Below are 72,089 nucleotides of genomic sequence, written 5' to 3'. Positions count from 1 at the left end.
TCTCTTTCTCTTGCGTTTCCAGCAAACTCCTCTTCGCCATCTGTCTGCACGGAGACGCTGACCTTCTTTGGTTGAATAGTATTCGCCCGCAGAGGGGTCACCACGTCTTCACGTGCATTCTGCCGGCTTCTACCACCGCTCGGTTCGCCTTCGGACTCGGACGAAGGGGTCTTCGTTCCCTCCTGCATCTACGGGCGTCCTCACCGGCTCGGCAGGTTGCCTTACCGGCGAGCGCCTTAGCCAGCTCCTGACGAACGGATTAGGACATTCGTCTTTATCTGCCTCACTCACATCCATCCGTGTTTTATTTTTATTATTTCAATTCATGATTGATCCCACGAGTCGCGAAGTAAGTATACGGTCCACTACGCCAGTGACCTGCTTGGCGCAGCCAGGACTGGAATTCTGTAGGGTGTGTCCTGGTGCCCCACAGGCTACTGTTTAGGACTGGTGTGACTTAATGACCCGCCAGCCTTCCAGGTACATCGGCACGGTTCAGCATTACACCACTGATAAACTGATATAACTCTGCACCACATGTCCATCAACCAAAGGTTCGTGTCTTAACTGCTTAGTAAGTGAATAATACACTGGTTGTGATGGGGCGCTAGCATTCAAAAAGTACTCCACGTGTTCTAATGACACGTTGAAAAATATATAGAAATTTTATTATCTACAAGCATTTTTAGCCTGCTTCAATTTCTCTGCGTGCAAAAGTATAAGTTGCTATGGTTGCTATGGTGGTCAATTTTTGTTATGTTTTCCTCCCAGTGTAAAAAGGTCCCGATGGTTGAAATGTACTAGATTCATTGAGCTTTGAAATTTGAGGAACAAAATTTGAAACGTACCTACATATGAACATCAATTCTTCATATTTAAAAAAAAACTATACCAATTAAAAGGATATCAAAATTTAAAAAATAATTTCATAATATAATTGAATTAAAGTTTAACAGTTTTTAAGAATTAATTTTAGCAAATGAATAAAAGTTACAGATTTAAAGACTTTCAAAGCAAAAATGTTCTTTATCTTATTGAGGAAAAAATCACAGTTCTTTAAAAAAGGGATATTCTGGTTAACGATGTATTCTAGGCATTTTTTTTAGTGAACATACTGTTTAGATCATCTGAAATTTCATCAAATTTCCCCTTTGGATAAAATTTTTAAAAGATCATACACACTTCTTCAATAAGAATGGAATTGATCTGATATAGTGAAACTAAAATTTGAAATAACTGAGTACCATAACTCTTCATAAAAAATATTTTCGAATTGTCAAATGAAAATTGAATGATTTACGAAAAAATCAAAATTTAGCTACTGGTATCATTACATGATCGGGAAACGAAGCTTAGGGAACTATGAGCTAGTTGGCGCCAGAAACTCTGGGCGATGAATATTTTTCTCTTACGCAGGGGAAGTTATATCAGCTTATCAGTGATTACACCTTCACCAAATGGAGTCAGTTTCCAATAGATCTTCCATGTCCTTCTTCCGAATTTGCTTGCAAGGGTCTTCATGAAGGAGGGGGGAGGGGGGGTTAGTTCTCTTGGCCGTTCATCTGCAATAATGCAGACACGATTCCACTCTGCACCACGGGGAGGTAGAACTACACTGAACTCGCACATAACCTCAACCCAAAATTTAGTTCATCATTGTTGCAAATTGGTTACCAATGTAAAATTATGCATCAGTCAACAATTTTCTCAAAGCTTCAAATTTTTTCAATCAAATTCATTATGAATACCTATCAGTCTACAACGGCCGAAACCAAAATTCTTCGAGGCAGATTCACATTTTCTGATCATCTTCGCTTTGCGGGCAGGAAGCAGTGGGAAGCGCGAAAAAATCATTTCTCAATTTCTTTTTATTAGCCAACACGCAACGACGACGATCATCGGGTTCGATTTCGATTCGATCCGGAACATGCTTCGCGCCAAAACACCGTCGGGGGTATATTGAAATGTTGTCGATTTATCTTGTCCGGTGTTTGTGTTCGGGCGCTGAATGTTGTTGTTTTCATATGTTTTTCCCTTGTTCCATCCCATCTGTTTCTCGCCGTTCATAATGGCAATTTTATAATTCTACCATATACATGGTGGAACTTTGCTTCCCCGCAATGTTTGCATTTTATCGAGATTTATCTTAATTTATCCCACTTAAATGTGAGAAAATATCAATAAGCCAAATAAATCAGTGGAATTCCAAACGCCCACGGCAAGTGGTTTCGTATTTCGACTAATTTTTAACGTTTTTCTTTTTTTCATTCGATTGAAGAAATGATGATCGACATTTTCAAATGTTTGAATTGAGGCTAAATATAAAACGTTTTCTCTCCGAGAAATATGTTTAAGTAATTCCTCCAGTCATCGCTCAAAAATAGCTACACAAACTTAGTCACAAAGTACCGGCCCCAAAGTTCCGTGACCGGTATCAATTAACACCCTTCAATTATTGTAAAATGGTACCGGATCGTTCGAATGCTTCTACATTTTCAACGAATTAGACCAAGTGTTAAATAAAAGCACTTCAAATGGGAGGATATGAGGCCCAATCAATCAAGCCGGTCGGTTAATTGAAGTTTAAATGTGATTTCCGTTAGCAATCTCACTTAGAGCGAAATTTTAAAAGGGTTTTTTTTTTCTCGAATATCCATCCATTTACAATAATTGAGTGCATATGGAAGCCAGTGTAGTCGGTCTATTAAACGTAGCAAATGAAATCGACCTAGTTCCGTAGATCATCCCTGAAAGTACTTTCTATTTTAAATCATTCATAACTGTTTTTTTTTCAATTTCTCTAAGTTTTTTAATCTCCTATTTGTGGTTGGTATTGCTCGGAATCCTTGCAACAGAAAAGAACTAATATGTTCAACTAATTTCTTCTTGTTAATTGCAGAAAGTCGCTGCTAAATAACAGATTGATTTAAAATTATAATTTTATTTGTTGTAAACAGTTCAGCCGCGACTTTCTGACACTATTTGTATGCCTTTTTCAATATATTTGAGGTTTTCGATTTTTAAGTCCATTTCGTTCAATTCAGTTCATTTCGTTTCGATCGTTGCGTTCGTTTCGTTCGTTTTGTTCGTTTCGTTCGTTTCGTTCGTTTCGTTCGTTTCGTTCGTTTCGTTCGTTTCGTTCGTTTCGTTCGTTTCGTTCGTTTCGTTCGTTTCGTTCGTTTCGTTCGTTTCGTTCGTTTCGTTCGTTTCGTTCGTTTCGTTCGTTTCGTTCGTTTCGTTCGTTTCGTTCGTTTCGTTCGTTTCGTTCGTTTCGTTCGTTTCGTTCGTTTCGTTCGTTTCGTTCGTTTCGTTCGTTTCGTTCGTTTCGTTCGTTTCGTTCGTTTCGTTCGTTTCGTTCGTTTCGTTCGTTTCGTTCGTTTCGTTCGTTTCGTTCGTTTCGTTCGTTTCGTTCGTTTCGTTCGTTTCGTTCGTTTCGTTCGTTTCGTTCGTTTCGTTCGTTTCGTTCGTTTCGTTCGTTTCGTTCGTTTCGTTCGTTTCGTTCGTTTCGTTCGTTTCGTTCGTTTCGTTCGTTTCGTTCGTTTCGTTCGTTTCGTTCGTTTCGTTCGTTTCGTTCGTTTCGTTCGTTTCGTTCGTTTCGTTCGTTTCGTTCGTTTCGTTCGTTTCGTTCGTTTCGTTCGTTTCGTTCGTTTCGTTCGTTTCGTTCGTTTCGTTCGTTTCGTTCGTTTCGTTCGTTTCGTTCTTCTGATAATAAAAAAAACCAATTGTTTACAAACCATTCGGAATTAAACCCGACAATCTTCTCTTTGTTGCATCGGCAAATTAACGAAATCGATCATCGGTTTCATCCATCGTTTTGTCAGCAAAACTAACCTGCGCTAAGAGGAAGAACAGGGGAGAACAATTCGAAAACCGAAATGAGTACAGATAGAATGATGCTTCGATGTCAGCCTAACAAGTGTCAAAAGCACTGCCCGGACAAGAAATTGATACTTGTTGAAAGGCTGCATAGGGATCAGGAAAAAAAGATGATTGGAGGAATTCAAAATCCCCACCTCATTTTCGTCAGCTTGAAGCAATCGGTCATGTAATGTGGGTTGTTTTATTTTTTTTCTTCTCCCAATTCTTTCAATCAACGAAGAACGACTCGAAACGTTCTGAAAAGTGGACAGATCACAGCGTGTTTGTTGACATGTTATGTCATATTTAAATTGATTTTGATTGTTTCTCCAGCGAGTTCTTCTACGTCGGTGTCCATTCCGAGAGCAGCAGGTAGAATAAATTCGAGTTGATCTGATTATTATGAGAGGACATGGCCTTTCCATAGGTAAAGCAGATGATGATATTTTGGATATCCGATTTCGATCGATCGATCGAACGCGTGTTTGTTTGGAACGACAAACCTATCGGGGGAAACGAAGCTGTCAATTAAAAATGACGGATATCATGATTGAATCACTGAGCCTGGACTCCTCCAGGTGTAATTAACAAAATGATGAAAAAGATAAAGTTTGATACAAATACTCTTGAGCACTGATCTTTTTTTTTAAACAACTTGTTTGAATTTTTAAAATCACAAAGATTTCCAATTAAAGAAAATAGTTCGAATAATGATTTCTGTCTCACAAGATTTCTCTCAATCTTAATGTTTGCATATATCTGCTAGATCACGGCATTATAAAAAAGGTTTATAATAAGACGTTTTTTTTTCATTTGACAGTCCGAAATTTGAAGGTCCTAATAATAATACGCCTACGTTAAGAAGAATCTTTTTAAACTTCCTGATAGGAAATTTGACAGATGAACAATATCACCGTTCACATATTTAGTAGGGTGCCGATTTATAGCGTTTTTGTTTTCATCTGGTGGCCAACCAGTTGAGCACCAAGTCGCAGACACCAGATACCCAGACTGACCACTGAAGGCTGATTTTGGCGCTTGTGCCGCAGCGCTATCTACGGATTATCGTGAAACTAACGGCCACATACACAAAAGGAAAAATCTCGATATATTACACACACATTTGCATTATGCTATTTGTTTTTTTTTACATCTAGCGATGAACACGGTCGTTTTTGATTACCTACTTTTGATAGAAAAAAAATAACACGATATATTTCTAAAACCACTAAAAACCGTTTTTGAATTGAAGCGCATTAACCAAATGTGGTTAGAATTCAACCATAAAGCTTATAAAAAATACATCGACTTCGACAGAAATGAAAATTGAATTAAAACTTGGGGTTTTTATAATCCACTTCCTTACTGCGTTGTGGTTGAAAAATAACCATTTTCTGACATCTTTGGCTTCATTTGTGAAGATCACTTTCGACTTCACGATTTCGTTAACCCCGAAGGGTCAACCGTCAAGGGTAAGTTCAAGTTTCCCGAGTAGAAAAATATTTTGACGACCCAATTATTTGTAAAACGATCTAGGATTTATTGAGAAAAAGACAAATGACATCGTAAAAACATTCCACTGATTGTACATTGCAAAACTACGTATATGAATGAGTGAATCAGTTGAATGGACGAGATTTTTACAAAATTTTGTTGAACACTCTGTTTCAGTTAGAGTTTCTCAAAACCCTTCACCTATTCGAATCTATAGAGGTTTACAAAAACTGAATAAAACAAAAGTAGAGGTGATATTTACAAAATCTGTAAAGCAATTGTTTGTTAACAGAAGAAACTAATGAAAATCGCAACAACGAAATATACCATTAAGTCCCCATCTACAACAAAAAACCGGTGGCAGATTTTTATAAACTTTTCTTTTCAATAAATTCTAAAACTTCCCTTTCTATGAATAATTTAGTCACATTCGAGAAATGTTTTCTTTTCAACATATCTAACTAAACATGGATATCAAACTAGCCCTATTAACGCCCACTGGAAGAGGCAGTTGTGGAAACAATATTTTGGGCTTCGAGATGATGCAATTTCCCGCAAATTTAGTACAATTTCTAACAAAGTGCGTTGGTTGACACAATGATGATTCTTGACAAACAATTTCAATCATCCGAGTCTGTTTAGTAAGAATAGCTCAGCTTTTCCTGTTCTGTTGTTATGTTATTTGTTCATTATTATTTTTTTGGTTAAATTTCGAACCATTTTTTGGATATCGCACGTATAATTGATTTTATCCATGGGTAAAATAAAACAAACGTGAATTCGTCACATCAAAATCAAAACATTAAATTAGTTCACTCACACAGACATAAGATATTTGACATTCCATGCAACGGCAAGAAAATAAAATTGACCTTCGTTCGCATCAAGACAGTACAGTTCTTTTACCATTCAAAATTCTTTTTAGTGGTTTGGAAAAGCATTGAAACCGATGTTTAAGTTCAGTTACAGCGAAATTATTTCTTATTTACTGGGCAGCGGTTAAAGAACATTATAAAATAACCCTTATTCAAAGTTATAGTTTTTTGAAGAATGAATTCATTTTGTAAACTAGTTACTTTCGAAATATGGTTTTAACAAAACTTTGAATCAACGAATTTGGTTGAATGTCAAAGGTGAAAAAATTTCGGAAGCAAAGAAAAATGGTTTTTCAACAATTTTTTTTTTTTGAATAAAAGATTTTTAAGTAAACATTTCTCAAGCGCACTTGCTCTCGTGTACGGATTAAGATGGGGAAAAAAGTCTAAACACATGGTCGCTTTCAAGGTTAATTTTCCAGTCCAGTCCAGAATTATTCCAAAATCTCGCGTGAGCTTTCATTACGTCGTATGAAACAAAATGTAAACAAACAGTTTTATTACGAAAAAAAAAACAAAAACTGACATAAACTAGTCGCAACATCTTTCCATTTAGAATATTTGTAGTATGGACAACATATTCTATATGTGAAATACAAATTTTATAGTTGTTTTGATAACTTTTAAAGCAATTTTTTGTGAATTTTCAAGATGTTTCATACGACGTAATGAAAGCTCACGCGAGATGGTTATTACAGTTTTTGACATTTCTCACGCACATTTGAGCAGGGAAAAATACCCGGTCGACAAACACGGTCGTTTCTGAGGATATTTTTCCAAAATGTATAAGTTTTAGGAAAACTACCAGCATTATATCACGAACACTTCCAGCGGCAAATAAGATTAAAGATCTTATCAATACATTCATCACATTTAAATATCATTCAGTTTTTTTTACCTTGTCTAAACACGTTCCAATCAACCCAACGAGAATGTCAATAACATATTTCACTCCTCAAATCTATCTAGGTACGAGCCAAGAAACAGTTGAGATAAATTAGAATTCAAGTTTTTCAAGGAGTTATAGTTATGTAGTTTGTCTTTTTGGTCGCTGTCAACCTTTCAGATTAAGACGAACAATTCCGAACTCAATGAATTATTTATAACAGACATTATAATTTTCATACTGTTACTCAGCCGGATAAATTAATTTTGAAATCAAAACTGAATCTCAGAATAAATTGGCTCTGAACTAAGGACCGCTATAACGTTGCGTTTGTATTTTTTTATCATCTCAATCGATCAACAGTCATTGTTTGTATAACATTCATCTCTTATTATGATACAGTAAAAGTAATCAATTAACATTGAAGACAAAAACGATAATAAAAAATATTTGAGATTGAATTTCAAATACTAATAGGTGATTCAATGAAGACGGTTTTCATTTGGCTTGTTAATTATCAAGTGTAATTTTTTTTCTTGATGAAGCACAGTAGTTTCACGATGCCCCGTCAGATGGCGTATGATTCTGGGCGACTTGTAGTTGTATGGATTCAAGCGCCACTGATCAGTCTGGGTATCTGGGGTCTGCGACCAAGTGCTGACTTCTTCATATAAAAAAAAAAACACTTTGACAGCACTACCACATCAATGACCCTATTCAGTTTGCTGATTAGTCGTGTTTCATATGCTTGAATATGATATAAGTGGCCTATTAGATCAGCTGATAAGTAGGCTTAGACATTAACATATGTTTCGGTGGCACAAGAAGTTCAACGAATAACTGATCGGAAAAAATCGTTAAATTTAGTAAGCTTTCGTGTGTTGTTAAAGTTTGCAAACTTACAAACTAGGTATTTCCTATGGAATGGTTTATGAACTTACAATCGCTAGAGTAGTATGCGATGTAGCAATGAAGCCTAATTTATCGACTTAAACGAACTTAGGAAAAGTTCATGGCGAGTTCATTCTCAACCTCCGTAAAAATCAGACGTGCTAAGAAAGTGGAAAGTGTTAAGTCCTACAGTAACATCCGTAGTTAACTCCACAAGGGTGGAAATCGTGGAAGAACGAGGAAGTCGTCAAGTCCAAAGGGGAACAGCACGGCAAGCTCACCCGAGCAATTTCCACCTAAGAAGAGGAGGCATGATGGTGATTCCGTTTCAAAAATATCACACAACCAGTTCAACAACCTGTGTGAAGCAGCCGCGATGATGGATCCAGTGTATGCACTGCCTCAACTTTGGCCACGATACCCGTAATTTCTTTAAACAATCAAGATGTAATCCCTGTATTGAACAACGTCTTACCGGGCAGTGTCAAATTGGAACAGAATTAGATCCAAAGTGTACCAATTGTGCTGGCCCGCAAAAGACCACCGAAATTTCCTGCCCAAAGCGCGAGGAGTACCGTCGCATTCGAATGGAAGCAAACAAGAGAAATCAGCCCAAGAAGAAGAAACAAGAAAGTCAATTCATCGACGTGAATGGGTTTCCCGCTCTTCCAATACCCCCATAACGGTCAATCCCTAACTTCCAACCGCTACCGTTGCTTCACCAGCAACGACGTACGAGCTCTGCTGTTTCTCCCTCTGGGTTCAAACCGAAGTAGCCTCCCGCTGACTTTGACCAATGGCCACCACAAGCGAATCCTCAAGATTCGCTATCCCAAACTATCACCCAGCTGATTATCGGACGGTTCTTCAACGAGTTTTAAGAACGACATCCAACGATCTACCCGGCGAAGCAGCAAATTCACCATCTCCGCTGATATTAACGCCCGCCACTCCACGTGGGGGAATGCACGTAACAACACAAACGAAATTGTGCTAGCTGAAGACCTCCAAAGGAGGCACTATGTAGTCCTTCATCCTGAAACTCCCACATTCTTTTCCCTCGCCGGCGTTGGCTCCAAGCTAGACATCACGCTCACCAACATGACTGACAGCTGTTCCCAACTCCATTCAACATGCAACGTGTCCTCAAATCACTTACCAGTGATCTTCGCCCTGACTCAAGCCATCAACCAACGACAACCCCAAACCAAACGTAACTATCATCGAGCAAATTGGCCTAGAATCTAGCGTCAAGTATAGAAACACATCGACGAGGGTGTTCCTCACACACCATCGAAGACGTCGATAAAGTTCTGGCAGAACTTTCCCACATAAGATCAAACAAAACGTTGAAAAACTTGCCCACTTATTCTAGGCCCTTCTGGCGATTTGCAAAGGTCTTAAAATATAAACCATAGCCGATCCCTCCTCTTAGGGCAGATAGTAAAATATGCCTAACATCTTCTGAAAAAGCTGATATCATTGCTAGCCAGTTTAAAATTGCTCATGAGTTGGGTCGAAACATCAGTAGAAATGTATGCTTCCAGCCTCACAGCCTTTCCAACCAATTCCCCTGAAGACGAAAAAATCACCGTAGACGAAACGGTGAAGGAAATCCGTTATATCCGGAACATGAATGCCCCAGGTTTTGATAGTCATTTCACCATGGTGCTTAAAAACCTTGGACCCAAAGCACACTCCTTATTAACTGATGTCTTCAATCGCTGTTTCGAAATGGGCTACTATCCATCTAATTGGAAGGTCTCTAAGGTGGTACCAATTTTGAAACCTGGAAAAGATCCAATTGTGCCGAATAGCTATCGACCAATCATTCTTATCATTCGTCAAGCAAACTGTTTGAGCGAATCATTTACTCCAGACTGCTCAAGCACACTGAAGAAAACAACATCCTCTTAGATGAACAATTTGGCTTCCGATGGGGACACTCTACTATACATCAACTACAGAGGGTCAGCAATGTTGTCAAACGATCGAAAGAGCTATCCAAAACGACAGTCATGGCTCTGATGGATATCGAAAAAGCCTTCGATAAAGTTTGGAGCGATGGTCTAATCTACAAGCTGCACCAATTCGGCTCTTCAGTATACATCGTCAAAATAATCGTACTTAAGTGGCAGAACTTATAGTGTGTGGAGGAACACTACTGGGAATCGTACACTGGTCAGTTTCGCGGTCGTTAAACGAGCGGCTTCAGCGCCACCTCTTTTAGTCGAGGACCACTCGTCGAGTCCAAATTGCCCGGCGAAAACTTTGACCTCAGGGCAGGTCGTTCCTAAAAGGATCCAAGAATGGATACGAAAGATCAGGTTTTATACAATTAGCCTGAGTAGGAACTACTCGTATCGGCTTCCTTTCCCAATTAAGAGGAAGCTTATGGATACAGCGTTCTATCCCCTTAGCAACACTCGCTTGTGCTTCTCATCACTGGCTTAAAAAGACCAAATCACCCTAGCTTAACACGTGATACAAAGCAGAAGCGAGCAGACTGATTTCCAGGACAGTCCTCCCAGAGTAAAAGAAAAGCTAATCGGGGAAGAACACGTGAACCACCTTTTAACCCAAGAGCTCAATGTTCGGGGAAGCACAAAATAACAAACTAGAACATTTTGTTGGAAGAAAACATAATATGAACTTCGTATTTAACGTTCATTAAACATATATTCGGAGAAACTATTATTCTATTTTCTGCATGCTAATTTTGGTTTATTTTTCTTATCCTAGGATTACATGAGTTTGGTTTCTGATTGTTCCTTCCCTAACTTCCCCTATTCGTGTGCGGTTTACATGTTCTGAAGACTTTTCGGCGAGTTTTCAGAAGAGGAACCCTTCAATGGTTGGCGGTTCCGAAATAAACTGTGTGTGTTTTATGTTAGAATTACATAAGGAGTTTGCTGAGTGTAAATCTATTTATATATGCGCATATTTTTATCACTCACTCATGCGGTACCGATTTAGATTCCGGCCGATAAAGTAGGCTTGATTGCAATAGTAAGACGGTGTTACTTTGAGACCGTGGGTCAAAGACGACGAAGTTGATGATGTGGTTCAGGGACAGCAAGTATAAGTCTTGAACGGCCGGAATAATTATTCTGGAGGTTGGGAAAAATCATATTGTGCAATCAGCACTTCATATTCCTGGAAAAAATCCCAAAGGAGTACATACCTTCCCAAGTAACAATTTTAGTTTTATAAGAAATTACAAGGCTACTTCCAAACTGCGCTATAAAACAACGTTTTGTTTTATAACCTCCATTAAAACATCTTTAAAACCCTTACAAGTGTAAAAAGGCCCACCTACAGGAGGTTCTGAAGAACACATTACAAGAACCTTATAAAACCAGGTTGCGTCAGATGGAAGTTGTCAAATTTTAGTTCGAGTGAAATTTTTTTTGAGTGAAAATTAAATTTCTTACAGCGGTTTGGAAATTGCATTGATGAAAAAAAAATGTAATTGAGTCGAAAAGATAATAGGATGGTTCCATTTTGTCAAGGATCAACAATACATAATATTTAACCCTTTCCTTCCCACGAGGTTTTTCACGTTTTAAAAATAGAAATATTTATTTACAACGTAAGTTCTAGAACAAAAGATGCATAATTTAAGCCTACTTTAATGATCCATTTGATAAATTTGGGTTTTGAGATGGAGCATATGTGCTCCATTGGGAAGATAACAACACATAGGGTGCAATGAAAAACAGGAAATAATTGCAAAAAAACATGGAATTTCATCACTTCATTGATCACAAACTAAAACGATCCTATTTGATAAAAAACTTCTTTGGTATACGCATCCCTCGAAAGCCTATTTATTGAAATATTTGAAATTTTCATTTTTGCCTTGAACAATGGCCGCCATGACACTTTGCGCAAGAAAAAAAAACATGCCATTTTTCGAGAAAATCACGAACTTTTACAAGAATTTCGAGACATGTGGCCATTTAAGCAGATGAAATAACTACCCTGAAGCGATTTTTTTTGTTGACGAAATGATTTTCATGTGTATTGATAAGAAGCTTCACAGGAAGAAAAGTACGTTTTGTTCCCAGTGTATCACCAGTGATCCACTTTACTTACTCAAAAATTTACATGTTTTAGTTGAAATCTTAGTAAACCATCAGTTGATTCTGCTTGCACAAGCAACCTTCTGCACGTCAGTATTTTTATTTGAAGGAAATTATAAAAACTTGTAAAGTTATTGAACAATAAATGACAACTTGATTTAATTTAAAAAAAAATCCGACTTTTTTGCAGTTTTTGATCTGTCAAGCGAAACCTAGCGAATCGATTTTCTTCAAATTTCGTGCAATGTTTCTTCACTCATATCTACACATTCGGTGAAAAAATGGTGTTGATCCGAAGCGCCCAGTTCAAATGCGAGCTGTACAAAGTTGTGGATCACCTGTGCTACCATGGGAAGGAAAGGGTTAATTGATCAATTCAATTGTATGATGTTAATCACTTCCTCTTGAACAAATCTGATGCGCTTCAAAATTTATCGATTGATTTATCGAAATACATGTGAAAAAAACGCGCCCCATCTTAGTTTTGTGGAATAAAAGATTTCAATGCATAAATGTATATTTCGAAACATAAAAAATACTTCTGAATTTCTGTCTTTTTTTATCTTTCAGTATTTAATACAATTTTTGTGCGAATAATGTGTTAGCTCTGATATTTTATGCAAAACAATGCTTCGTAATATCATATATATATCAAAACGTAGGAGATTTATTTTCTCAATGTTTTCAATATTTCATCAGAAAATGGCGTTTCGTGATTCCAGGGAATGATTAAGAAAAACACTAGATTGGGATTCACTTTTTATTTAGAATTCAATTTATATTACACTACCTGGTAATCCGGATCCAGCCGTATAATTTGAAAAAATATGGGTCATCATTCCGGTTTTCAATGCCACAGCCATGCAGCAGCTCCGGAACAACGTACCAGATTGTTTTTCGGGTGTTTTTATAGCCACATTCCGCCACAGCTGCGCAGTTATTCCAACGGCCAATACGACGGCACAGTCGGATTTTTCTGGATGTGTTGCTGGAGAGAAAACCCATTCGGTACCGGCAAATCACTCAACATCCGGACTGCATGATAGCCGGGGCAATTGCGCCAAATTGTGGACGACCAGGTCAGGCAGGACATATTTCCGGATGTTACCTATAACAGTTAAAAAACATATTAGCTACAAGTTAAAAACTACGCTGGAAAATTTACCTTCTGATTGCAGAAATCGTACGCAAATAATCGTCTGTTTTGTTTTTCTCCTCTTCTTCTTGTTTGTTTTCAACCATTCCGATCAGCTTTATGTTGACATTGACGTTTTATGACATTTTGACAGGGTTTTATAGCGAGGTTTTGAAATTGCTTTATAGCGGCCTTCAAACCCGCTATATACACGGAGGATAAAGATATTCTTGAAATTGTCTGAGGTTTTCGAAAGAGGTTTTATAACCGTCGGGTAGATATCCTGAAGATAGTTTTATAATGGTCTTTTTGAAATACGCTTCACGAGTATCAAGGCTTTTGCAATATACTTATAAAACTTCCATATTTCCCTATAAAACCATCAGGAGTTAAAAATGTTGCTTGGGCTTCGGTGGAGTGATTACCGAACACGTGGTTACTCGACACCGTATCTGGTCCAACGCTTACTGTGGGCGGCGCTTCAAGAAGAATGGTGGTGGCTTGAAGCAGATAGATTGGGTCATCTAAATGACGGTTGACGACCTCGTCCGACTCTCAGTGGCCGGGGTCCGAATCCTCACCGTGGTGTTGTACCGGAACTGCTGAGCTGTAGCGGTGTTAGCAATCGCTAGATGTGCGACGGTTTTCAGGCTGTATATAATTGCCAGATTACGGCAAACAATTAATAAATCACACACAGAACACACATTTTAGGCAAATGGGTTTTACCTTTTGTTTTTGGTAGCTACGCACACGAATATTATTGGACCGCACACAAATTCTAGCTGGCTAACTGAATGGACTTAATTAATTTCCTGGGAAGGAACATGGAACATTAAAACACTCAAATCAAAAGGCACTTAACGTGTTCTTACGGTACAAAGACGCGGAACAAGAACAATCTCGCTTCTGATTTTTACCACGGTTAAATTCGGAATAACCCAGTGGATTCAAGGGATTCCTCAGATTCGCACAAGGGCCATCAGTGGTTTCAAAGGGGAGTCGAAGATTTCCCGAAGGAAGTCGTTGACCTTTGGACACAATAACCAATGGGCTTCCACCCAATCTCTTTCCCTCCTACTCAGTCTAAGCGTTCCCTCTCATAACGATCTACCCTTGGAATCCCGATTCCTTAAAATAATGGGGTCAACTCGAGAGATGACGCTGAGCGCGCAACTTCTCATTGAGACAATTCCTGTAGAGCGCAAGCTTCCTCCACTTCCTTTTAAACACGTGCATTATCAAATGCATTACATAAATAAAGGCGCTTCTAAGCTGTAAGTTCTAAGTATGAGTCTACATATTGTAGCATGCAATTGACTACAGTAATGAACGAATTTATTGAAGTAACGAAACTTTATATGATAATAATATTTACACAAAACGATAATGTAACCCTGTTACAAATTTCAAAAGTCTGCGTGATGGGCGCGCTCTCAAATTCGTAAATATATTGTCTCTGCCGGAGACCCACAAGGAAGCATCCTTGGACCACTGTTGTACTATCTATACAAATCTGATATATCATCTCTACCCAGAGGAGGACAGTTGGCGTTATTTGCTGATGACTTGGCTATAAGCTACACTGAACGTGTGATTGGACAGCTCGAGCCAAAACTCCAAACCGGACTATTTAGATTCCTACATCGATTATCTCAACACATGGAAAATTAAAGTCAACACAGCGAAAAAAACAAACTATAGTGTATTCGCACCGAAACAGTTACCACCTAAAGCCGACTACGAAGATAGCAGTACTCAACAACGAAATTCAATGGTTCTCAGAAGTTCGATATCTTGGACTGATTCTCGATACGAAACTGTTTTTTTCGTTCTCACACGAGGATCGAGTCAATAAACCAATAGTTCTTCTTGAAAAACTCTACTCAATTATTGCTGGTACCTATAGGATGCCGGATTGAAAGACTTGGTTACAATTGTTACTGATTTATTTGACGCTTAAAGAGGATCTGATCACATCATTAACCGTGGTCTCCTTATTTGTTCTTAAATATCTAAAACGCATGCTTGAATCCTACTCTAGGAAAGCAAAAATTTTCACCCAAAACAAGTTTCTGGTTTACAAACTAATAGTGTCGCCAATGCTGGAATACGGATCATCCATCTGGAGAGGATCTGCCAAAACGCATCTAAAAAAGCTTCAAGTCATCCAAATTCGATTCTTGAAGTTGATCTGAAACACATTGAACTTTTTAATCTCCGCCACGAAATAAAAACCAGAGATTATGAATTGCATTTGCTGAGAGAAAAGTACACATAGTTTGCTAAATCTTCGTAAATAGTAGCTTAGCTTGGGTTAGGTAGTTATTTAATTAATCAAAATTTAAACAGAACAAATAGGTTCAACAAGCGAAAGCAATCGAATGAAAACAAAAATCAAACAATAACTGAACTTTAAAAACTGTAACTGAAGATGAAAAGCCTGTAGCTGAATCTCTTAGATTGTAAACATCAATTGTTGTTGAACAAGGATCATAATTCGGGATCAGGACTTGAACTTATATCAAGATCAGTATTTGTGGTAAGGATTATAGTTCGGCGTCAGGATGTTGGAAACTGAATCGAGCACAAGAATGCTTGATTCAGAGTCGATATAAGAAATCAATAATCAAGAACTCAGAGTGAGCTTTGAGATTCACGTTCAGGATCCCAGAATCCGGGATCAAGATCATTATTTAAGCAGGAAGTCCGGGATCAGTAACAGAATCAACATGATGATTAGGATGAAGACCAGGTTCTTGATCTGGGTTAGGACCAGAGTTAAAATTATGTTTAGGGTAAAAATCGGTTCCGAATTGTGATCGTTCCCGTATTTAAAAACAGTTTTCTAATGTAGAGAAGTGAATTAAAGTGATAAAGTTTAGGTGATAATGTTAAACACGTGAAATGGAATTGAAACTGAAAATTTCCGCATCAGCAAAATTATTTCACTAAAACAAAGTCTTATAAAGCATCTTATAAAAAAAAAAGAAAAAAAGACTAACGTCCTTTTTCGCTCTATTCAAAGAACGAACTTTCGATTAATGTCCAAATCTCAACATTCCCTCCATCTGGGTCGATCGGATTCAATCAACTTTGCATTTTCATTCAAAACACCCTACTCTGGCCGAAGCTGCAACTCCCAATTCCGAACCATGTAGGGAATAGCACGAGTACGAGCCGGTCCAAAAAAGGGCTCTTATTAAGATTGGAACCACCGACAAAAAAAAAACACGCACACGGCTCATCTGTAAATTCCGAAACCCCCCTGTTCCGGAAATGGAAGAACAATCAAATTGTATTCAATTATTTGTCCATTCTCGGCACATTCCTTCCTGAATATGGATAGCAGCCTCGTTGGTTGCTCGATTGAGAAACCGAATCCCGGATTTTTTTTTCAGCGGATGAGCTCCATCCAGGATCCTTGGTCCAAATCACTAGGGAAGGTGGGGCCGAAACGCCGCCGAGGGGATTATTTTTCGAAAGTTCATTTCGCCAAACATTAGTGCGAAAGAACACATGTAAACTCTCGAAAAATGTCCCCCCTTTGATTGGATGCCGACTTTTCGGAAGGACGAAACGATTCGGACCGACTCGTGTGAAGAGGGATCGACTGTGGTGACTTCTCCCGAATCAAGAAGAAAACCAACAAAGACGTATCGGGCCGTTCGGATCTTTAAGGTCTCTTGGAGAGCGGGAGGACAATCGCGAAAATTCATGAGCACCGGGCATGATTTTCTGATTCCGAGCCTTTTTTTGTTTTGTTTCTCTTTTCATCTTCTCAAAGCATCAGAACGAAATTTAATTCACAAAATACGACTCGAGAATTATCACATGTTTTGCAAATAAGCGATTGAGATTTAAGATTTGGACGGGTGACATTGTCGAGATGGATGAAACAGAAACCGGAGAAAAAGAAATCGAGAACGTGTTTTCAATTTGGCTAATCAGGATCGAGAATCATTGCCTTAGACTTCTCAGGGAAGGATATGCCTTTTCGAAAAAAGGGATCCACTCTCATTAAAAAGCCGTGCCGTGTCGAAGGGCCATTTGGCCGAACCGGTGCGAATTTCGGACCCGAATTTGGTGTCAATTCGGGTGAACGAGTATAAGAGTGAGCAAAAAGTGCCAAAACCGATTGTGCCGGGCAGCGGCTGGAGCGCGAAATTCCGCCGCCGACGCGCCTTCCGAGGATGGCATGAAATTGATACATTTTTGGGGCTGTTGCATTTTCGGAATGTGCTTGTCGCGATAATGTGGACTAATTTGGTACTCTTAATTGAGCCCACGAATTGATCGTTATCGACAATCTGATGCTGGGTGTGGATGGGGGACAGTAAAACTTTGCGATTCCGATTGGTTTCCGTTCCATGATTTGATCGAATCATGTTTTCCATTTATCATATAATTTAATTAAAGTTATGTGAGTTTCAATATTTGAGGCATATTTAGAAAATTTTCAAATTTAACTTGACATTTTCGGTTCGCATGGGTTGAGCGTGTTAACGCTTATCCGTCCCTAAAATGTTTACCCGTTACAGTCTCTGGAGTGGTCCCCCTACCAGCTGTGTTGGATCCTACGAATTGAGCGCATACAAAAGCGTTTTCTAAGATTCGCCCTACGACATCTGCCATGGCACCATCCTGAGGATCTTCCCGCTTATCCTAACCGCTGCCAGCTTTTGGGTATTGAAACACTGGAACGCCGTCGAAGGATTCAACAAGCAACATTCGTCGCTAAAGTATTGAACGGTGAGGTCCAGTCACCACACTTGCTGGAAATGATATGCTTTACCCAAGTAACCATAAGCACTAAAACATAGCCCTTAATCAACACTATATTCCCATATATAACTCTGTATTAATGCTTGTTTTGCACTATATGCGTAAATAATGCAGATTTAATGCTAAAAAGGCGAAATAGCGGGCTCATTAAATGCTATCACAACATAGCCTTTAATAAGCATTACAAATGCTGAATTAGTGCACCATCAAAACGTCATTTTTCGCAAGCCGTTTAAAAGCATTAACAATGCATGCTTAGAACACCTTTTGTTTACTTAGTTATTATTTTTTGAATAATTAAAATGAACAAAAATCAAAAGAATAATTAATTATTATCTACAACATCAATCAACATGCTGAATGGAGAATTATGCCTGCTTAATGAATTCTTCTATGAAATAAGAAGTGAATATAATTGACATATGGATTACATTTGATGAGTCTCGAAGCGAGGACCCCGCAGCAGCCTTTATCTTTCCTTGCGCCTTTACCATTTCGACCACTCTTGATGCTGATAAGGTGGATGAAAAAAACCCGTACTTCAAGTACTGTCCGGGTCACACCACTCTTAATGCTTGTTAACTTTGTAGAGTAGCTCTATATGTGCATATAGTGCTATCATTAGTGATAATTTTCTTTATTGCTTCTATGCATTAATAATGCTTTATAAAACTAAAAGCATTATGAATGTCGATATAATGCCAACTTGCATTAGAAATGTTGATTTCATGCTAACTTGCATTAGAAATGTTGATTTAATGCTGATTCAGGGTTTTGGCTTAATGCTTATGGTTACTTGGGTAGTGCGCCATTAAGGACCTTACGATCTCACTCGTTGCTATCAACTCGAGTCCACCGAACATCCTACGGCTATAATGAGCCATTGAGTGCGATGATGCGAGTATTCCAGGACGCTGAACATCTGCACCAGTTCAATGAACCAGCTAGTCGATTTATTCGTCGTGTTCGTCAGTCCAGTCTATTTAATTCTATCTGATCTGTTTTTATATATATATAGATATATATATATATATATATATATATATATATATATATATATATATATATATATATATATATATATATATATATATATATATATATATATATATATATATATATATATATATATATATATATATATATATATATATATATATATATATATATATATATATATATATATATATATATATATATATATATATATATATATATATATATATATATATATATATATATATATATATATATATATATATATATATATATATATATATATATATATATATATATATATATATATATATATATATATATATATATATATATATATATATATATATATATATATATATATATATATATATATATATATATATATATATATATATATATATATATATATATATATATATATATATATATTAGAATTCATTTAAACAAATATGATCGATGAATAAATGAAATAATAATAATAAAACGTACTTTTTTATCAATCAATCGTCAAATTGTTGAAACCACACCAGATAAATTTTGAAAAGAGTATTGGAAAGCTGACGTAATTTTGAACATTTTTTACATTTTTAAATTTTCAAATTACGTAACACAGAATTTTTGACGATTTTTTAAAGGTAGCTGTTTTTCGAGCCTTTTGTAAATTTTCCATTTTTCAGATTTGCTTGCACCTTAATTCAACTTTGCACTGGATTTTGAGTACATAATGGTAATATATTTCGTTAATTAGCACTATTTTTAGCATCTTCTAAACTTTCCTCGTTTATGTTCTAATGATGACAAAGGACTTGTCACTATCGAGTCTGAAACTTTCCCTCAAACAAAATATTCTCTAAAAAAATGCGTTTTTTATAATTTTTTCTTTCATAAAGCCACCTTTATCAAAAATACTGTTGATGAAGCGCAAAAATGAAGTTCAGATGATCGATAGCAAATTTGTTCACCTTTAATCTGCAAAACAGAGATTTCAAATTACAGTTATGCAGTCCGAGATATTTCAATACATGTAGGGGAAAGTCGGGTAAGACGGACACAGCGGGTAAAACGGACACTTTCAATATTTCGAAATTGACAATGTTTGGAACAAATCTAATGATGGGAATTTGTTTTCCTATGTGTATAAACACTTTCGAGATCTTTTGTTGATTTACTGAAAGCAAGGTCTCATAATAGTAAACAAAACAAACAAAAACCTTGAGGATGTATGATTTGATGTAATTTTCTCTACTTAGAAAATTGTCCATAACACACAACATGTTCTAAAATTTCGTCCGTTTTCAACGTTGGAATACTGATTAGGTTTCTCATTGACAACCTGAAGGAGAACCAACGAATTTTGATCGACGAGCTCAATTGACAAACGTATTTGAAAAAAAGTTGCATTGTCGGGTAAGACGGACACTTCAAGGTCGGGTAAAACGGACACATAAGTTTCTCCAGATATTTCAAATTTTTCATCGGTTTGATCCTCTATATACTTTCAGAAGACCTTGGCAAGAACAATTTTCGGTCGAAAAGAATTAAGAATCTCAAATAGGCCATAAAAACTGTTAAAAGTTGATCCCCAGTGAAAAAAGGGCCTATAAAATACGGAATTCCGAAAACCAAACTGATTTGCTTCTCGACTCGGACCAGTTGGATCTATTTTGGTTTAAACACGTTCTTTAATATTTTTTTTACAAAAATATGCACTTTTACAGCTATTTTTCCAGGAAAATGTGTCTTTTCTACGCAGTGTCCGTTTTACCCGACCATTTCTGAAAAGTGTAATTTGCAAGCATGTTTTAGATTGCTATAAAACAGCATTAACGAAGGAACTTTACTAATTCTAATGGGTAATGCGTTAGCAAACAACCTAAACTGCGACGAAAAAAGTAAAATCTTATTATCTATTGCGATTCTACCTTAGGGTGTCCGTCTTACCCTTTTTTTATTTTTCCAAAATTTCATATTTGGAGCGTAACTCAAAAACTGTTCAGATTTTTTTTAATTTAATTTTCGGATTCAGCGCCAGATTTTACATTAAAAATGACCGTCAGTTTACTAAGTTAAAAAAAAATGCTGTAAACAAGTGTAATTATTAGGGTGGAACAAATTTCAAATCCTTCTTTTATCACTGGGAGTTGGAACATCGCGTGATGGGATAATAAGATAATAATGCAAAAAACAAATAAATTAGAATAAATTGCACGAAAGCTTGTATGCAACAAAATTGCATACCTTATCATTGCACAAAACCTATATATCCAGTAATTTTTTATCGATTTTTTTTATAAAAACACGAATACAAAAGGTGAAAAACTCCCATCTTCCAAAGTTGGTTTTTTGGTCTTGTAATCCTTTGACTGTTTCAATTGTTTTTTTCGAAATTTACATAAAATACTTCAATCTTTATTTATTTCCCCCTTCGGGTTTTTCGGAAATTTCAGCTCTCTTGTTAGAGCGTAAATAAATTAGGCTTTTTCAAAGTAATCCCCCAATTCTCGAATTTGGTCAATCTTTGATTCTCCCAAACTTAACTAGGTAGAGAATTCTTTTGGAGCACACAAGTTAAAAAAATAATATACATTTGCATAGCAAGTTTATCACACTGAACAGACCGAAACGTTAGCTTTCACACCGTTTTGCAAACAGGCAAACGGCGTCGCTTGCGAACGTTTTGTCACTCCATTCCACTTATGAAAAAGAGGAAATTATGCAAAACACAGGCTAATTTACGCGGTCCGTCTGAGTTGTTTAATACCTTTCGGAAGTAACATGACACTTTCTTGGGGTGTGTTTTGGCTCTTAGTTCCACTTCACTTTCGTGTCCTCATTGGATTATGGAACATTGAAAGTTTTCGTTTTTTCTCTATAATCGTTTCGAAACGATGTGGAATATGTGTGTGTTAAATATTGAATATTTACACAAACGTTTGAGACGGTAAAGAAGCATCTTATGAAAATTATAATAATAATTTGCCTGAGTGTTGGTGTGGCCCTGTCGTAGCGTGTTAGATTGGCACCACGAAGGTCGGAGTTCGATCCCCATGCTGGAAAAGTGTTTTTTTTTTTCTATAAGTAATTTGATTACCGTAAACCGGGGTAACATTGATCACCGGGGTAACTTTGTTCAACATGAAATTTGTCCACATGATTATCAATAACTAAGTCGTAAGTTAAAATATCTCAAAACTTTTTTCTACGTTTAAAAACCTAAGTGGAGTTTCAAATTGGGCAAAACTTGGTAAGCTTTCCAAAGCCGTTCGCAAAATTTCCGTACAAATCTATTTTTGATAAATTTGACCAGCAGTTTACGTACGTTCTCCTGGCCGCAAATATTGACCGATTTCGATGAATTTTAATTCATTGTATAGATAATTTATTCTAGTTTCTCAATATTGAAAAATAAAGTCGAAATATTTTACGAAATCACCAGTAGCTGATTCCGAATGAAAAAAGTCCCGAAAAAGAGCTCTTTTTAGAATGCCTATAACTTGAGACAGGTTCCAAATATTGCGCTGATTTTATAATATTTGGAATTGTCAAGAATAAATCTATCCATGGATGTATAAATTTTTGGTGGTCCAAAGGAAGTTTTGGCCGCTATCCCGGAACTTCCGGTAGAAAAAATTCTTACTTCAAAAAAGTCACCCAATTTTGGCTTTGCATTGCTGTATCTCGCTTACCAATTAAGCGATTCTCTGAATTCAAATTTTTCGTTAACTTTATTATTATTTTCGTAGAACATAGTTGGTTCCTCAAAAATCTCAGTTGTTCAGTATATTGTAATGAAAATCACATCTTTTTTGTCATTTTTCAAACTCCCCCTCATGTCCGTGGGTTTACGGGATTTTGTTAGCGTGATTTCTCTAAAATTCGAACTCAAATTGGTCACTTTTTATATACCTAAAGATTCATTAGAATCTCCTCTTTCGATGGACATACTTTTTATGTGGTGTTTTGAAAATTTGTAGCAACGTTTTTCGAATTTACTGAAAGCTGCCAGATTTCAACCAGTTTGGCCCACGTTTTCAACAGGTTGGTGTACAAATCTCGCACCCCTCACGTAGCCGCGGGAGAAACAAATCCTTTAGCTCTCTTTTTGTCCCTCACCAAATCTACCACCCAACCCAGCAGCAGGAGGAACTGCCGTCTCGTCGCGTGGTTTGTTGATTGATTATGCTGATGCTGATAACTAAATGCATGTTTTATTGTTGTAGGAATTGCTTGAATCTTTTTTGATATTTTATATTATATATATATTTAATTGGATGGGCAACATTTCTAAAGTTCACGTCCATGATTTCAGATTCAGATTCGGCTTGCAGATTTCAGATTTTAGATCCAGATTTTAGATTCAGATTTCAGATTCAGATTTCAGATTCAGATTTCAGATTCAGATTTCAGATTTAGATTTCAGATTCAGATTTCAGATTCAGATTTCAGATTTCAGATTCAGATTTCAGATTCAGATTTCAGATTCAGATTTCAGATTCAGATTTCAGATTCAGATTTCAGATTCAGATTTCAGATTCAGATTTCAGATTCAGATTTCAGATTCAGATTTCAGATTCAGATTTCAGATTCAGATTTCAGATTCAGATTTCAGATTCAGATTTCAGATTCAGATTTCAGATTCAGATTTCAGATTCAGATTTCAGATTCAGATTTCAGATTCAGATTTCAGATTCAGATTTCAGATTCAGATTTCAGATTCAGATTTCAGATTCAGATTTCAGATTCAGATTTCAGATTCAGATTTCAGATTCAGATTTCAGATTCAGATTTCAGATTCAGATTTCAGATTCAGATTTCAGATTCAGATTTCAGATTCAGATTTCAGATTCAGATTTCAGATTCAGATTTCAGATTCAGATTTCAGATTCAGATTTCAGATTCAGATTTCAGATTCAGATTTCAGATTCAGATTTCAGATTCAGATTTCAGATTCAGATTTCAGATTCAGATTTCAGATTCAGATTTCAGATTCAGATTTCAGATTCAGATTTCAGATTCAGATTTCAGATTCAGATTTCAGATTCAGATTTCAGATTCAGATTTCAGATTCAGATTTCAGATTCAGATTTCAGATTCAGATTTCAGATTCAGATTTCAGATTCAGATTTCAGATTCAGATTTCAGATTCAGATTTCAGATTCAGATTTCAGATTCAGATTTCAGATTCAGATTTCAGATTCAGATTTCAGATTCAGATTTCAGATTCAGATTTCAGATTCAGATTTCAGATTCAGATTTCAGATTCAGATTTCAGATTCAGATTTCAGATTCAGAATTCAGATTCAGAATTCAGATTCAGATTCAAATTTCAGATTCAGATTTCAGATTCAGATTTCGATTTCAGATTCAGATTCAATTTCAAATTTCAGATTCAGATTTCAGATTCCGATTCAAATTCCGATTTCTGATCAAAGTTTCTGATTAAAATTTCAGAATATTTGTTACTTGAATCATAGATTTTGTGTCTCCAGCAGTAGACACTGCTTGAAATAAAAGAAAAGAATCATGATAACATTCAAAATAAATGTATCACTGAAGAATTTCAATGATAAAATATCTAAAAAGATTCAAGAAGCCTATTTCAATTTGGAAAAATAATCTTTCTCTATTTTAAAATCAAAACATTTACTACGCAAAGAGGCATCAGCATCAGCACAATCAATCAACAAACCACGCGACGAGACGGCAGTTCCTCCTGCTGCTGGGTTGGGTGGTAGATTTGGTGAGGGACAAAAAGAGAGCTAAAGGATTTGTTTCTCCCGTGGCTACGTGAGGGGTGCGAGATTTGTACACCAACCTGTTGAAAACGTGGACCAAACTGGTTGAAATCTGGCAGCTTTCAGTAAATTCGAAAAACGTTGCTACAAATTTTCAAAACACCACACAAAATGTATGTCAATCGAAAGAGGAGATTCTAATGAATCTCTAGGTATATGAAAAGTGACCAATTTGAGTTCAAATTTTAGGGAAATCACGCTAACAAAATCCCGTAAACCCACGGACATGAGGGGGAGTTTGAAAAATGACAAAAAAGATGTGATTTTCATTACAATATACTGAACAACTGAGATTTTTGAGGAACCAACTATGTTCTACGAAAATAATAATAAAGTTAACGAAAAATTTGAATTCAGAGAATCGCTTAATTGGTAAGCGAGATACAGCAATGCAAAGCCAAAATTGGGTGACTTTTTTGAAGTAAGAATTTTTTCTACCGGAAGTTCCGGGATAGCGGCCAAAACTTCCTTTGGACCACCAAAAATTTATACATCCATGGATAGATTTATTCTTGACAATTCCAAATATTATAAAATCAGCGCAATATTTGGAACCTGTCTCAAGTTATAGGCATTCTAAAAAGAGCTCTTTTTCGGGACTTTTTTCATTCGGAATCAGCTACTGGTGATTTCGTAAAATATTTCGACTTTATTTTTCAATATTGAGAAACTAGAATAAATTATCTATACAATGAATTAAAATTCATCGAAATCGGTCAATATTTGCGGCCAGGGGAACTTATGCAAACTCTCGGGTCATATAGACCCGAACAGCCTAATTACGGATTTTTTTGAGGGAGCACTTCCGGTGGTCACAGGAAGTTGCCTGGTACTACAGATTGTGTATTTCGTGATTCCCCAGGGAGGTTTTTAAATCAAATTTTTGCTATTTTTTCTCGAAGAGTTATGATGATTTGAATGTGCGCTTCGGGTCATATTGACCCGAACGACTTTGGAAGGTTAGTTTTGTGAAAATTTCAAATGTAAGTAAAAATGAAATTTCGAAATCCTCAAAAATCTATTTTATCGAAGGCTCGCAAATAAACACCCTTTCTGTTGAAATTAAAGCGTTTAGAAGCACCAGGTTGATTTATGTGAGAGTTCAACTTTTTTCCTTAGTAAATGCATAGCTTTTGTGTAGTTTTTTTTTGTATTTTGAGGTTAATTTTTTGATATTTAGAAAATAGGGACACTTTCCAAGTGTAAGCCAGTCCAAGACAAAAGGCTAGAAACCTTATAAAATGGTAAAATTTAAAGGAAAAAATTAAAGGGGACTAGTGCGAAAGCCTAAGTAATTGATTATAGGCAAAATTTAATTTTTTTTTTTTTGTAGTTGAAATTTTATTACTAACGTTAAAAAAATTTGGCCCCGAATTTATGAAGCATCATTGTCCATCTTTAGATTTTAATTGTTGTTAGATTTTAAAGCATTAACCCTTCGTTTCATAAAGTAACAAAATTGCAACAATTAATTCAAGCTGTTGTAACTTTTGCAAAAGGCTAAATAGTCAACTTTTTTCTTCATGGCAATAATATTACTAACTTCAAGATAATGTTGAATTTAAAAAATGGCTTTCTGAGTATACATATAGAAACTAGACCAACTTGAATCTGAAAAATATGAAATATTTAAAAAACGCTTATTTTTCAGAAATCCGACCTAGTCCAATTCACATAGCGAAAAAAAATTTTGACTGGAATTTTCAGTAATGCAATTAACACAATTGAATACAATTTGAAGATTTTTTTGAATTTTTGTCTGATGTAATGGCCTTTTATTAATTGTTGCAAATTTGCAAAATCATGCAACGGTAGCACCCTAGTTAGGTATATGAGCTACAAAGAGTGCTTTCTAATGTTTCATCGTTTAAACAGTGTATATGTTTCCTGATGAAAGTATTATTATTTTTAATGTTATATTATCATGTTGTCGAGATATTTTTGAAATAATGCAGATAAATAAGACTGTAACTGAACAAAGGGGCTCACAACTGTAAATATATTGGGGAAAACCAAGAACAAATTCTTTTGGCTAGATCATCAACCATTCGTTTCATAAAGTATATAAAAAAATGGCAGCAATTACGAAACCTAGTTAGAAATCCTACATAAAAGTTGAAATTTTTTTTTTATTTTTGAAATACATTTTTTATTTTCAAAGGGTCACATATAGTACAAATTTGTAACTTTTGAGTAGTTAAAGTATTGAAATTAACAATTTTAATCTTGAGTTTTTCAAATGAAACCAGCGATAATTTTAAATACAATCGTATGACCCCCGAAAAAGATTTTATTTGATCGAAATAAATATTGTCACACTTTAAATATATTAATAATTAACATCTTTTTTTCTACTTACTACTTAATAATAATGCATGTTCTCAAAACTATGCAATGTAATAACCTAGTTTGTAACATTTGTTCCATAATGTTCTTCAATTACTTTTTATCGTTTGTATAGTATTTGTGTTAACAGTTTTAATGTTTTCAGAACGAATTTGGTGAAACGAAAATGGCAGTTCCTACTTATAACTCTGTTTACTCTTCAAAACGTGTACCATATTCAACAAATGTTATACGGGTAAAACCATGTTTAATGTATTTTATCCATCGGTTTTCTTTATTAAGGAATAATAAAAATATTCTTTTGTTTTTTATTATAGGTGTTTGAATAAACAACGCAAATTGTTTCTTCAACAATTTTTTATTTCCTTATTTTCAAGTTACTTGATTCTTTTTATCGCTTTTTAAGGTTTTATAATTCAAACATAGTTGTCTGTTGAGAATGAACTTTTTTTTAGATTGCTGCATATTGCGCTAAAGAACTATGAGCACGAAGATTACCATAAAACCTTTCACAAAAAATGAAGATACTGGAATAGAACTGAATATGTACAAGTCCAGAGCTTGAATGTTATACCGAGAACAACTTCCAAATATTGATTTTGACATGGTTAGTTTTTCGAAAAAAAAAGTTGTATTGGAAAGACGACTCAGCTTTCCATATAGCACCTGCAAGCAAACGTGATGAATAAGTTACTAGCTGGTATATATATAGGAATGTTCAATCAGTTACACGGATGCCGGAATTCATATAGTAAACTAGCCTTCCTGATTGACTTGATCTTCCAAAATAAACTTTCATCAACAAAAGCAATACATTTACTCCATAACAGTTCAAACGAAGCCATGGGCTCCGGATAAAGTGTAAGCTGCGTTGGAGATTTGTCGAACTAATTAACCTAAATAATGTAAGTACATACTAAGGCAGAAACTGCGGTGAATCCGTGCACCCATGGTATATAACCAACATACATAGGTACTACCCCAACTAAACTTTCAGTCCCAATAGTGTCCAGACACTATGTTTACGAAGTTTTTGAGCTAAAACTATGGTTAGTGCAAGATAATCTAAGAGTAATCATTTATTTCTAGCTGTCTTGAGTGAGAAACCAAAAAGTATAACCATTTCATGTTGTTGTTTATAATTTTTGCCCCTAAATATATGCAGCAACATTGTTCATCATTCGAGTATATTTGTTTTTGAAAGAAAACTGTTATCGATGTTTTGAGCCTTCTGTGCTTATTGGCACCGAAAAAAAAAAATTTGAAGATGTTGAGAAAGGTAAAAACCATAGTGATCACCCCGAAACTCGAAATTGTTACTGCCGGATCCAGAAGGGATCAAGCCTAAGCCCTCGAGTCCCTGGTCGTTCCTCTGGAGACTCAGTGGAGGGTGGGCACACAAGGCCTTCTTTTGGTTGGCTGAGCTCGAGCGTGTGATGACGGAGATCCCAAGGTCGGCTCCTGGATCTATTGGGCAAATCGGAGTTCCTTTCGAAAATGACTGAGCAAAGCTTATTTACACTTTTAATGTTTATTTTTCCTAACCTTACAAAATTCCTTGTGTATGTGTGTCAGTGTGTTTTGTATGTGTGTTTTGATTCACAGGTACCTGTTTTGTTGCTGCTGGCTGCTGGTCTCGATGGCTCAACGGGAATTAACCGGTAAAGATGATTGACTCGGAGGTTCAACTATATTTCCACTTGTGATACCGCGTGTGCTCTTAGGATGTGGAAAGAGCGGTTCGGCGGGATTTTCGGCAACAAGGGTGGCAGATCTTGTCAGGCGGTGTCAGATCTCGGCAGAACGTGCAGGATGTGATAATTTGTGGTGGGCGGATGAAGGATGCGAGACTATCAAGCCGGAAATGGTTGTCTAGGCTATCAAGCTATTCTCGGGCTGAGACAGATTTCGATCACCCAGCTAAGGCAGGCCAATATTTTCGGGTCCTGGGAAATCGTATAGTTTTAATTCCCAAAACATGCTTATAGGGCCAGACATGATTTGATTTCTCACCTGATCCTTCCTTTAAACACTTTATCACGCTCAACTTTTCACTTTAGTTCGATTAGGAAACGCCTCGAACTCTGCTGCACTGAAGTCCGCCAACAAGAGATCGACTAGCCATGTTCGATATCTTATCGAACCCCCTATTTTCCCTCCTAAACTTTCCCTCTCTCTCTTTCCGTTATCTTTCTCGTTCATATTTTCCTTAGACCAGTGTTTTATACAACTCAAGTGTTATACTGTCTGTAGTGAGGGGTTTGTCTGTAGTGTTGTATAAATTTAAATATAATTCAAAATGAGTCTACCTTAAGTTTAGTGGGAAACGAGCACAAACTCCAGACTCCATAAATACGAACGGTAACACTACCCTATACCTCCTCAAAAAAAAATAAATTAATCATAATTAATTTTTTTTCTAATTAACAAATTTTCCCCCTTCTTGGGATTAAATTGAACCCAGGTCTAAGTTTGCATCTATTTTTTTGCAATCTCGATTGTGTGAAGGAAACATACCATCCAACTAAATAGTCATCAAACTTATTAATTAAAATAAATCTATCTAAATTACGGATACGTCCTTCTCAACCTGTGCTCTAGATAAACTGGTATAATCCTACAAAAACAACTCTACCTCTTTGCTATTGCTTCTCGATAAGCAGACTCCAAGCTACACAATGGAAATTCGTTCTACGTATCTCGGTGTGCTGAACGTGATCGTTATCGATTTATCTTTCTCGGGAAAAGAAGCGATTAAAAGGATAGAAAATGCAATTGGACATCTACGAAGAATGCGCTGCTCGGTCCGGACCGAAAAAGCAGAAAATTGTCATCGTAATTCATCATTTGGCGGTTTTAATAACTTTTTATCTTTTTAGAATTTTCGATAACGCGACTCTTCATAAAATGCAAGATGGAGGATAAGGATAGACGGAAAGACAAAGAGACTTCGATTACGTCGAACTTGGACTTATCGCGAATTAAGCATTCCTGCTAAATTATGCTTCGACAAAACGGATTAACGCAACATTATTACATCTACTACTAGGCGTCCCTAGAGTAGTAAAAAAAACACGACATACATGACGAAATAGTATGTCATATTTCACCAAACGCGACTTACTAATTTTAAACGAATGATGGATCAAAACAAACACGGGTCATTGACCCTCGGGTACACCGGGTCTAAGATCTGAGGCTGAGTAGATACCGATTATTTTGCCTTGATCATCGGCGAGCTCATACGAGCTAGTTCCGCGGCGCGAAATAATTCGACACGGAAGATACGCGGATCCCAGCTTCGCATTGAACGCGTTCGCGGCGGAAGATTGCGCGAAATTTCTGCGAAAAACTCGTTGTCCTACCTCGTAAACGGGAGCTGATTTCTGAAATCGTAAATTGTAATTGTGTTGACTACGTTCGTGAGCTTTTCTTAAGTTCTGACAGACAATATCGTAGATCTTCTTATCTACAGTCTGCTTCTTCATGATTCGTTGTTGATCAGTAATCGTATCATCATCAACTTCTTTGCGGTGATCATCACCTCTCGCGACAATTTCGTGGCCAAACAAAATCCTATACGGGCTAAATCCTGTTGATGAATGCTTCGTTGTATTTATGACGTACTCTACTTCTGATATTCGCGTATCCCATATTCGCTGATCGGTTTTAACGTATGTTCTTATACAGGTCTGAATGCTACGATTGAGTCTCTCGACTGGGTTCGCTTGAGAGTGATGTCTCGCGTTAGCCCAATGTTTCACGGAATATTTATCTAAGAAACTCTTGAATTCGCGGCTCATAAAGCATGAAGCATTATCCGAAATAATTATTTCAGGAACGGAAAATTTTCGAAACCATTGATCTTCAATGATCTTAATGGCACTACTCGACGATATTTTGCGAACCGGTATCATTATTGTCCATTTTGAAAACAAATCTAATAGCACGAGTAAATGAGCGTTACCGGACTTACTGCGCGGAAGGGACTGTATATAGTCAATTGACAAAATCTGAAATGGTTTTGTGACTAGCCTTTGTTTCCCCATTTCAGGATTCTGTGACGTGTTCGCGGGTTTTACCGATTTACAAATTTCGCAATTTTGTACGTATTTTCGCGCGGTTGCTGCCATCTTCGGCCAGAAATACAATCGTCGAAGTTGATCTAGAGTTTTCTCGTATCCTGCATGCATGAATCCGTCATGATGCTTTTTCAAAACGTTTTCTCGCGACTCGAGTGGCACACAGATTTTCCATTCGTGGGTGTAATCTAGAACGTCATTACGCGTAGGTACGAACTTAAAAAGTTTTCCCTGCTCTATTTTGTAATCAAGTTTTTCGTCTGGGTTTTCCTCAACTTTCGCGACCATCTGTGTGTACCACGAATCAGCGGTGTTGGAGACATCTAAGCTCTCAACAGCCCGCGATAGTGCATCGGGCACTATGTTGTCTTTTCCGCGACGATGTTTTATTGTGAGATCATAGCCCTGTAGCTCTATGCTCCAGCGGCTAAGTCTCGATGAAGTTCTCCACTTCCCTTTCATTATATGCGTTAAAGCAGAGGCATCCGTGACGACGATAAAATGGGTTCCTTCGATATAGGGTCTGAATTTTTGGATTGCAGACAGCACGGCTAGACCTTCTTTTTCAGAAGCAGCATAAGCTTGCTGGGCTGGGGAAAGTTTCTGAGAGAAGTATGCTACGATTCTCTCTCCATCCTCATGTTGCTGTGTCAGGATAGCTGCTATCGCTGAATCACTAGCATCGCTCTGTATTTGGAAAGCTTTCGAGAAATCGGGATTACATAAAATGGGAGCGGAAATCAGACTTTCTTTTATGCTAATAAAAGATCGCTCTGCTTCCTCACTCCACACAATGGATTTAGGTTTCTTACGTAGGAGGTTCGTGAGAGGAGAGGTTAGATCACTGAAGTTGTGAATGAATCTCCTATAGTAGTTAGCCATTCCCAAGTAACGCCGTAAAGCTCGAATTGAAGTTGGCCGTTCGTAATTTACGATCGCTTCAATACGGTCCGGGTTAGGTTTTAGGCCTTCGGGTGTCAGTAAATATCCTAAGTAAGGGAGTTCATTCATACAAAATTTTGACTTGTCTATATTAATTGATAAATTTGCTGCTTTCAGACGACTAGCTACTTCCTCTAACGCACGGACATGGCCTTCGAAAGTTTCGCTAACCACGACGATATCGTCGAGGTAAACGAAGACTTCCGGCTCCATCTCGCCATACCCTAGAACGATATCTAGACATCTAACCAAACTGGATGCTGAGTTGACAAGACCAAACGGGCAACGGGTGTATGAAAAGAGCCCCCTCCCCAGCACGGCAAAAGCAGTGTACTTGCGCGAGTTTGGTTCGAGGGGTATTTGAAGAAAAGCTTTCGTGAGATCGATTGTCGACAAATACCTGCTCTTCCCCAATCGGCTCAGTATCCGCTCCTGGTGCGGAAGAGGGTAAGCGTCTCTCTTCGTACGCTCATTGAGCCGCCTGGCGTCAAGACACAGTCTTACCTCCCCTGAGGGTTTGATAACCGGAACTGTGGCAAGTGACCAATCGCTATTACTCTTCTCTACAACTCTCTCTGCTAAAAGTTTATCCAACTCTCGATTTATTTTCCCCTGCATATGCGGTGAGGTTGGGTATGGGTTAATTCGGATAGGTGGTAAATGTTTGAATTCGTCTGCTATTTCGTTCTTATGAGAAATAACTGGTGTTACACCGAGGGGTTCTCCCTCGATGGCAACTTTGAACATTTTCTTTATGTTCTCTAACTGAGCTTTCTGAGAAATAGTGAGTTGAATTTCTTGTTTTGGTGTAGCTATCTCATCGATTTCGAATAAGTGATCATGTATAGTTGGACGGATATTAAAAGCTTGCCAGAAGTCGGCTCCCACTATCAATCTTCGATTAAGTTGTGGTGCGATTAACGTTGCTATAACTTTAATTTTGTTATCGAATTCAAATGGTAAATCAACACAACCGATCACAGGCAATGATATCCCAGCTGCGTTGAGTAAGGTAGTTGAACTAGAATGGGTTTTTAATTTAAGCTGTTTTAGTAATGAATCAGATCCTAGGCCTAGAACAGAGCATTGTGCTCCACTATCTAGCAGTCCTATCACTTCTTCTCCTAATATTTTCACACGAACAAATGGGCGTGCGTCTCCATTCTGGTAGATAAATAATTCATTTAAATCGGGTTCGTTTTGATAATCGCTTTCAGAAAAAGGTGAAAAATTGTTCATTTCGAAGCTTTCAAAAGTGTCTGTAATAGGATGGATGTTTGAGGGATTTGGTTCTAAGTGGTCAACTTGCCCTCTCAGGTACGCTCTACTACGCTTTTTCTTCTATCTTCAGACTGTTTTCGCGATTTTTGTTCCCATTCCGATTTCATTTTCGGTTTTTGATTCTGTTGGAAATTTGAATTGTGAAAAACTCTGGTTTGATTAGATTCGGATCTATTTTTATCTTTCGCTGTATATACTTCATTGACTTCTCTCGAACGCGATTTGTTAAAACTTTCGTTAGGTTTTGAATGAAGATACCAATTATTTTCATCGATTATTCTACCGTATCGCTTTAGTTTAGCCAGAGTGCGAATGTTAGCGCCTGTCATGGCATTCTTGTACTCATGACGAAGATTCCTCCAAATAATGGCGAATCGTCTTCGTTCAGAAAGAGGCTTGATCATAGAATGGAAAATTTTAATCATATCGTGGAAAAAGTCAATGAATTTTTCCCCCCGGCCTTGCCTTCTGTTGGAAGCTTGCAACTCCAACTGAAAGTCCAAGTCCGGTGGCAGAAACTCACGCTTTAGCTCACGCTTCAGTTGGGACCAGGTTCTATACTCACAATTCTCATAACCGTCTAAAAACCAATCCTTTGCTCGACCTGCGAACAAATGGATTGCTGATCGGAACAGCTCTCGATCGCTAACTTGCTCGGACATTGCTCTCATTTTAATTTCTTTCAGAAAGTCTATCAATTTTCTTCCCTCATCTCTGCCATCGTATTTCAATTTCCATTCAGAAATGGGGATACGCTTTATGTTTCTTTCGCGAAACCGTCTACGAACTCTCTCATGCCTACGATGTTCTGAAGCAGAGTTTTCAGAAGATGAACTTTGGGAGACCATTTCTGAGCTTTCCTGAGTTTCTGTTTCAAACTCACTCTCGAGCTTTTTATGCTTACGAGATTCTCTCGATTTAATGCTACGATGTTTTCGTGGGTTGTCATTACGTGGTTTATCAAACTTTCTTGACGCGGATTGAAACCTACTCATTCTCGGAAGTTCACCTGAAGAACATTCAGAGAGTGAAGTATTACTCGAAGTAATATTCTCTACTACTCGCGACTTTTTAGCTTTCAGAAAATCTGAGCTTTTGGATTTATGCTGTGGAATACTATCTGGAATAGTCGTATCTGAGGAGAGATATCTCGCGCCTGAATGTTCTTGACTATGGGAAGCCACTTCTAATTTATCGTTTTTCGGTTTTCGATCAAGGTTCGATAACAACTTTTCAAGTTTTTTCTTATCGCGCAGTTTCTGTTCGAGCTCATGAAGCTTTTGATGCTCTTTTTCTATTTCTTTGCTTCGCCTAGATTTTTCTAATTCTGTCGATTGTAAAACGAATTCTTTGAACGTTTTTATCAGCTCCGGGAAACTTTCCGCGTTACCGTTTTCGAATTCGGATAGTTTTTCAAGAATTTCATTCGCGCGTTTATTCGACGTTTCTAACTCTCGTTCCATACCTTGAATAATTTGGATTCTGTTTTCTTGAGGATTCGTTTCAGTGGGATCGTTTTCCATCGCGATCGATTGATTTATGTTTCCAATTTCCGACCTGACTTCTACTAACGTTTTCGATATTTCGTTTTCGACGTTTTCGATTTCTGGGATGGGTTCTAAAATAGGGAAATAGACGTTACACAATCTCGTGATGTCCGTTTGCAATTTTGAAATCTCAAAAACGAATTTATGCGCGTTAGGATAAGCGTTTAGTCGTTTAATACGGAACTTGAAGTGGACTAATCTTGTTCTTAATTTCATTTTATTTCTAGCGTCAACCTTAGGACATTCTAATACTGAATTTATCGCGATCAGCTTGGAAACAATCGATTGCATTTCGTCTTTGATATTTTTCCACGACGGATACTTTAAAACATCGCACGCTGCGCCTTCACGTTCAGCTTTCATAACTTCTTTTAATTTTCGACGTTTCACGCTTTCGTGATCTTTCGATTCGAACTCTACCAATCGAATTCTAAGCTCATATTCAACTTCGTCGATGCTCAAATGTGCTACTTCGAGCTTTTCATAATGATTATTGAAATCCATCTTTGAACGAAAAATGACAAATTTTTAATGAAAATTAAACAAAAATAAGATCAATTAATTATTTCGATGATATCACAAAAAAATCTTTTGTTATGAAGGAATCAAGACCCGATTACCATTAAATAGTAAGAATTCTAATTAAGAAGCCGAATCTTACCAGCCAAACGATCAATGAATTCTGCACACACGTACGCGCACTAGAAAGTTCAATTTAACCCCTTGAAGTTTGTATTGAGGCGGTATAAAGTTGAGTCACTGTTAATATTTATGATGTGTGTTGTGTAAAAATGTTAAATTTTTAATTCCCCCTACACTTTCCGGTCAAAACAAATCTTGAAAATATTTTTTTGAACTCAGATTCGCCGTTCGACCACTATTAAATTGGGCGCCAATTGTTACTGCCGGATCCAGAAGGGATCAAGCCTAAGCCCTCGAGTCCCTGGTCGTTCCTCTGGAGACTCAGTGGAGGGTGGGCACACAAGGCCTTCTTTTGGTTGGCTGAGCTCGAGCGTGTGATGACGGAGATCCCAAGGTCGGCTCCTGGATCTATTGGGCAAATCGGAGTTCCTTTCGAAAATGACTGAGCAAAGCTTATTTACACTTTTAATGTTTATTTTTCCTAACCTTACAAAATTCCTTGTGTATGTGTGTCAGTGTGTTTTGTATGTGTGTTTTGATTCACAGGTACCTGTTTTGTTGCTGCTGGCTGCTGGTCTCGATGGCTCAACGGGAATTAACCGGTAAAGATGATTGACTCGGAGGTTCAACTATATTTCCACTTGTGATACCGCGTGTGCTCTTAGGATGTGGAAAGAGCGGTTCGGCGGGATTTTCGGCAACAAGGGTGGCAGATCTTGTCAGGCGGTGTCAGATCTCGGCAGAACGTGCAGGATGTGATAATTTGTGGTGGGCGGATGAAGGATGCGAGACTATCAAGCCGGAAATGGTTGTCTAGGCTATCAAGCTATTCTCGGGCTGAGACAGATTTCGATCACCCAGCTAAGGCAGGCCAATATTTTCGGGTCCTGGGAAATCGTATAGTTTTAATTCCCAAAACATGCTTATAGGGCCAGACATGATTTGATTTCTCACCTGATCCTTCCTTTAAACACTTTATCACGCTCAACTTTTCACTTTAGTTCGATTAGGAAACGCCTCGAACTCTGCTGCACTGAAGTCCGCCAACAAGAGATCGACTAGCCATGTTCGATATCTTATCGAACCCCCTATTTTCCCTCCTAAACTTTCCCTCTCTCTCTTTCCGTTATCTTTCTCGTTCATATTTTCCTTAGACCAGTGTTTTATACAACTCAAGTGTTATACTGTCTGTAGTGAGGGGTTTGTCTGTAGTGTTGTATAAATTTAAATATAATTCAAAATGAGTCTACCTTAAGTTTAGTGGGAAACGAGCACAAACTCCAGACTCCATAAATACGAACGGTAACAAAATCTGGTTTTGTAACAAACATTTAATTATAACCTCCAATGTCGTTTGAATTTACTGCAATCAATGATCATGTTTAATACTTCTCACCTCAGTAAGGGTTTTAAAGCTTCTAGGCATTACGACAAAGCAACCCCTTGCAGAATAATAGTGATCACAGCTCCCCCAGTTTACGGTATATCACAGAACTCACAGTTACAAATTTAGTATTTTTGAGCCCCCGAAAGTACTGTGTTCAATTTTGTAGAGATTCATGATTAATTTTATATCATTTGAGTTTATTCCGAACCGCCTTAGCACTTGATAAACTAGCATTTGTGAATATCATGAAGGTGTTTTGTATTCTTTTTGATAAAAAAAAACTCGTTAAAACCGTCAAAATAGAGACTGATCAATGTTGTTTTGCCTAGTGAACGGAAGACAATGTGCAACTCGAGACCCCATACACCCAACCTGCGGGTAGTGGTCATATCACCTCTTGTCTGCAACTCCGATTCTCTACCTCCCCGTGATGCTAGCTGGGGTGCGAGCAACCTTAGCGGAGATCGGGTACCCAACCCCGGTGGATGCTTTGGTCGCATGCAGACTGAGTCAGGGGGCTTCGTACGCGTCTGTTCTCCAGGTCAGGGACGGCGTGCGGAGTGCAACAACGTCCTGGTGGTGTTCGGGACCCAAAACAGCAGCATCACGACGGTCCTCCTGCGAGATAGTGGGGTTAGCTGTGGGCCTTGCGAGCCTGTGACTACTAAAAACATAAGCAACGAACAACGAACAACAAATTTCGGATGGAAATCGGCAAAGACCCACGCGATGAAAAGGGACTAGCGATTGGAAATTTGGAACATGGAACTGCCGATCTCTAAATTTTGTGGGCAGTACCCACGTGCTCTCCAACGAATTGAAGAGCCGCAAATTCGACATCGTAGCGCTGCAGGAGGTATGCTGGAAGGGCTGCACGGTACGAACGTACCCAGATGGTCGTGCCATCTACCAGAGCTGCGGCAACACACACGAGCTCGGAACTGCTTTTATAGTGATGGGAAAGATGCAAAAGCGCGTGATCGGGTGGTGGCCGATCAACTCACAAAAGTGCCGGTTGAGAATCAAGGGCCGGTTCTTCAATATCAGCATCATCAACGTGCACAGCCCTCACCTCGGAAGTACCGGTGACGACAAAGACGAATTCTACGCGCAGCTGGAGCGTGAATACGACCGTTGCCCAAAACATGATATCAAGATCGTCATCGGGGATTTCAATGCTCAAGTCGGCCAGGAGGAGGAATTCATACCGACAATTGGAAGGTTCAGTGCGCACCAGCTGACCAACGAAAACGGCCTCAGACTTATTGATTTCGCCGCCTCCAAACGAATGGCCGTACGTAGTACCTTTTTTCAGCACCGCCTCCCACACAAGTACACCTGGAGATCACCGTACCAAACGCAATCACAGATCGACCACGTTTTGATTGACAGCCGGCACTTCTCGGACATCATCTACGTCAGATCCTGTCGGGGCGCCAACATCGAGTCGGACCATTATCTGGTGATGGTGAAGATGCGCCCAAAACTCTCTGTAGTGAACAACACACGAAACCGGCGCCCGCCTCGGTTAAATATCGCGCGACTGAAGCAACCTGAGGTCGCGGCAGACTACGCGCAATCGGTCGAAGCAGCGCTGCCGGCAGAGGGCGAGCTTGACGAAGCCCCTCTCGAGGACTGTTGGGATACCATCAAAACAGCCCTCAACAGTGCTGCGGAGAACGTCATCGGTTATGTGGAGCGATCTCGACGGAACGACTGGTTCGACGAGGAGTGTAGGAGGGTGATGGAAAATCACCGACAGCGGAAGAGGCAGCGAGTCCAACTTTTCCAGGAGAAAAATCGCCGCCTGGAGGAGGAGGAGCTCGAGGAGCTGGAGCAGCTGCATCGTTCCCAAGAAACACGAAAGTTCTATCAGAAACTCAACGCATCCCGCAAAGGCTTCGTGCCGCAAGCCGAAATGTGCCAAGATAAGGACGGGGGCATCCTGACGGACAATCGTGAGGTGATCAAAAGGGTGAACCAGCACATCGATGAACACCTGAACGGCGCACATGCAGGAGATCAAGACGGTGGGGGAAGGTACATCGCCGGCGTAGCCAACGACGAAGAGGAGCCACTCCCAACGATGAGTGAAGTTAAGGAAGCCATTCGCCAGCTGAATAGAAACAAGTCGGCTGGGAAGGATGGTATCGCAGCTGAACTCATCAAAATGGGCCCGGACAGGTTGGCCGATTGCCTACACCGGTTGATAATCCGGATCTGGGACATAGAACAGCTACCGGAGGAGTGGAAGGAAGGGGTAATATGCCCCATCTACAAGAAGGGCGACAAATTGGACTGTGAGAACTACCGAGCGATCACGGTCCTCAATGCCGCCTACAAAGTGTTGTCCCGAATCCTACTCCACCGCCTAACGCCACAAGCAAACAGATTCGTGGGAAGTCATCAGGCCGGCTTCATGGAGGGACGGCCTACGACGGACCAGATATTCACATTACGACGAATCCTCCAAAAATGCCGGGAACACCAAGTCCCTACGCACCATCTATTCATCGACTTCAAAGCCGCATACGAAACGATCGACCGTAACGAGCTATGGAAAATCATGGACGAGAACAGCTTTTCCGGGAAGCTGATCAGACTGATCAAGGCGACGATGGATGGAACGCAGTGCTGTGTGCGGATCTCGGGTGAATTGTCGAGTTCATTCGAATCGTCCAGGGGGCTTCGACAAAGTGATGGTCTATCCTGCATGATGTTCAACGTGGCGCTAGAAGGTGTTATTCGACGAGCGGTGGGCGAAATGCGGGGCACAATTTTCAACAGATCCAGTCAACTTATCTGCTTTGCCGATGACATTGATATAGTCGGCAGATCATCAGCGGCGGTGGAGGAGATCTACCGCAAACTGAATTGCGAAGCAGGAAGGATTGGGTTGATGATTGATACGTCCAAGACGAAGTACATGCTGGCCTGCGGATCCGAGACCGACCGAACCCGCTTGTCCAGTAATAACAAGGTCACGATCGACGGCGACGAGCTGGAGATAGTCGAAGACTTTGACTATCTCGGCTCACTGGTGACCGCAGACAATGACACGAGCCATGAGATCCGGAGGCGAATTATCAGCGGAAGTCGTGTCTACTATGGACTCCACAAGCAACTGCGGTCGAGAAGACTTAGCCCTCGCACGAAGTGTAACCTGTATACGACGCTCATTAGACCGGTTGTTCTCTACGGGCACGAGAAATGGATATTGCTCGAGGAGGACCTACGTACTTTTCTCCTTAGGTTTAAGCTTTTTTTTTGCTTGATGGCATTGGAGATGAAAGCTCCAATCTGAACAAAAAAAAAAGCTTAAATCTGATAGATGTTCTCCACACGACTTCTATTACTTTACATTCTGGTGTACTAAAGGCGATGTCAGAGGCTTCTGAGGCTCTGAGTATTTCAAAAATAGCGAGTGTCTAACTGCACACACACAATTGTTTAAAATTTTTTTAAACCTGAATCGAAGAAAACTGACACAACGAAACGTAAACAACGAGGTGTCGAAATTCTCCCCGGTTATGACAAATCGTCCGGTGTCGTGTTAATGTAATGTTCATTTCACGCTTTTGCTTTCCTTCTTCGCGTCGACGCCGGGTCGCGATTTAGTAGTTAGTTTGTTTGTTCCAATCGAAGGAAGGCGTTCGCTCCAGTTGAACTAGTTTGTTATAAGCTTTAAGCCTACCGTCTCCTGCCTGCCATTCACCTCATTAGCCACTGATTGAATCTGTTAACTCCCTGATCGCCCTCTCCTTCTTCCGAGGTCCACCAGAGGTCTAACAAAAATTTGATCGTGTCCCGTCGTGGGGTTTAATCTTACATCTAGTGGAAGTTTTTTTTTCTCTCCTAATTTATGAATCAACCTACACGCGAAAAGACAAGACGATCGACGCAACTCTACGCTCATTGGGTCATTAATTTTTATTAATTTTTAATGATGCTGAACGAATCTGGAAACATTTTTATTGAAAACGACTTCGGCTGCTGGTCCTTCAGGTGTGCTCCAAGGAATGGTGCATGCAGTCTGGTCTGGGCTAGTTCACCTTTCATGAGAGATTAAGCCATCGAGAGCACCAAAATATCCGCCCAAGCTCGGCAGAAAAAGTTGCCGTTTAATTAATGATGATGGAGGTATTTATCGGGCCAATCGTACAAACAATAAACTTTGGTTCGGAATTTTTCGGCCGTTTTTTTTTAAACTTCATTAAACTAGACTAGACACGATTTTTGGACATTTGGGGCAGCATCAGCAGCAATCCGCGAAAAGCAACAACCTCTTTGAGGTCTCAATTTAAGCGTTATAACTTTCCAAGATCGAACCGAATCGATTGGCGTGGACAAGCAAGGGGACGGATAGATGTGAGGTAATGAGAAGGAAAAAAAATGTTTGCATTGCTAATGACGGCTCAATCAAGATGGTCCCGATAAGTTTGGTGGTGTTGAGTTTTCATCGTGATATGAGATGAATGAAGTTTTCTCACGGTTCCATTTTCAATACTGTGAAAGTCGGATCTACACGCAAAACAATTTTCAAAAATATTAATTTTCCAATTTTCTTACACTGAACTCTGAATGTTATCAAATTCGGAATTTGGCATCAGCACTTTAAATAAAATACCTATTGAGATGAAATAGAGGGATCCATAAAACCTCATTTCTGAGAAATGGATTAAATCAAACATTAAAAATGGAGAATAATCTATATAAAGCTTAGTTCTTTTAGGAATGGTACACTTTCTATTGCTGATGGCTCATTTACTAGTAATCGAACATTAAAAATTTTTACAGCATTTTGCTGCCTGTAAAAAGAAATAACCGACCTTTTTTTTTAGTTTGAAATTTATGCGTTTTTGAGATATTAACGATGCAAGAGAAAAAGAAAAAAAATGCTCAGTTTCTTTCAAAATTCACCATTATTAAATGATAGCTGGCAAAACCGTTGATTATTCAAAGAACTACTGTGTGTGAGTGGTGGAAAAGTATGGAAAAACTGTCAAAAATGTCCATAAAGTTCTAATCAAGCATTGGAGTGAAAAACATGATCGGCAACTATGGTTAAGGGTCATCAGGGAATTCAAGTCTCATACCAGAATGTTTTTTTTTCTATTTATGAGCAGGGAAAAGCACGCGGGAGTGCACCTCCTCTTGAGGTCCTTCTCCAGTGGGTTTAATTTTTAATGAGCAAAACACTAAGTGTAGATCGCTGAAATGTAAAAAAAATGTCTCCGATAAACTGTTGCCAAGCTATTAATCATTAAAACCTAACCTCGTACAACAAATTTTTGCTAGTTCCAGAGCTCGTAAGCTGTATAGCCGGTACCGAGGCCATGAGACAGATGATTTCTGATGGACGACAATACTTATAAAAAAAACCCTATTTCAAACAAATTCCAGCGTTTGGAGCTTATAACATATCTGCTCGTGGCAAGGCCCCTAGGATATTAGAGTATGAATTTGCTGGTTGTTTTGTATAAAATATGATGATTTGCCAAGATTCGGCTCCTGCGGGAATTCCAAAACAAATACTTTGGTTTTCGCTGTTTCTAAAAGTCTAAAAAAGTAATTTTGTATGCACCCTTAGTAACCTATAACCACAGAGAACAGAGGTCTAGCTAGAACAAAAATGAGCAGAAAACGTGTGTAAGAATTTGAATTCAAATACGTTAGTATCTCGTTCAAATGTTACTCAGCATATAGTCACTAGATGGTGCTGATTGCTAAGTGAACGAAAAATAAACGAACTGCCTCGTCAGAGGGTGCGTCTGATTACCGGAAACGTCCGTTCCCCGAAAGTGTGTGGAAAACCTTCGAAATTCCATTCAAATATCCTGTTTTTTTTACCATCAAGTTGATATATCAATGAAAATTTGATCTAATATAAGAAAGTAAATGAATAAATTAGTTAGAAAAGGCAAAAATTTTGAAAAAAAAACTCGACTGCCTGATCTACAATCTACGTGTTAATGTTAACAATTAACTGAACGGAAAGCATCATCAGCTAACGGAATATTTTTGGAAACAAACATTGCCCCAAAAACGATCGCTAACTTTGACTGAGTTAGCGATTCAATTAGCGGCGCAAAATATTCAGTTAGCGATGCCGAACACTGAATGAAGGTTTTCTCGATGTATCTAAATCTGCTTACAAAAACTCCACAGAAGTCAAACGAACTCTAATATCGAATTGATTAAGGTTGCCAGAGTTTTTCCTGCGAGTATCCGGACTGGGCTGTTTTATTTGAAAATTTGGCAAAATTCGGGTATGTAAATTCATGATTTTCAACCCAATATTCGGGCAACTACCGAGTAAATTTGTGTAAAAGCCAGATATTATTCAATTAAAAATTCAAACATTTTTTTTATCGAAGCCCATCAGCAGATTTTGAATCGTACTTTAGGCTTAAAGTGTCGTGTTTTGGGCGCAAAAGTGAAAAATCAGAAAAGTCATTTGGAGTCGAATCAAATAAGGTATAAAACTACTTTCCCGGACATTCGGCCGAAGGCCGATAGGCCGAAAGATGTTAGGCCGAAGGTCGCTTGGCCGAATGGGTTAAAAGGCCGAAGGATGTTCGGCCGAATAGGACAATAGGCCGAATGGGACATTAGGCCGAAAATTATTTGTCCGAATATTATAAGGCCGAATGGTCATCAGGCCGAATGGACGTTAGGCAGAATGGTCGTTAGGCCGAAAGGTCGTTCGGCCGAATGGTCGTAAGGCCGAATGAATGCCAGGCCGATTAGACATATTAACGCTTGTTTGCATTTTGGGGCGAATAGTAGTTTGGCCGAATGGGTGATAGGCCGAATGTTCATAAGGCCTAATGATCATTGGGCCGAATAGTCATCAGGCCGAATGGATACAAGGCCGGATTCGACCATTCGGCTTTGTGACCATTCGGCTTTGTGACCATTCGTCCTATCGTCCATTCAGTCTTACAACAATTCGGCCTGATGACCATTCGGCCTTATGACCATTCGGCCTTATGACCATTCGGCCTAATGACCATTCGTCCAAATGACCATTCGGCCTAACGACCGTTCGGCCTAACGACCATACGGCCTGATGACCATTCGGCCTAATAACCATTCGGCCTTATGACCTTTCGGCCTAATGATCATTCGGCCTAGTGACCTAGACCTAGATGACCATTCGGCCTAATAACCATTCGGCCTTATGACCTTTCGGCCTAATGATCATTCGGCCTAGTGACCGTTCGGCCGAACATCCTTTCGGCCTAACAGCCTTCCGCTGATTAACCGTCGGCCGAATAACCCATTCGGCCTAGTAGCCTATTCGGCCAGATAACCTATTCGATAACTTCCAAAGTTTGACGTCAATTCACACATTCACACAGGTAATCACATTTTTTTGACAGCTAGGAAGAATTTTTATGTTGGTTATTTCTTGCAGACAACTGTTCATCACAATCGTTTTTAACTAAAAAATCTTTATCAGTTCTTCTCAGGTCTTACTTTCACAGAACCTTTATTTTCCAGATTCTTCTTACATATCAGCAATCGTAGCAAGCCACGAAAAGCTTTGCGTTTTATCAATAGCTTACATGTAACAACCAGAAAAAATTGAGCTCCGGGAGTTGAGGCAAATTTATGGACACTAAACTAATCACTTGTAACAAATCATGTCAAAGGAACTATTGGCAACACATTTCCGTCACTATCAGATGCCACGATTCCACCTTTTCAAACACTTTTTGGAGGTTGGCCATTAACGTGACAGAAGAAACTTGGCCGAACTCGAGCAAAACAACGTGAAAAAAAGACTTGAATAAACAACGGCTGATAGAACTTTTTAAATTTGCTTTCTTAAGAAGTGTAAAAAACCGAAACAGATAACACTGTTATAAGGAATAGTTTGTCTCTCCATAAGCATACAAAAACACACACAAGCTCTTAGAAATTTTTCAACTCCGATCACCAGCAGCCATCAGCCGGAACACTACATTTTTCCGGGAAAGAACTCTAAATGAAATTCCTTATCACTTTTATTGAAAAAATAGCCCCTGGCCTCACTTCAATCATAAACCGCAGTGGTAGTTGCACTTCTGCGCCTTTTAACTTTAATTTTTGAAACTAAAAATTAATTGAAACAAAACTTCTTCCGACGAAGAAAAAAACGTGTGCGGCTCGCATAAGGCATCGCCTACTTCCTCGATTTTTTCCATGCTAAAGAATCGATCCAAAAAATAGAAAATCTGTGTTGAAAAGATCAATCACTCAAAGATAGATTCAAGATCGACTCATCCTAGCTGAAACACTCATCAACCAACCATAATTTGATAAGCGAAAATTTTTGATTGCGAAAAAATGGGATCCCAACCTCCTTCCTGCAGTTGCGAACGGAAATGGGAAAGGGGGGGCTTTCTTACCATTTTTGTTTGGCATAAATCGAGTTCTTATCAAGCAAAAGAGACCATACTAAGGTAAGAGAGGTTGGAATTCGAGACCCTCCCTTTAATCTTGAAAACTTATCAGACAAATGAAGCGAAATGTGACGTTATTGATATATTAAAATATATCAATAGTAGTTCATGAGCCCTTTCCGCGTTGATAGGGAGAAAGGGCTATGAATCCAGTAGTAAAACATACACTTTGGCATAATCAAAGAATCAATGAAGCTTATAGCAAAAATTGCAGATCTTGGAAAACTTATTTAGAGATCAAATTTCAGAAGATAAGGTTAAATCGTTTTGTAGTGCAATTCGAAACTCCAGATGTAGCTCTCATTTTAAAGCTGTTTCTTTAAATTCCCGTACAATTTTCCCGTATGCTTGGATAGCGTGCCGCTATTAACCCTTCGTTTCATAAAGTTACAAATATGCAACAATTAATTAAAACTGTTCTAAACTTCACATTTAGCTAAAAAGTAAAATTTTTTTTTGATGGGAATAATATTTATAATTTCAAGATCACGTTCAATTAAAAAAAAATATTTTTAGTGTTCATAGGAACCAAAAAAACCCACTTGAATCTGAAAAATATGGAATGTGGAAAAAGCCTAATTTTTCAAATTTTTGGCCTAGTGTAATTCATATTGAGAATTTTTTTTTCGACTCAAAAAAAATATTTTCGTATTCCCACTAAAGTAATTTACATAATAAACAAAATTTGAGATTTTTTTTTTGTTTTTTCTCTGATATAATGGGTTTTCAAAAACTGTTGCAAATATGCAACACCATGCAACGGTAGTACCCTAGCTAGTTATATGGGTTCCATAGTGTGTTTTCGAAACTTGCATCGTTAAACAGTGTATTTGTTTCCCGATGACAATGTTTTCGTTATTAATGATTTATTATCATGTTCAGGCCGTATTAAGAGGGGGGGGGATGAGAAAAATTGCCCCCCCCCCCTCCCCCCCTGAATAAAGAGGGCCCCCGAGGTGAAAAAAATAAAAGTTTTGCTCTAAACCGTTATCAAAACTAGAAAAATATTATAAAAAGTTCAAAATTTATCAAACTTTAAACTAGGACGGGTCCGAATAATTAACTTATTTAGGATTTGTAATTCAGCGTATGTTAAATGTTTCCGCGGCCCATTGGTATAACAAATACATATTTTGAATAAAAAAAAATGTCGGATGCATTCATATCTTGCAAAATAAGCATACACCAATTTTCAAAAGTTCTATATTATTCAACGTGATTCAAACTCAAGTACGGGGCTTTATCCAGAGAGTTTAAAAATCTAAAAACAAACAACGAATACGCTTTTTTATTTTTCCACTTGAAAATTCAGTACTATCTGCCAACATTCGATAACCGAGGTTTGAAGTATTGTTTTGCTTTTTTTTTTCTTAGAGATGAATGAATGATTTGATTGAAAATTACAATGCTCATTATTTTTTACTAAAGTATGAGCCGTTTCTTATTATCAATCGACGAAAAATGCTCTTTATTTATACTATTCAACCTTTTCCTGGAAGCTCTGGAAGTTGATTTTAAATTGAAACTTTTTGTTCTCGAATTTAGTTTTATTTTTATTTCTTTTTTATTCTTAAACTGGTTTCAAGTTTGAATTCTAATTTTAGAATCATGTTCCTAATTCTAATGCTCATTCCGAAGAAATCTTTATTGTTCTTTTAATTTTGCCAACAAATGATATTTAATAGTTTAATGTAATTTGTAATTGGATCATTCCTTCAAAACTAAATTGAGACTTTGCTCTTCAATATCAAGTTTGTTTATTAAAACTGGCGTATAGTTATGGTATGATTTAAGATTAAGAATCTTTATCAGAACCAATTTAAATACGTTTTCGGAATTGATTTGTGTTGATTTGTTCAAGGTTATGTTCAGAAAAGTTGTAAAGGTAAGAAGCTTTCCATTTTGCCGCCAGTCGTGGCCTAGAGGATAGCGTTCCAGCCATCTAAGCCAGAGTCCATGAGATCGAATCCCGATCACGGCACATATAGTGCTCTTTCCGTGGTCTGGTGGTAAGATGCTAGCCATAAAATCCTTGAAAGATGTACGCCTTAGAGTTAAGTAAATAAGATCTCTTCAAAGAAACATGAAGTTTCACTGAGATCCTATATGTGTGTGTTCGTTTTTTTTAGCACCTTCAAGCAAACGTAAGGAATAATTTCCTCAGTAGGTGGTATATTATCGCATAACTACTCCTAGCTAATTTCTCGAGAGTCTTTGTAGTCTAGTGGATAAGCTGGTGCGAGTCTGGTTCCGATGTGCAGGCTGGGTTCGATTCCCGGTATCGGCGAGACAATTTTTGGGTTCGAATCCCATAAGAAGCCGACAGGTAAGATGTGTTTCCTCTTATAACTGATTATATGAATGTTTAACCAGCTGCCAGCTGGCCAGGTATATGCACGGATGCCGGAATACCTCTAAGTAACCTGATTGACTCGTTCTTCCAAAATATACCTACATAAGAAGCCATGGGGTCGGTCCAAGAATGCATGTGAGCACATACTTAGGCAGAAACTGCGGTGAATCCGTGCACCCATGGTGGAAAACCAACATACATAACTACTCCCAAATAAATTCTTAACTTTCAGGTGTCCAGAAATCTAGATTTGCGAAGTTCCTGTGCGAAAACTATGATTAGTGCAAAAGAAATTAGGAATAAGCATTTATTTCCAGTTGTCGAGTGTGAAGAAAAAAAGGTGTAACCGTTTCATGTTGTTGCAAATTTGCAACAATTAATATTTTTGCTAAATAACCGAAATATGTGAAAATAATATTTTTTCCTTATTTTTCCCTTCATGTATTCATCATTCGCACTATTGAGAATTTTTTCGAGAAAAAATAAAAAATCATGAAATGAAGGGTTAAGCCCACCCCCATTTTAATAGGTTTTGCATATAAAGCGCTCAAATAGAAAATGGGTAATTGTGAACTAGATATACCACTAAATTTTTAAACAATAAAATGACTTTTTTTTAAATTTATTTTAGGGAAAGTTACTTTAAATCATTATGGACAAAAAGTACTTGATAATGTTAGCTTTTTTGTAGCCATTATATCAACAAGCTCATGTCTCATTATGATCTGAAAGTTTTTAATAGGAACTAATCGGAGTAGAAAAATATTTTTTTATAGTTCACCGTAAAGTTTCTCCCAATCATTTCCTTTTATCTCACTTCCAACCAAAGTTATGTCGCTAGGATGCAGAGGTTCTCAAGTTCAAAATATATATTTCATCCCTTTCTTTTTTTTTCAATCTGTCTGTTGAAAACTAGGCCGTGGCCGGCGCCGTTATCGACATCCAAAGAGAAAGCATCAGTTTTGTGCAAGCTTTCCATTTAAATTTTAAACAATCGAATTAAGTAATACAATGCTTAGGTTGATTCTAAACTTCCTATAGTTTTGCGAAAATATGGAATGGTTCAAAACTGACTCACCAACGTTGTACAGATCAAGGCATCCAAGTTGATTATGTCCATCAAAATGCTCCTTACAGTGCAGTGTGTTTAACAAAACTTGTGATAAGTGGTCACGTGGCACCATCTGTAGCAGTCGGTTTCAAACAAATGCCGAAACCGCAACCGAAAAACATCTCGCTTCATTTAGTTGTTCCCCATATGGCGATGATGATTTGTTAGGTGAAGATTTAGTTAATGGGAACCTTTTGGCACCAGTCATCTGTTTAGAGAAACCACGGACATTTCAACAAATTGCCATTACAGTCGTGTTTCTTTAAAAATATATAGATCACTCGACAGGGTCAATGATAGTGATTATGCTTCATAACCTAAGAGGGTTACTTGCGATATTTTTTTTTCTTATCTTTCTTTCTCCGGAAAAACACGCAACCAATCATCATTTAACAAATGGTATAGGTACTCCTTTTGAATTCATTCACACCTTCGGTTGAAGTTTATTCTGCAGAAATTCTGAGCACGTCCCGAAATGGACACAAATTTGCATCGAACCGGGCATGTTACAAATGATGGGTCCCCGCAATCGTCCGTTTATCCATGTTCCAGATGCAATAATGATGCGTGCCGATTATCGCGAACCTCCCATATTAGTTTAATAAGGCATCGCGATTTGCCCTTTTTTGGAATCATGTTTTAACTTGTACTAACTAAGTGATATCGAGCTTTCATCAGAACGTACATAGTTTTAAGTGCAACATTTCCAGTTCTAATGGATTTTAAGAACTTGGAATGCATGAGAAGGCTTTTTGTTATAAGTTAAATTATTCAGAAAGGCTCCGATGAACTATTCTAAGAAACTCCCATCATATCTTGACCCAAGCAACCAAAAGTCTCGTTAACAGGTCAAACACAGCTTAATCAATATAATCAATGTGCTGAAGTTTGTTGTATTTAGCCCAAAATTTGAGTTTTATTGAAACTTTGAAATATTTTTACAGACTTGAACGGCCTTCTGTTCAGCTGACAAGTAATCGTTTAATCAGAAATAACAAAAAAATCTCTTCTTATACCAAAACAGGACTCGCGCCAGCCTATCCACTCGGCACTCCCAAGGTGATTGCCTAAAACATATTCAAATTATCAATTGATGAAAAACCGCGGTAAATTGTTCTTTTATGTTAAACTGAAGATTTATTTAATTTGATTATTCGACCAAAATCCCTTCATCGTTTTTTGGACAAATTGCCCTCCTCTCAAGGCGCTGTTCGGTAAGTTGTTAACAAAACTAGATTTGATCTAGATCTAAATTTAACACCAACGGCAGCAGAAAAAATTGGTTGAAACCGACACAGTTAAAAATGAAGCCAAACATTTCAAAATATTTTCCTTTTATTGATAAATGTTTAAGAACCACTTGTTTTCATGTTGTTTGGGGTCAGGGCAAAAAACTCGGTCCTACCGTTGAGTCGCACGTGTTGTCCAGCAAGCCCTGATGTCCCTTCCACAGGCACAGGTTCAATGACCTCGGGTGGTTGAGTTAGCATGCGGTTGCATGCACGAAGTTTCTTTGTCCAAATGATTCACACACGGTTTTTTACAAACGCGAACACATTTTATTCTTGGAATCTAGCACACATTTATTTTAGGAAACTAACACATTTATTCAACTTAACTTATAAATTTATTATTCTAAGTTCTACTTAAGCTAACAAAAATTAAAAGCGCAAAGGGTATCCCCTACAGTGCGTTCCCGACGGATGGTTGACGAAGACTAAATTTCGCCCGCTGGTATGGTCATCTGTATGGTGATCTTGCTGGCCCCGTATCACTCAGTCACTCGCCGATGGGATGACATAAGGTAGTGGGTTTTCGATCTCACTGATAAGAACGCGGTGAGATATATTTCCATTGGTAGCAACGAAGGTCATTCCATGAAATCCTCAACATCCTCGCCTACCCTGAAGTATTCGGGATGCTTCTGAAAATAAAGAAAACTTCCCCTCGATGCACTGGATACTCTATTTATCGAACATTCTCCTCAGAAGCGACTGGTTCTTCGTTGATTGGTAGAAAACAAAGCTTGACTACCGGTCGTGTAAGCATTCCAGTGGCCGTTTTCAATTCTGCTACTCTGGTTACACCATCCTTTCCTGGGAACACTGCCGTAATCCTCCCTAATCGCCATCTCATGGGAGGTTGGTTCTCATCAGCGATGAGTACTAAGCGCCCTACTACTATTTTAGTCTCTGGGATCCAATGTTTTGATTTAGCTTGCATTTGCGAAATGTACTCCTTGTGCCAACGACGCCAGAGGTCTTGGAATTTCCTCTGAATCAGCTGCCAACGGTCTAAGCGATTAATTGGAATCTCAGTAAGATCTTCTTCTGGTAAAGCCTGTAACGATTCCCCTGTTAAGAAGTGTCCGGCTGTTAAAGGTGCAAAATCCAGCGGATCATCACTCAGGTGTGTTAGCGGACGTGAATTGAGGCAAGCCTCGACCTGCACCAGCAACGTCGAAAAATCCTCTGCTCCTACCGGCTGCCCACCGAGAAATTTCGCTGAACGGACTGCGGCCTCCCACAAACCGCCGAAATGTGGTGCTCCTGGGGGATTGAAGTGCCATCGTATTTCCTCATCAGTGCAGAACCGTGACACCTTCTCCCGATGCGCTGGATCCTTGAGCAGTTGGAATAATTCACGTAGTTGATTCCTCGCTCCTACGAAATTGGTTCCGTTATCCGAGTAGATGTCTGTTATTCGGCCTCGACGTCCCAGAAATCTTCGTAAAGCTTGTAGGAACCTCTCAGTTGATAAATCAGCAACATGTTCGAAGTGTACTGCCTTGGTACACATACACACAAATACCGCCACATACGTCTTCAAAGCTGCTTTACGTCGACCTGCGCTGATGTATACTGGTCCAAAATAATCGATCCCCACCTTCGCAAATGGTTTTGAAACCGTAACTCTGGCTGAGGGTAACTGCCCCAATTGCTGATGTATGCGTTTTGGTTTTGCCTTAAAACAACGTACGCATTTATGAACAGTCTTTTTTGCGATATCTCTTCCTCCTCAATGCCAGAATTTCAACCGAACAACGTTTAATAATAGCTGAGGAGCAGCATGTAAATATTGGTGATGATAGTGCTGGAATATCAGATCAGTTAGGGGTGTTTTCCAGTTAAACAGCGGGATATTTCGTATCTGGTGGTTCCATCGAATTGCCTAATCTCCTATTCAAGCGTAAAATACCATCCGCCTCCATCAGGAGTTTGAAATATCTTAGACTCGAGCCTTTAGGGAATTCTGATTTATGTTTTAACGAATTAATTTCTTTGCCAAATTCCTGTTCCTGAACCTTACGAATTATAGTACGTTCTGCACCGCGAATTTCTTCCACGGTCAGAAATTTAGGGTATTTGTTACTGTTGTTTTTACAAATAATGTTAACAAAACGACGACAATATGCTGCTGTTCTAAGAAGCGAAGAATACGATGAAAATTTGGTAAAAAATTCGTCGATAAATGATGATTTCGCTGATGCAACACAAAAATTTGTTTTGCTGTTTTTCTCCGGTGGATCTTCCATTGATGTAGGTGGTTTTGGCCATTCTTCCTGTGGATTTTTCAGCCAAGTGGGACACTCCCACCAAAGTCTCATTCCTTCTAAGCTGTCTGGTGGAACTCCACGCGAAATAAGGTCCGCAGGATTTTCCACCCCTGGAACGTGTTTCCAAACGTTTTTATCGGTGATTGCCAGAATTTTCGAAACTCGATTCGCCACATATTTTTGCCAGGTGTTCGGTGAAGCCTTAATCCATTGTAAAACGCAAGTCGAATCCGTCCAAAAGAAAACCGGGAATGAAATGTCAATGGATTCTGAAACCTTCTCGAAAAGTTCTGCTGCATGAACCGCTCCATTCAGTTCTAGCCGAGGCAGAGATTGTGTCTTGAGAGGTGCGACCTTAGATTTAGCTGTAAGAAGGTGAACTGCAACGTGTCCTGATGCATCTGTGCTACGAAAATAAATGCAGGCTCCGTATGCTTTCTCAGAAGCGTCTGAGAAGCAGTGAACCTGAATTAGAACCGCTTTTAGAAGTATGATGCACCTTGGAATCCGTAGATTTTTGAGAATTGACAATTGCTGATAATAGCTATTCCAATCCCTTTGAACATTTATCGGAACTGTATCGTCCCAATCCAGCCTTCTTTCCTTTCCGTCCTTCAGAGCCCAAAGTTGTTGCATTAGAAGCTTTGCGACGATTATAGTTGCTCCTAAAAGTCCTAAAGGATCAAATAATGTCGCTATGATCGAAAGAATTTTTCGTTTTGTCCATTGATGATCCGAATCAACTTGACGAATATTGAATTGATATCGAAAGCAATCCAATTCTGGCATCCACGTTAGCCCCAACGCCTTCACCATCGTATCGTTGTCCCATGTGATGCCTTCTGCTTGGGGAAAGGCACAGTGTTCAATTGGAACGCCTCGCAAAACTTCGATTTTATTGGATGCCCATTTCCGAAGGGGAAAACCACCACTGCTCGTCAAGCCATCCAACTGTTTCCGCAGTTCAATCGTTGTTTCGACATCATCCGACCCGGTTATGATGTCGTCCATGTAGACATCCTTGAATATTGTCTCCGCCGCTAGTGGAAACCGCTGCTGGCCATGAACTCTTTGTACTGATCATGCAAATTTGCGTCCCTTGTTAATCTTCTCTCCAAGCTGAAAAACCTCCTACGAGCTGTGCCTTCTGAGTTTCCTAGTTTTTCCAATTGGTGTTCGATTTTGGGGAGTGTCACGATATACCGTCCATCGGCATCTCGACGAAATGTGCGCCCAAACTGTTCCTCACAGCGCGCCTCGTCGGGAGAGTAGTTGCAAGGATCCGAAATCTCCTCGCAAGACCAAAATCGCTCCATAATTTCCTCCATCGTACCTGAAGCTGCCATGTTGCATGTCGTGAGTTGGGGTTGACTGTTATGTGAAACTTCCCTGGACACCACCCAGCCGAAAACCGATTCTGTAAGCTGTGGTAGTCCTTCTCCAAGTAACATTTCTCTGCCAGTTCGAAAAAAGCGGAAGAAGTTCGAAATCCCTAGGACCAAATCAACTGATCGTGAGTTGAAAAATGATGGATCTGCCAGTTGTATATCGCCAGGAATATGCCAAGTCGTGATTTGCAATGATTTTGATGGTAAGTTTGCGGTGACCTTAGGCAATACCAGAAATTCCATATTCTGGTCGTAATCCGAGACTCTAGAACGAATCCTTGCAGCTACGCGAAACCTTGCCTTGGCGGAGGAATTCCCTATTTCGATGATAGACACATCCGTGCTCTTTCTCGTAACCTTCAACATCTGGCATAATTTTTCCGACATAAAATTACACTCGGAGCCTGAGTCTAACAATGCTCTTGCTGGACATTTGACTCCACCTTCACCTTCGATGAGAACCACTGCTGTTGCGAGAAGTATCCTTGTTTCCTTTACTCGACCAGTATTTGAAGAAACCCTTTCGTTGGCCGCCGTGTTAGAAATCGCCTGATCTGTACTGGGAGTCGAAGAATTGCCACTTTCTTTAGATTTTCCACCATCTTGAGCGAACGAAGTCCTTCTTGGTTGCTTCCCGTTTGCCTTGAAGCACACCAAAGTGTGGTGACGACCTTTGCATTGCCTACATGAATATTTGGAGGTGCAATCCCGTGCCTGATGACCTCTCGCAAGGCAATTTCGACAGAGATCGTTATTACGAATCGTTGTTTCTCGTTGTGAAACTGGCATCCCTTGAAACGATGAGCAATTATGCAACCAATGCGATGCTGAGCACACCGGGCACCTAGTTCCACCTGATTGAATCGCGTTGTGTCCCAAACGAAATTGTCCTGGCACCTTTCTAGCTCCAGACGAAGAATCCGATTTCGCTTCAACTGATTTGATGGGTAAAGCTTCAAGAATTCTAATTCTACGCTGAACAAATTCTACTAAATCCTTCAAGGTGTCCTGCTCGTTGGCAGATGACGCTTCCTCCCATGCGCGACGAGAACCTGGGTCCAAACGTGAACTGAGAAGATCGATGAGAAGCAAATCCTTGTAGTCTGCTACTTGGACCACCTGATCCAAGGTTTGGACAATCCGCTCGAAACCCTCCAATAACGACCTCAATTTCACCAACGATTCCTTGCCCAATGTTGGTAATTTGAAAAGAGCCTGAACCTGCCTCTTTTTAAGGACCTTGTTGTTATGATAGCGCTTCACCAAAGTATCCCATGCTATTTGGTAATTTGCCCTTGTAATTTTCAAAGGATCTATCAAGGCTTTAGCTTCACCCTCAAGACAACCCTTGAGATAATGAAATTTTTCAATTTCAGGCAACTCAGTTTTCCAGTGGATCAACGATGTGAAAAGATCTCGGAAACTGAGCCACTCGTCGATATTTCCATCAAATGACTTTAATTTGATCTGTGGTAGACGTACATGATCAACCAAATCTGGGAGAGATTGTCTAAAGCAGCATTACCCTGAAGTTCCTTAACCTTATCTAACATATAGGATTTTAGGATTATAGGATTATCTCTGTTTTCTTCAGCGGCATTTTGGCGACTTCGCACGTTCGGGGAAGAAATAAAGTCTTGGTGTAGCAGGCTGATTGTCCAAAGCTTCGGTGTAGACATATACTAGGGCTTTTTACCTGACCGAAAAACTAGTGCGACAGCCGAAGCCAACGTGACCAACCGCAACCAACCGCAACCGGCAACCGAACCAACGCAATGTGCCTTCCGCCTCAAGGATTGTATCGATAGTTGAAAACTCGTAAATGTTTCGCAGCAGTGTATCGAAGGTGAAAACAGCAATGTAGTAACAATATAGGCAACTTCGGCGTAGAACATATACCGTGTTTCTTACCTGGAAAAACCTACGGTGCCGCAGAGCCGAGTGACTATATCCTCGCTTTGAAAAGAAATTTCCAAAATCATCTAATCAGAGTAACGAACATTCGCACAACTCCGAAAGCAAGTAAGGTTGACCAATTTATATCCAATTCGCATACAAGTACTCAAAAGTACCAAACTCGATGAAAGCAGGGATGCGCTCGTAAAAATTTTTATTCCAGTGTATTTTGGAGAGTGAAATATTTATTGTAGTAACCCAAAAAATCCAGCTTCGGCTGGGCATATACTGCAGCATTTACCTTAACGAAAAATCTGCTCCGCGAAGCCCAAGCCTTGTTCTCGCTAACAGGTACCTCGCGTATGTATTCGTGCAATACACCCGAACGCGGATTCCTCGATCGCAGGCCAGATCGTCTTTAAGTGCACCGTTTGCACTTCCGCAAAATGTCGATTGTAGTCGCTAGGCACCCGTAATTCGATCAATGGAACTCCTGTCCACCGACCCGTAGCGTTTGCTCCGATTCGTGGCAATCGTAAGCTGCCTACCACGTAAAATTCCTCCTTCGTCTTCATTTGTCGTAGATTTCCACCCGATTCCGATGGTGAAAACCGTTGAAAGCACCTCAACCAATCCGTTAGTTGACCCTCGGGAACGTGGAGTCAATCGTATGGGCAACGATCGAAAAGTTGTGTTAGAATATGAACTATTTGCAACGGCTGGACATATACTAGAGAACGTGTTCTTTACTAACCTGGAAAACCTTTTCCGCGACCAGCTCTAGCTGTCCAATTCCCGAAGCTCGATGACACGAAAGTGCAATGGAGATGGTCATCAGTTCCAAAAATGCATGCTATTTGAAGATGCCTTATCCAGACCACGATGGCGCCCAAAGCATGCAACGGATTTCCAAAGATCCTTTGTTTCGACCGCGATGGCGCCGAAATCATGCAGAGTTCAAAAGATCCTTTGTCCCAGACTCGATGGCGCCCAAATCATGCACAGGATGGCGTCTAAATGTGTCGCGATGGCGGTTTCGATCCCAACCGCGTCAGCATGCAAGTGTTCCGATTCCGTGATATCCGGTTCGAAGGACCAATGTTTGGGGTCAGGGCAAAAAACTCGGTCCTACCGTTGAGTCGCACGTGTTGTCCAGCAAGCCCTGATGTCCCTTCCACAGGCACAGGTTCAATGACCTCGGGTGGTTGAGTTAGCATGCGGTTGCATGCACGAAGTTTCTTTGTCCAAATGATTCACACACGGTTTTTTACAAACGCGAACACATTTTATTCTTGGAATCTAGCACACATTTATTTTAGGAAACTAACACATTTATTCAACTTAACTTATAAATTTATTATTCTAAGTTCTACTTAAGCTAACAAAAATTAAAAGCGCAAAGGGTATCCCCTACAGTGCGTTCCCGACGGATGGTTGACGAAGACTAAATTTCGCCCGCTGGTATGGTCATCTGTATGGTGATCTTGCTGGCCCCGTATCACTCAGTCACTCGCCGATGGGATGACATAAGGTAGTGGGTTTTCGATCTCACTGATAAGAACGCGGTGAGATATATTTCCATTGGTAGCAACGAAGGTCATTCCATGAAATCCTCAACACATGTGAAGATAATTTTTAAAAAATATTTTTTTCAGGAATGGAGTTCCAAGTAGGCCTTGTTCGTGTGCGGTCGCATTTCTTCATCGGTCGTGTTTTGGTGCCGCATTCCATTGGTTTTGGTTTTTCTGTCTCAATTAAGTTTTAATACTTTGAAAATTTTTTTTAGTGAGTTAGTGTATTAAAAAAGGTTTCATTTAAGTATGTTCCAAAATATCTTCGATTAAGGAAGAAAGTTGTCTCGAGTAGGATTTTGCAATATCGGTTTTTTAGAGGCGTGTCGTGGAGGTTCATCGCCATGTTGGGTTTTACGCTTCTGTGCGGCGATGGAAACTATTTTCATTACTTCCGAGTGATGCCCATCAAAAACGCTTTTGTTCGAAGCCAAAAGAAAATAGCAAAATAATTTGAAAGAAAGTGAAAAAGAATATTCTGCAAATGAACAGTGTATTGAAATAGTGAATTTGAATCCAGATATGTTCAAGCAAATGTACTATCGGCATTTGTAAGACTAGCCACTAGTCAGTCGGCAGGCGTCCCAGAGATTCCCTAATCAATCCCTAGGGTCGGCAAGCTTACTGATAAAATGCAAAATGCAGAGAATTTCCGGAGGAAGAAACAACTCCACCTTCTAGCTTAAACTTAATTTTATTGGGAAGCACAATCCAAGCTTAATTCCACCACTTTAAATATAACAACAATAGGTCTGACCTGTGTTACGGCTACCACCTGGTACTGGTCCTCGGTTGGTCCGACCCTGGATTCGGTGAGGTCGAACTCGGTCCAACAGCGTCGACGCGGCGAAGTAGCTGGCGGCGTTCTGGGTTAGCGACCAGCGGCAGATGCGGAGCAGTCGACGGGTAAGTCGCAGTGTACCTGGCCCCACCTTGGGTGCTGAACCAGGCACGGAGATGTCGAGAGGCGAGGCTGTCGCAGGGTAAGCTAAGTGTACCTGGCCCCACCTTGGGTGCTGAACCAGGCACGAAGATGTCGGAAGGCGAGGCTGTCGCGGGGTAAGTTGAGCGTACCTGGCCCCACCTTGGGTGCTGAACCAGGCACGGAAGTGTTGTTGGCCGGATCAAGTTCGCAAGTGAGAAACTCACCCGAACTAGCGACGGAATGATGCGGCGAAACCAACGGCTGGTTTAAATCCGGAAGCTATGGGGTTGCCTTCCCTGTAACGGCGAACGTAACCTCCAAAGCGGCAACGGTTTAAGGGCGGATTCTTTTGTGGGTTCGTAATGAATCCGATTGAACGGCGACGACTCAGCGGTGGATTGAAATTTCATCCAAAAACAGCGGGGTCCTAAATATAGCGGCCAAATATTAAATGATGTCGATGGCGAGAGCAAAATGGCGAATTTTTACCTGCTGTCCGAATATGTGATTTCACACAACTTATCACAATATTCTATTTTCTTCTATAGTTCTTTCGCCAACGTTCAAATTTGAAATGACGATGGCCGTTCATATAACGGGCTTTGGACAGCAGGCAATCGTTGCTCTCGCCTCGCGCCTTTTTTGCCTCGTCTAAATTCCATTCGCCTCTTCTACTTCCATTCGCCTTTTCGCTCTGCTGGGTTGCTTGCGGTCTCTGGTGGTGAGTAGTGGAACCGGTGGATGGCTGCGTGCTTTTCGTGGAAGTTTTCGCCTTCCAGAGGAATAGTTCAACCCCCAAAATATTCACTGCATATAAAACTACAAACTACGAACAAAATCGCTGAGACCTCTTTCGAGAGACTAGCAGCGCTTACACATTATAAATAATTTATTGCTTGTTGGGAACGGGGCGCTTCGGTTTTATATAGTCATCGCGGTATCGATTTTCGGAATTCGAAAAAAATTGTGTAGCCCAGAGGAAATGGTGGAAAATATGGTGTCTTACAAAAGTTTTATAGTTAATTCGATTAAAAACGTTTTGAAAGCTGTGATTAGGTGAAGTATTGGAGATGAGGCTCATATTCTATAACGCGTTGCTCGATGTTTGCCACGGGGCAAAATAGGTGATCTACAGCAACCTTATTGTAATATTCTATATTCTATTTATTATTGCTCTGAGTATAATGTTGGTGAGTATCGTTATTTCCTAATTCTTAAACAGCATTTAATGCATCAATGTTCCATATATACTTCCCCAAATGACAGGGGAGGAATGAGGCATGGAGATCCCTACCAAACGTTTCATATGATATTTTGAATATGGAAGTACCTAAATATTCATATTTAGGTATTTCCATATTCAAAATATCATATGAAACGTTTGGTAGGGATCTCCATGCCTCATTCCTCCCCTGTATCCTGTACCTTTCGCGGTTTTCATCACATGGTTGGCATGGCCGTAGTAATATCTCCAAAGCAAAGGAATATGTAACAGATAATACGCTAAAAAGAAAAACGAAAGACGCAAGTCTTCCATTTTACATTCTTTCCATTTGTTTTGGCCATGTTGATGAAGAAGATGAAGAAGAAGAAAAAGAAAAGAAAAATATTTTTTCACGAACTTGGTTGGTCGCACTTCTCAAATCCGACAGCGCGCTGTGTAAATCGCACCGTTATCTTCTTCGATTTGTAGAGCACCACACTTCATTCCGAAATGCTCTACACTTGTTTCCGAGTACAGCCGAAGCCAAATGTCGAGCAAAACCGGTGCCCCAATAGCAACACTACTGTGTGAGAAGGAGAAATCCCGAAACTCACAACTGAAGTGCATTTTTTTCCATCTCTTCCTACCACAGTATGCAAACAAACAGCACGAAACAATATTGCTTCTTCTTCTTCCTTTTCTTCTTGGGAAAGAACCAAGCCTACTGAGTTGCTCTAGCGCTGCTCCCCTACAACACTTATACCGTATTTGTTTATGCCGAGTGTTGCACTAGTGTTGCACTGGTGCACCACTAGGTGCTGTCAAACTGTTTGTTTATTCGGACGGTGTTGCACTGGTTTTGACCTGTCGGAGTTCTGCTTACGGACGGTGGCCCACCGATAATTTTGCCAGTGTTTCGAGAGAGCGTGTGAGTGAGTGAGATAGCAATACACTGGCGACGATTTGTGTTTGTTTTTATCGGGTACGGTGGAACACTCCACGAGTGGAGAAAACAAATACAGTATTAATGTGATGGTTTTTTTTTTCTTGCTCTCACCCTGGCGAAGCCTTCTCTGCTCTTTGATTGGGTGTACGCCCGGCGTCTTAACAGAGCAGGGCAAGTGTTTCAGAACGAAAAGTTCACTGAGTTGCGATAACCATATTCACGAATGTATCGACAGAATTAATTTATTTCCACTGTGAGTACAGTGTTGTTTTTGAGTCGTTTTGATCTAATGTATTTGGGCATCATTTGCCTAAACTGGGGCGTTTTACAACCAATGATTTCAAAGGTTACTGTTTGATAAATATCGAATATTTTTATTGTTTTTACAATAAAAGTAATTATATTGACAGAATATAAGTTGCAGAGAGATATATGGAGTACATGTTGCAATGTATTCGGGTGCTCAGCTTATGCATTCTGCATACTTTGTCATATCCCTTAGCAGGTTCATATTCCCCAGCCGCGGCTAGCAGTGAAGGCGCTTCTTATCTATATATATAAAAAGCAATTATCTGTATGTTTGTTTGTTTGTTTGTTTGTCCTCTATAGACTCAGCCGTCTTAAGAGCTAGAGATCTGAAATTTGGCATGGATGCTTATTAGGACCAGGAATGATGAAAAATGTTTTTAGATTTTTGGACGACCCCTTCTAAAGGGGGTCGTCCATACAAGACAAATATTGTTTTCACGTTATTGACGTTGTTTTCCTTCGGATTGTGATGAAAATTTGCACATGAGTGTTTTGAGAGACGAGCAATCGATAACAGTTATCAAATTTAGGGATAGGGGTCGGCAAAAGGGGTCGTCCATATCAACTGATTTATGTTTTTGCGATATTGGCGTTATTATACACCGGATTGTGATGAAAATTTGCACATGAGTGTTTTGAAAGACGAGCAGTCGATTTCAAGTTTCGAATTGCGGATCAGAAGTCGGCTGAAGGAGTCGTCCATACCCAACTTTAATGTTTTTGCGATTTTGACGTTATTCTACATTGGATTGAGATTAAAATTTCCGCATAGGAGTTTTGAGGGACGCTCTTTTGCTTTCAGGTTTCAAATCTTGACTCAGGGGTCGGCAAAAGGGGTTATTATCTGTTCACTGGTTTTACGATATTCTCTTGATTGAGTATAGAACTGTAATGAAAATTGGCACATGGGAGTTTAACAGAAAAGATAATTGATTTCAAGTGTCAAGTTTTGAATCGTGGTCAAAAAAGGCCGTCCATGTTAGTTGCTAACTGTTTTCGCGATATTGTCGTGATCATGCATCGGATTGAGATGAAAATGTTCAGATGAGGGTTTTAAACTATGAGCAATTGACTCCAGGTAGCATGTTCCGTGTCAAGGGTCGGCGAAAGGGGCGTCTATATTCACTGTTCACTGTTTTCAAGTTCCGGACGTTATTTTAAAATAATTTGAAAAGAAAAAATGGCACAAGGGAGTTTTGAGGAACTGAAAATTGGTTTCAATTATCGAATTTCGGGCCATGGGACAGAAAAAGAGGGTTTCATTGAAAGTTCAGTGTTTTGTGCAATAATTTTGTTGGAGGCAGTTAATTGATACCAATTTAAGTGTGAAGGTCAAGCAAAAGAGTCGTTCACACAAACAAATAGTACATGTTTCTGCCATAATGTCTAGATTTTGCAACCGATCGAGAAGAAAACACTCTCACATAAATTTTAATAAAAAACCAATCAACCGTTTAATTTGAATTTCAAGTAATAGTAATAGTAGCGACTTTAAACACTGTTGAATTTTTTCCCCAAAATTGTCGAAAGAATGTTTCGAATTCATTTTCTAAACTCATTTTGACGTACCAATGATTTAAAGCGAAACGAAGTTCGTACGGGATCAGCTAGTTTCAATATAAATTTCAAACATTTCAACAATTTCAAAACTTACTTACTTACTTACTTAATGATCCCGCGCCGATCCTCCGGTGCATAGGGCCGTGGTAAAAGACCTCCACTGTTGACGATCCGGAGCCAGCGTCTTCACTTGGTCCCAGTCAAGATTCTCGTCGACAGTTCGGATTTCAGCGGCTAGGCTTCGCCGCCACGAATTTCTGGGTCTGCCTCTTCTTCGATGACCTTCTGGATTCCAATCTAGCGCCTCTCTGCAAATCTCGTTTTCATCTCTTCGCAGCGTGTGCCCAATCCATCTCCACTTACGTTCCCGAATCTCGATTTCTAGCGCCTTTTGATGACACCGGCGATGTAGTTCCTCATTCGAGATCCAGTTGCCAGGCCACCAAGCGCGGATGATATTCCGCAGGCAGCGGTTTACAAATACTTGCAGTTTTCGCGTCGTTACCGCATATGTGCACCAAGTTTCGCACCCGTACAGCAATACGGATTTGACGTTTGAGTTGAAGATTCGGATTTTCGTTCGTAGAGAGATCTGGCGTGACCGCCAGATGTTTCGGAGACTCGCAAACGCAAATCGGGCCTTTCTGATCCGGGTTTCGATGTCTTTTCTGGTACCACCATCAGGCGTTATCTGGCTACCAAGATACTGGAAGCACTCCACTTTCTCAACTTGTTGCCCAGCTACCATGAAACTGGAGGGATTTCCTGTGTTGATCTCCATTGACTTGGTCTTTCCGACATTGACTTTGAGACCTGCTGCCTAGGAACTTTCGGTGAGGTCGTCGAGTTTGCTCTGCATATCTGGTTGTGTTTGGGCGAGCAAAACAATATCGTCAGCCAGGTCAAGATCGTTCAGTTGCTCCATTGTTGAAGGATTCCACGGCAATCCTCGGTTCGGTGCACAGTCAATCGATCCAATCAGAATCTCATCCATTACGATTAGAAAAAGTAGCGGTTTCAAAAATAATGAATTATTGATAACATGCCCTTTTGTAATGTTTGTTCGAATTTCTTATTCATCAAATGGCGGACATGTCTCAAAAAAGGCTATTTGAGGAACATTTTTGAACTTCAAGTCCATAGAAGGCTATTTAAGGCCCGATTTGTTGCTTTTATACTGAATGGATGCGATTGACATGTCACGAAAATGGCTTTTTTGGAGAACATTTTGCAACTTCAAGTCCATAGAAGGCTGTTTGAGGCCCTATATGTACCTTTACTACTGAGTGATGCGATGGACATGTCACAAAAAGGCTATTCGAGCAATATTCTATAACTTCCATGCACGCATTCGTGAAAGTTTGGTACCAATTTTCTTTGGAACCTTTTTGCAGCGAAATTCAAACTTTGGAGGCACGCGTTTAAGTAGATAAGGAGTTTTTGGATGCTTAGGGAGCTAGCCCATTCAAGGTGCTGATGTGCTTTCTCTGGTCCCTTCTGTGTGATTGTCTTTCAATTTACTCAAGCATTAACCTGAACTAGTAATGGCATTTGATCCAAGACACTCCGGGATGATTTTCCTGAACCTTACCCACTAGGCCATTGACGATTATCGTTATCTACGTTTTTAAGCTTAATATAAATTGAGCATGTTTCCAATGTCAGAAAAAAGTTACATTACATTCTCTTCTAGGAACTCTCTTTCATAAGTCATTCACAAAGTAATATAAATCACTTTTGCAACTTTCATGTTCATTATTAACTACATTTAACTCATTCACGGGATTGGGCAGAATTTCCTTTCCAAAGTCATTTACTATTCACATAAATAACTGTTCTGCAACTTCAATGTTCGTTATTGAGTACAATTAATTTAGATTAGAGATTGATTGGACACCTTGTACCGATCGTTAGTGATTTTGATCTGTTTTCGAATCAAAAAGTTTCAAATTCGACAATAATTGCGAAGATTTAAATCACAATGGGTTGATTTAAATCGCTGGTGACATTTTTCCAAATATATCGAAGCAATCTTGCCAGGATTTGGTACGAAATGAACCAAAACAGCATCATAAGATTTTATTTCAAAAAGAGCAACACCTCCCTATAATAAATATAACTAGTCTGCTCGAAACCTTGAGCAGCATCCGGTATCTGGTATCAGAATGGGATAAGGCTTAATAGCGGCACATTATCCAAACATACGGGAAAATTGTGCCTAACCGTTTTTTTTTTATCCAAGATTTCATCATTTACCTGAGAAACCTGAAAAACCTATAAAAGGAAGAAATAAATTCAAACTTTTTAAGATGGCATAAAGCCTGTCCACTACGGATTATTAGCATTAAAGCTCTTTTCTACATTCGGTAAGGAATGATAGCATGTCTTTTAAGTTTAATTTCTTAAACTCAGATTCGCATATGGCGTAAGATCCCAGAGTACGAAAACGGAGTCTGGCAAATGATGGACAGTTACATGTAAGATGGAAGGGATCTTCCACATCTGTTTCACAACTACCATGTACTGGAGATTCAGCACGCTGAATGTTGTGCATGTGATAGTTGAGATTACAATGACCAGAGAGTGCTCTGATCAGGATGCTGCAATGAGATTTAACACGTTCGTCGCTACGGCACCCATATTCGGGTGACGGGTGTATTTCCTGGGGAGCCCCGTCACATCAAAAAGCGTGTGACGCTCTCTTACTTGAGTTTACCGCTCACCTTCGCCACACGTTTCAAATATGGGATTTCTCCGTCTTTGCTTTCTCTCACGGAAATTTTCTTTGGGCCCGGCTAGTAAAACTACCAAAATGAGCGTGGCGACGAATGTGTTAAAGCAATTTGACCGTACTTGTTAACTTTGAAATACTTAGAGTCCGGTCACCTTTTACTCAGACGTCGCCACATGCATGAGGCAGCTGACGGTTGATCCTTTTGAACTAAAAAATCAGCGTAACGATTGTTCAGACGACAGAAAATTCGGCACTGGGAGATCTCGAGTGCTTGAAGGCGACAACTGAGTAAATGTTGATAAGTTTATGCAAATATGTCAGCGGAAAAGTCAAGTTTACGGTCACTGACTGCGATGCGCCAAATAAATTTGCCATAGATGAATCCAGTACGGCATAAAAGGGAGCGGCCCGGGAGATGAAACCTGACGGGCGAAAACATAAATCAATAGATTCATGAAAGGATTTTTATATTTATAAACAAAGGTGTATATATTGTAAATACTTGTATTTCATCAAATCAACAAATTCATCATTTTTCTAAATAATTATTCACATTTTAACTATTCTAACATGACAAGCGGTCAACACCTCTTAAGAATGATTCGTGTATTCTGAGTAACCATGATTCAGGCTGTTAGTCAGATCAGAGTAAAGGCCGTTTAGTCAAAACTGAGTAGGCGAGGGTTTTGGCGAAACTGAGTTACTGGCGACTCAGAACTGAACTGAGTATCTGAAAGTTATCAAGTGAATAGCGGGCGTTGCCACATTGATATCTATACTGTCGAGTCAAAAACTATTTTCAACTGTATTTTTTTTGACAAAAATCTGAACCAACGATAGATATACGAAAATTCTACACACCATCACAAATTTGTATTCAAATCGCAAGTAAACTATGTTCTAGTATTTCACATATCAATCTATCGCAGTAAAAACAGGAAAAATCAATTTGTGAAAAGTTCCGTGGACCACACACAAGTGCTTCAATGGTCACGCGTTCCTCACCCCTGTCGTAGTCAATATTCAAAGAGTCCAAATTGTGAAAATTGTTATGAAGTATTGACCAAAGTATGAAAACTCTTAAATTAATCACTTTCTAATTAATGATAACTAGATTTTCTCAAAAGCAAGGTTTCGGGCGCCATTTCAATATTAAAGAGTGACACAACCATTGTGTGCTGGATGTTACATTTCGTATGCCATGAATGTTTTCGGGCAGAAATGTTTTGCGCATTCACAAATCGACACACGAGGTGGGTAGATTTTCGCACCTTCCTTCCTGTCAAACAGCCGCGCCGTCGCGGTTTGTTGTTATTACCCTCTAAATGATCCACTTTACGGTCAGTTCCGTTCCGTTTGATGCTTGTTTCATTTCCTTTCCCGCTTCCGCGGACCTCTTCGAAACATCTCGGGAGTTCGGGGAGATTTGCGCTGGACACCTCGAGTAGGTACCTACCCATATTTTATTCCATCTGCGTCACCTCGTAAAGTATTGCCGCTGACAGAATAAACGACAAATAAGTAAATTATGAGCAAATTTACATAAATTTACGCCAAACCAGATCGCTAAATACATCGTTTTAGACAACGAGTGCCCACAATATAATGGCGACACTTTTTAAGATCCGAAGGCGAGCGTTCTGCGATACTTAGTGCCTAATTGTAACGGAACAGTGGAAAAGTGGGCCACCTTGGAGAGTCCTTCTCGCCTGCATCCACAAACTGATTGCTGACTGAAGATTTGTGGCCCATGGTTATCGTTTTGTATGCCTAAATTCGTTGATTCGAACGGCTGCAGCCTAAAGTCAGCCCGAAAAAAATTTAAATGCCAGCTGAGTAATACTGCCAGGTAATCAAAATGCATCACGGTCGCGCTGCTCCCAGACATGGGCCGCGTACTCGAAATGTCGCCCAGGAACGGATTTTGATTTATGGTTCAATTTTACGACCCCATTGGGTGATTCGTCACTGCTTGCCAATTGCTAATTGCCCGGCCACAGTAAGTTTAGCTGGCTGCTTGGCGCATCGGTTTTGTATTGGTTCAATAGAATCATAAATCTTTTTGCTCTTGTGGCTCCTTTGCGTCGTCCAAACGATTCCCGTTCGATGCGCGAATGTCAATAGCCAGATAGTGAGCCGTTTGGAAAATGTTCTGAACGTTGGTAACACCTCACAAATTCGTCGATCAGTCATTCAAGAAATTCAGCAAATAGCAGAAAAATAAGGTGAAATATATGTCAATTTGAGAAAAGAACAACCTAAACTCGGGTAATTGTGCACAGTAAAAATTATTTCCTGAAAAATTACGCAAATGGCCTGTAACAAAAAGGAGCAGGACATTTACCGTAATTTTACAGGTCGAAAACATGATTACGTGACATTTAATTTTTAGTGTACAACTTTTTCACAGGACATTTGCTGTAATAATAAATGAATCTTCGTTAACTTTCAAGGAAAACAATTTCAAATTACAGGTTTTGTTAATTACAGGTGATTTATTTTAAAGGTTGCTGTTTTCAGTGACACGTAATAGTCAAATTTTTTTTTTCTTTGTGGCATCCTGAGTATGTCTCTGAATTTAAAGCCATAATATAGCATGAGAGACAAACTCCCAACATTTGCAGTGCAGTAGCAATCGCTAGCTCAACTGATGCCTGCAGTATCTAGTAATCGTTGAAGACAATTGAAAGTCTGTCTGAGGGATGAATAACATCCTAGTGTTAAAATCAACACTTTCTTATCCGGTATAACACTTTTAAGTATACACAGCAAAAATAATTCGTGTAATTTTAGATCGGAAACGATGCACGAAAACGGAACATCGTTTTTGATCTAAAATTCTATCACGGCGTGTAAATTTAAATCGAAAGCGATGCACGAAAATGGAACGGATTATTGTCGTGTAAAAATACACTGCGATGTAAAATTTTAGAATTTATTCTGGATATTTGCATTTTTTAGTAAATATTCATGTTTCAAATATTAAAAGCCTTTATGAAAAGTACAAAGATGCAATGATTATTTTTATTTGACATTTATTTTCAAACCAAGCACTTACAGTAAAAAAAAATCACACATAATGGGCAGCGCCGGAAGTTGCAGCAAACGTTGCAGAAGATTTGCACCCTGGTCAGTGTCACCAGTCGAATTTCTGATGGGAGGATTTCTGTTCCGGCCAATCCGGATCCAGGTCACTGTAAAAAAAGAAAGAAAAACTGTTCCTTTCGAAATATTTAGTTTTTAGTCTGTATTTCACTTCATTTACCTTCATCCGTACGGTGCCTGTATGGAGCCTTGAAGTTAGAACCTCTGCGATCTTACGACATGGGCTTTCACTTTTTACTTTTGTTATCATCATCTCGAGTAGAAACACATAAACTCAAGCCGTGAAAGAAAGGTAAACAATGAGTCTGTCATAATTTACATCGTTTTTGATGTAAAATTATCTCCAAAAGTTGCTTTCTAGATCATGCAGTGTAAATTTATAGCATCGAATTTAATTTTACACTTTTTATTTTAAAGCGATGAAAAATAGAACAAAAATAGTTTGAAATTACATCTTTTTTCAATTACATTAGGGAAAAAATAGATGCCACACGTTTTAGATTGCGTATACTTTTAGAAATTTTTTGCTGTGTACGACCCTCGAACACTGAAAATATATTGACCCAGCTAAGCTCAAAATGTGTCAAATTTTACACAGAATGCAACTAAAATTTTCACCCAACTTTCGACAGATCTTACGGGATTTTCCTAAGGAGAGAAAGAACAACTTTTCGATTCCATCGCCCATTGCGGTATACGTGTAGGCACGCAGCAGTGATGTCAATAGAATTAATTGTTTATCAATGGCAAAAAACATACCTCTTTTAAACAGCTCATAACTTTTTTGCCAAATTAGATACATAGTTACGGTCTTCAACATGAGTTATTCAGCGGAGAATTTCCATTAGAGAATTGATAAATTTACACAAAAACAATTAGCTGGCTTGGTTCCACAGAAGAAACAAAAATTATGTTAATTTTTCAGTACAAAATATTCAATTCTCCCAAACCAAATTTACTCATGTAAAAGTTACCTTAAAATTGTGCAAAAAATCATGGATGAGCTTTGAACCAAGACGAAGCATTTTAGACCCCAGGGTTTGAGAAATTCAAAAATGATCCCCAAATCGACTCAGTCTACTAGGCACTCTCTGGTTAGGTGATTCTCGACTTAAAGCAACTACAAAAGCAGGTTTCTAGGTTAGGGTTGCATCCAAAAACGTCCCATGACTAGAACATAGGTCGAATAGTACGCTAAAGAGACTTTTAATTGAAAAACATTCACAAACAAACGATTAGTCGGGTTTTCTCCATTTGATTTTGAGAAGTTCGATAACGTAATTCAATATACACACTGGAATTAGAATTTGGTTCTCCGGTTCTTTTAAGGATATTTTTTAACAATTTACAAATATACGAGAAAAATGAACAGTTTCATAACAGTGAACAGCACTTCTCAGTAGGTGAAAAAATAAATATAATTCCCTGCTCGCATCTACAATAGCCAGCAAACGACACGAAGCCCATTTCTTATCGAGCTGAACCAATCTCACCCGTTTTCCAGAATGGGATCAGATTCAAGACATTTAGTCGCAATTCGGCACAATTCATAAAGTATATCAACGGTTGTTGTCGCCTTTTATGTTCCGCTGACAGCTTACTTTTATTTCTCCACTGGTAAATCTTCAAAGCACATGGAAGCTCATCAGGGAACCGTAATAAAAAACATTGGGTCAACATTGGGTAGAAAATATATTTAATCACACGTGCGGCAGGTTAAAATCTCCAGCAATTTGAAGTTGATTTTGGAAAAAAAATAGAAACTCTCCATCGCACAACTTACAATCGGTGATCTGCGGTCAACGCAACAAGATATATGCTGCCTTATTAAAATAATTTTCCATCTCTTTATCATGTTCTCGTCAAATCGGTGGTCACTGTCAGGGTTTCTCAGGTTGGAGTTTTATTTCGGGGAAAATCTGCATCTCGGCTCGACAAGTACAAGCTTTACAGGTCAATATTGAGTCCAAAAAATAAACAAAAGTGAGGTGGATAGAAATTATTCTTGATAGCTGGTATTCCGCCAATATGAAACTTTTAAAGCTCAAATTTGAGTATAAACAGAACTTTTGGTTTTCAACCAGAAACAACCAGTAGGAAAATGTATCGTGGAAGAATAAATTGACTTTTTCCTCGAAATATTTTTTTTTCTGATGGTTACTTTAACAGTTACGTATTCAAATATAGTTGGGAACCTCTGATGGCCCCCACACTCAAAACTTGTTCCCATATTATCACTTCAAAACCGTCGCCGGTACCAGAGGTGTGTAAGTCCTTCGCCGAAGTTGATGAAGTCACTGCGTCGCCTTTGCACAGAGGGCTGCGGAAAAATTCAACATCCAGAAGCCACTCGGAAGATATATCATTTATGTTTTAATTGCCGGTCCTTTTTTTCCTTACTCCAACTTTGAGTCACCAATCGTCAACAACCGGTAAGCAATGAACGGATTCTGGGCTCTTCAATTTACATTCAAATAAGCCCGCCAAATTGAGCGGCATCTTTTGATTTTGATTTGTACCATCCAGAAGGACTCTTGAAATTGCGAATTTCTCGTACCCAAACAGAAAAAAAAACCTTCCGATCCCTTGTCGGGATCATAAGAAATTTTAATTTTTATGAAGCCTCTTTTGGGTTTTATCTTAGGTGACGGATCAAACTGACCCTACCGAGAAATTTACGCACAATATCAAGTTGTCCCAGGCTCAGGAGGACACAAATAAACAACTGAAACGTTGCCGCCGTGTTTTTTGGGAAAATGTGTGATTCCACATAAACAAAAATGAGAAATTATTCGGTCGCAAATTAATTGTCTGGGTTTTGCCGACAATCGCCGACGCGCCGCTCGCTCACTGATGGGTATCTGTTCCCATAATCTTTGCATAATTGGACCCTGTGTATAGGATTTCGGTGATTTTTTTAAAGGTTTTCTCCTGATTAGAAGGTGAGTCACTCGATGCAACATTCTGTCAAATAATGAATACACTATATTTAACACTATCGGAATAAAAGAAACTGTCAAATATATTCATTGTTCTGATGATACGGGTCACAAAAACGAATAATTCTGTTTTTAGTTCATCGTTTTTTTCACAAATTTTTAGTTCATCGTGATACTGAAAATTTACTAGAATATTTCGGAGTGCACGAACAAGAGCTCTGTGTGCGTTAGTTGATTTGTGAATGTTGGATAGGGGTAGCAATCAGGAACATTCATTGGAAATGAGTGATTTTCGGAACACTGGATAGAACTTGTTCCGGTGCTTGTTTCTAAGCAGTTTGAGACGTACCTGATGACAATTTCACCGGCGGATTCAACAAATGGCAATCGTTCAAAGTCACACTTCAAACACATTAATTGCTGCAAGTGCTTTAGAGTTAAACAAAGCGAACATATGTACATGCCTGTTTTGTTATCGCTAAAGCACTTTCAGCAATCAGAAAACTAAATAACCGAGAAGATGTTCGTAATTTTGTTCTACGTTCTGTAGTCGTTCTTTTAACTCTTAATTTTTACCCGTTACAGTCCCTTGAGTGTCAATTTGAAACTCCTGACTGAAACCAAGATTGTGAATTTCAATAAAATTTTCAGAAACGTCGCTGGTGAACTGGCAACAGAACCAGACTTCCGACAATCTAGAACTTCACTTTTCTTTGTCGGAAGTCTTTCGGAAGTCGGAAGTCCGGACTTCCGAAGTAAAATTTAGTGCTGGCGCTATTCTATATCTCTCTTGTTATTTATCCGATTCTAAATTTATATTTTTGAAAATCCCGTAATATGTCTCAAATATGTTTCTCAGACATTATTTACCTACAACACTTCAACTTTCCTAGTGGCTAGTGAACGGTAGACAATGTGCAACTCGAGACCCCATACACCCAACCTTCGGGTAGTGGTCATATCACCTCTTGTCTGCAACTCCGATTCTCTACCTCCCCGTGGTGCTAGCTGG

At 39.0% G+C, this 72,089-nt stretch overlaps 2 protein-coding genes across 2 annotated transcripts; both read right to left on the bottom strand.

Annotated features, from left to right (window-relative positions):
* Positions 1-50,912: 50,912 nt before the first annotated feature.
* Positions 50,913-53,511, bottom strand: LOC129738116 (uncharacterized). Its single transcript, XM_055729302.1, has 2 exons — positions 53,314-53,511; positions 50,913-51,908 (listed from the first exon to the last, which is right to left on the bottom strand). Exons 1-2 carry the CDS (start codon positions 53,509-53,511, stop codon positions 50,913-50,915), a joined length of 1,194 nt encoding a protein of 397 aa, XP_055585277.1.
* A 29-nt stretch (positions 53,512-53,540) lies between these two features.
* Positions 53,541-55,567, bottom strand: LOC129738115 (uncharacterized). Its single transcript, XM_055729301.1, has 2 exons — positions 55,371-55,567; positions 53,541-55,182 (listed from the first exon to the last, which is right to left on the bottom strand). The coding sequence occupies exons 1-2, from the start codon at positions 55,565-55,567 to the stop codon at positions 53,541-53,543; spliced, it is 1,839 nt and encodes a 612-aa protein (XP_055585276.1).
* Positions 55,568-72,089: the final 16,522 nt, after the last annotated feature.

The sequence above is a fragment of the Uranotaenia lowii genome, chromosome 1, assembly GCF_029784155.1.
Source record: "Uranotaenia lowii strain MFRU-FL chromosome 1, ASM2978415v1, whole genome shotgun sequence".
Classification (NCBI taxonomy): Eukaryota; Metazoa; Arthropoda; class Insecta; order Diptera; family Culicidae; genus Uranotaenia; species Uranotaenia lowii.
This window is presented reverse-complemented; position numbering and strand designations above follow the sequence as displayed.

Excerpts from the sequence above, each read along its gene's own strand:
- LOC129738116 (XM_055729302.1), bottom strand. The coding sequence starts at position 53,511 with ATGGACGACATCATAACCGGGTCGGATGATGTCGAAACAACGATTGAA. Across the intron at positions 51,909-53,313 it reads CATGGGACAACGATACGATG|GCAAAACCAAAACGCATACA; the intron begins GTGAAGGCGTTG and ends CGTTGTTTTAAG.
- LOC129738115 (XM_055729301.1), bottom strand. The coding sequence starts at position 55,567 with ATGTCTACACCGAAGCTTTGGACAATCAGCCTGCTACACCAAGACTTT. Across the intron at positions 55,183-55,370 it reads TCCCAGATTTGGTTGATCAT|GGCAAATTACCAAATAGCAT; the intron begins GTACGTCTACCA and ends GAAAATTACAAG.